At 44.2% G+C, this 60,948-nt stretch overlaps 1 protein-coding gene and 3 non-coding genes across 4 annotated transcripts; 1 reads left to right on the forward strand and 3 right to left on the reverse strand.

Moving 5' to 3' along the window:
• Positions 1 to 11,504: 11,504 nt before the first annotated feature.
• TRNAR-CCU lies at positions 11,505 to 11,577 on the reverse strand. Its single transcript has one exon. It is a non-coding gene; the product is annotated as a tRNA-Arg (tRNA).
• A 5,015-nt stretch (positions 11,578 to 16,592) lies between these two features.
• On the reverse strand, positions 16,593 to 16,665 carry TRNAR-CCU. Its single transcript has one exon. It is a non-coding gene; the product is annotated as a tRNA-Arg (tRNA).
• Positions 16,666 to 18,315: 1,650 nt separating this feature from the next.
• TRNAR-CCU lies at positions 18,316 to 18,388 on the reverse strand. Its single transcript has one exon. It is a non-coding gene; the product is annotated as a tRNA-Arg (tRNA).
• Positions 18,389 to 21,134: 2,746 nt separating this feature from the next.
• Positions 21,135 to 56,693, forward strand: PRXL2B (peroxiredoxin like 2B). Its single transcript, XM_044278345.1, has 8 exons — positions 21,135 to 21,271; positions 29,500 to 29,704; positions 31,452 to 31,503; positions 32,334 to 32,397; positions 40,267 to 40,342; positions 40,608 to 40,726; positions 44,471 to 44,531; positions 56,441 to 56,693. Exons 1-7 carry the CDS (start codon positions 21,209 to 21,211, stop codon positions 44,495 to 44,497), a joined length of 606 nt encoding a protein of 201 aa, XP_044134280.1. The 5' UTR covers positions 21,135 to 21,208; the 3' UTR covers positions 44,498 to 44,531; positions 56,441 to 56,693.
• The last annotated feature ends 4,255 nt before the right edge of the window (positions 56,694 to 60,948 follow it).

The following is a 60,948-nucleotide window of genomic DNA, read 5'->3' on the forward strand; positions in this document are numbered from 1 at the left end:
CCTCTGCACTCTCATATAGTGGATTTCAATTCACTCACACCCCCCGCCCCGGCTGCAAACATGGTGGAGGAGTTGGTCTTCTCCTATCAGACACCTGCTACTACAGCCCAACTCCACTGCCACCCTCCATTACGCTCAACTCATTTGAAGTACACTCTGTTCGCATCTACTCTCCCTCCAACCTTCAAGTAGCCATTATTTACCACCCCCCAGGCCCAACCAACATATTTCTTGACCACTTTAACACCTCGCTACTACACTTTCTTTCCCCACTATCATCATGGGTGACTTTAAACACCCTATTGACACCTGACACTCGGCCACCTCTAAACTCCTGTCACCCTCTTCCTCCTTCGGCCTATCACAGTGGTTTTCAGCTCCCACCCACAGAGATGGCCACACTCTGGATCTTATCTTTACCCGCCTCTGCTCCCTATCTAACCTTTCTAATTCTTCTCTCCCCCTATCCGACCACAACCTACTCACCTTCTCTTCATTGGTCTCTTCTGCAGCTCCCCCGGTCCACACACTAGCACCCCCCGGCAGGAATCTTAAACCTCTCGACTTTCGCTTGCTTTCTGACTCTCTTCTCCCACTCTCTGCCATCTGTTCCCTCCAAGACCCAGATGCTGCCACCACCCTATATAACACCACAATAAGTACAGCTCTGGACACTGTTGCCCCCCTCACACACAACAAAAGCGAAAAAATTAACAGACAAACCTGGCACACCAACCTGACCAAAAAACTCAGACAAGCTTCCAGGGCTGCTGAGCGGCGATGGAAGAAATCCCATTCTAAAGATCATTTCTCCGCATACAAGCAATCCCTCCTCATATTCAAATCCTCACTCGCTGATGCAAAACAGGTCTACTTCTCATCTCTCATATCTTCCCTAGCTCACAGCTCTAAACAACTTTTTAACTCTTTTAACTCCCTTCTCTGTCCCACAGCGCCCCCACCCTCTCCTCTCATCTCAGCTGAGGACTTTGCCAAATACTTTAAACAAAAGATAGTCACCATCAGAGAAAGCTTTAGTACACAGTCCCCACGGACCCTCTACACAACTGCTCGGTCCTCTTCTCCCAAAACCCGCTTCTCCACCTTTACAGAAGAAAAACTCTCCACTCTGCACTGACCACCTGTGCACTTGACCCAATCCCATCACACTTAATTCCTAACCTCACCACAGTGTTTATCCCACCCCTAACTCATCTCTTCGACCTATTACTAACCTCTGGTGTCTTCCCCTCTGCTTTTAAGCATGCTACCATTACACCCATCCTCAAAAAGCCTTCACTTGACCCATCTGCTTTGTCCAGTTTTCGCCCCCATATCACTTATTCCGTATGCCTCAAAGCTACTTGAACATGTCCATTCAGAACTGTCCTCTCGCCTCTCCTCCTGCTCCCTCTTTGACCGCCTACAATCTGGCTTCTGACCCCACAACTCGACTGAGACTGCCCTTACCAAAGTCACCAATGACCTACTAACAGCCAAAACCAAGAAACAATACTCTGTTCTCCTTCTCCTTGACCTGTCCTCTGCCTTCGATACTGTTTACCACTCCCTTCTGTTGCAAACTCTCTCATCTCTTGGCATCACTGACCTGGCCCTCTCCTGGATCACATCATACCTCACAGAACAGACATTTAGTGTCTCCCACTCCCGCACCACCTCCTTGTCTCTTTCCCTCTCTGTTGGTGTCCCGCAAGGCTCTGTCCTAGGACCCCTGCTCTTCTCTATCTACACTTTTGGCCTGGGACAGCTCAGAGTCCCATGGCTTTCAGTATCACTCTTATGCTGACAACACACAAATCTACCTCTCTGGTCCAGACATCACCACCTTACTATCAAGAATCCCACAATGTCTATCTTCTATATCATCCTTCTTTGCCTTTCGCTTTCTAAAACTTAACATGGATAAAACAGAATGCATCATCTTTCCCCCCCCCATCTTGCTCAACCCCACTCAACAGACCTATCTATCACGATCATTGGCCGCACACTATCCCCGGTCAACCAAGTCCGCTGCCTTGGAGTGACCTTAGATTCTGCCCTTTCCTTCCGACTGCACATCCAAGCCCTTTTCACCACCTGCCGCCTCCAACTCAAAAACATCTCCCGCCTCCGCGCTTTTCTTAACTTTGAATCTGCGAAAATGCTTGTACATGCCCTCATCATCTCCCACCTAGACTACTGCAACACTCTCCTCTGTGGCCTTCCATCTAGCACTTTCCTCTCGCACCCCTCCAATCTATCCTCAACTCTGCTGCCCGACTAATTCACCTCTCACCCTATTACTCCTCTGCCTCTCCCTTCACTGGCTCCCCATTGCCCAGCAAATTCACTTCAAATACTAATAAATACATATAAGGCCGTCCATAACCTGTCCACTCCCTACATCTCTGAGCTACTTTCCTGATACATCCCCACACGCACTCCCTGATCCTCACAAGACCTCCTTCTCTCCTCTTCCCACAATCGCCTCCAAGATTTCTCCCACGCATCCCCCATACTCTGGAACTCGCTACCCCAACATATCAGACTCTCACCTACAGTGGAATCCTTCAAAAGAAACCTGAAAACCCACCTTTTCAGACAAGCCTACAACCAGTGACCCTGCTGCCTCTATACCGCCATGACCAACTTCACCCGCACCTACTGTGTCCTTTTCCCATACCATGTAGATTGTAAGCCCTCACGGGCAGGGCCCTCTCTCCTTCTGTACCAGTTTGTAACTCATTTGTTTATGATTAGTGCAATTGTATGTATTATGTATGTATACCTCCTCCTTCCTCTCATATGTACAGTACAGCACTATGTAATGAATGGGGCTTTAATAATATTAATAATAATAATAATAATAAATGGTACGAGCTGAGACCCCCACAAGATTTCTTCCCAGGTAGCAAGGGATGTGTATACCAAGTTTAGTTGGAATGGATGGTTGCATTTTTGAGTTTTCGCGGAACATAAACACATACGTCTATATATATATATATATATATATATATATATATATATATAGATATATACACACATATACACACACACAGTAAATTATATATATATTGTAAAAGAGTCCAGCGGGAGCACCAACCGAGGAACGGGTGCAATGTCCACAAGGGCAGCGGCAATACCCCAATAATACAGCTTGTAGAAATAGGACTGCACTCCAATTGAAAGTGAAAATAGTGAACTTTTATTCACCCATAATATGGCAACTTTTGCGACGTTTCGGCTCACAAGAGCCTTCTTCCATATATATACACACACACAGTTGTGTTCAAAATAATAGCAGTCAGACATTACTAACCTGATCAATCACTGTTTTCGGTAGAAATGATATTTCTACATGTCAAATAATTTACTAGCAGGTGTAGTAGAGTAATAGAAACCCAACAGTCATGACATGCATGCTGCTGATTCTCTGTAATTTAATCACTTATTGAAAGGGGCATGTTCAAAATAATAGCAGTGTGGAGTTTAATTAGTGAGCTCATTCATGCTTTGAAAAACAGGTGGCAATTATTGCCCTTATTTAAGAAAGGAAGGTAGCAAATGTTGTACATTCTGGTTACAGTGCATTTCTCTCTGAAATTCAGAGGAAAATGGGTTGTTCCAAACATTGTTCAGAAGAACAGTGTATCTTGATTAAAAAGTTGATTGGAGAGGGGAAAACATAAAGTACAGAAAATGATAGGCTGCTCAGCTAAAATGATTGCAAATGCTTTAAAATAGCAACCAAAACCTGAAAGACATGGAAGAAAGCAAAAAACTACCATTTGAATGGATAGAAGAATAGCCAAAATGGCAAGGACTCAGCCAACAATCAGCTCCAGGAAGATCAAAGAAGGTCTAAAGTTACCTGTGAGTACTGTTACAATTAGAAGACGCCTATGTGAAGCCCATCTATCTGCAAGAAGCCCCCGCAAAGTCCCACTGTTGAAAAAAAAGACATGTGCTGAAGAGGTTACAATTTGCCAAAGAGCACATTGACTGGCCTAAAGAGACATTTTGTGGACTGACGAAAGTAAGATTGCTCTTTTTGGGTCTAGTGGCCGGAGACAGTTTGTCAGACGACCCCCAAACACTGAATTCAAGCCACAGTACATTGTGAAGACATCATGATATGGGGATGTTTCTCATACTATGGTGTTAGGCCTATTTATCGCATACCAGGGATCATGGATCAGTTTGAATACATCAGAATACTTGAAGAGGTCATGCTGCCTTATGCTGAAGAGGAAATGCCCTTGAAATAGGTGTTCCAGCAAGACAACGACCCCAAACACACCAGTAAACGTGCAACATCTTGGTTCCAAACCAACATGATTGACGGTATGGAGTGGCCAGCCCAATCCCCAGATCTTAATCCAATAGAAAACTTGTGAGGCGACATCAAAAATGCAGTTTCTGAGGCAAAAACTAGAAATAGCGAAGAACTGTGGAATGTAATCCAATCATCCTGGGCTGGAATACCTGTTCAAAAGTTGATTGACTCCATGCAACACAGATGTACAGCAGTTTTCAGAAACAGCGGTTATACAACTAAATATTAGTTAAGTGATTCAAAGGAAAGCAAAATCTTAAAACATTTTTCAGTTTATACAGTGAATGTTTGAGTTTGTAAAGAAGAATACAAAAACTCCTATTTTTTTGAACAGTCTAATATTCACTTTTCTTAAATTTGGAGGAACACAAATTTGATACATTTTTTTCTTGTTTTGATTTGGAATAGAACGTGTAGTGTTCCCAATGCATTTGTGTGTATGGAAATAAAAAGCTATTAAAAGGATTTTGAGCTGTATTCACTTTTTTAAACACACTGCTATTATTTTAAACACTGCTATATATATATGTACAGTACAGACCAAAAGTTTGGACACACCTTCTCATTCAAATAGTTTTCTTTATTTTCATGACTATGAAAATTGTAGATTCACACTGAAGGCATCAAAACTATGAATTAACACATGTGGCATTATATACATAACAAAAAAGTGTGAAACAACTGAAATATGTCATATTCTAGGTTCTTCAAAGTAGCCACCTTTTGCTTTGATTACTGCTTTGCACACTCTTGGCATTCTCTTGATGAGCTTCAAGAGGTAGTCACCTGAAATGTTTTTCACTTCACAGGTGTGCCCTGTCAGGTTTAATAAGTGGAATTTGTTGCCTTATAAATGGGGTTGGGACCATCAGTTGCATTGTGGAGAAGTCAGGTGGATACACATGAAGGTCAGTCAGTCCGAAAAATTGGGAAAACTTTGAAAGTGTCCCCAAGTGCAGTCACAAAAACCATCAAGCGCTACAAAGAAACTGGCTCACATGCGGACCGCCCTAGGAAAGTAAGACCAAGAGTCACCTCTACTGCGGAGGATAAGTTCATCCGAGTCACCAGCCTCAGAAATCGCAGGTTAACAGCAGCTCAGATTAGAGACCAGGTCAATGTCACACAGAGTTCTAGCAGCAGACACATCTCTGGAACAACTGTTAAGAGGAGACTGTGAATCAGGCCTTCATGGTAAAATATCTGCTAGGAAACCACTGCTAAGGACAGGCAACAAGCAGAAGAGACTTGTTTGGACTAAAGAACACAAGGAATGGACATTAGACCAGTGGAAATCTGTGCTTTGGTTCCAACCACTATGTCTTTGTGCGACGCAGAAAACGGATGGACTCTACATGCCTGGTTCCCATCGTGAAGCATGGAGGAGGAGGTGTGAGGGTGTGGGGGTGCTTTGGTGGTGACACTGTTGGGGATTTATTCAAAATTGAAGGCATACTGAACCAGCATGGCTACCACAGCATCTTGCAGCGGCATGCTATTCCATCCGGTTTGCGTTTAGTTAGACCATCATTTATTTTTTAACGGGACAATGACCCCAAACACACCTCCAGGCTGTGTAAGGGCTATTTGACCATGAAGGAGAGTGATGGGGTGCTGCGCCAGATGACCTGGCCTCCACAGTCACCGGACCTGAACCCAATCGAGATGGTTTGGGGTGAGCTGGACCGCAGAGTGAAGGCAAAAGGGCCAACAAGTGCTAAGCATCTCTGGGAACTCCTTCAAGACTGTTGGAAGACCATTTCAGGTGACTACCTCTTGAAGCTCATCAAGAGAATGCCAAGAGTGTGCAAAGCAGTAATCAAAGCAAAAGGTGGATACTTTGAAGAACCTAGAATATGACATATTTTCAGTTGTTTCACACTTTGTTATGTATATAATTCCACATGTGTTAATTCATAGTTTTGATGCCTTCAGTGTGAATCTACACTTTTTATAGTCATGAAAATAAAGAAAACTCTTTGAATGAGAAGGTGTGTCCAAACTTTTGGTCTGTACTGTATATATATTTTTTTTGCTTAAGTGTAGGGACAGGGATAGGGAACATTTTTCTAATTATTTGTAGCAGAAAACTAGGCCTGAAATGTCCCTGCAAATACAGCCAGGTCGATAAATATTGGGACAGCGACACAATTCTAACATTTTTGGCTCTATACATCACCACAATGGATTTAAAATGAAACGAACAAGATGTGCTTTAACTGCAGACTGTCAACTTTAATTTGAGGGTATTTACATCCAAATCAGGTGAATGGTGTAGGAATTACAACAGTTTGCATATGTGCCTCCCACTTGTTAAGGGGCCAAAAGTAATGGTACATAATAATCATAAATCTAACTTTCACTGTTTAATACTTGGTTGCAAATCCTTTGCAGTCAATTACAGCCTGAAGTCTGGAACGCATAGACCTCACCAGACGCTGGGTTTCATCCCTGGTGATGCTCTGCCAGGCCTCTACTGCAACTGTCCTCAGTTCCTGCTTGTTCTTGGGGCATTTTCCCTTCAGTTTTGTCTTCAGCAAATGAAATGAATGCTCAATCGGATTCAGGTCAGGTGATTGACTTGGCCATTGCATAATATTACACTTCTTTTCCTTAAAAAAAACTCTTTGGTTGCTTTTGCAGTATGCTTTCGGTCATTGTCCATCTGCACTGTGAAGCGCCATCCAATGAGTTCTGAAGCATTTGGCTGAATAGGAGCAGATAATATTGCCCGAAACACTTCAGAATTCATCCTGCTGCTTTTGTCAGCAATCACATCATCAATAAATACAAGAGAACCAGTTCCATTGGCAGTCATACATGCCCACGCCATGACACTACCACCACCATGAGGTGGTATGCTTAGGATCATTAGCAGTTCCTTTCCTTATCCATACTCTTCTCTTCCCATCACTCTGGTACAAGTGGATCTTGGTCTCATCTATCCCATAGGATGTTGTTCCAGAACTGTGAAGGCTTTTTTTAGATGTCATTTGGCAAACTCTAATCTGGCCTTCCTGTTTTTGAGGCTCACCAATGGTTTACATCTTGTGGTGAACCCTCTGTATTCACTGTGGTGAAGTCTTCTCTTGATTGCTGACTTTGACAAACATACACCTACCTCCTGGAGAGTGTTCTTGATCTGGCCAACTGTTGTGAATGATGTTTTCTTCACCAGGGAAATAATTATTCAGTCATCCACCACAGTTGTTTTCCGTGGTCTTCTGGGTCTTCCGATGTTGCTGAGCTCACCGGTGCGTTGCTTTTTTTTAAAAATGTTCCAAACTGTTTTGTCCACACCTAATGTTTTTGCTATCTCTCTGATGGGTTTGTTTTGTTTTTTGAGCCTAATGATGGCTTGCTTCACTGATAGTGACAGCTCTTTGGATCTCATCTTGAGAGTTGACAGCAACAGATTCCAAATGCAAATAGCACACTTAAAATGAACTCCGGACCTTTTATCTGCTCATTGTAATTGGGATAATGAGGAAATAACACACACCTGGCCATGGAACAGCTGAGAAGCCAATTGTCCCATTACTTTTGGTCCCTTATCAAGTAGGAGGCACATATGCAAACTGTTGTAATTTCTACTCCGTTCACCTGATTTGGATGTAAATACCCTCAAATTAAAGCGGACAGTCTGCAGTTTGCTTCATTTCAAATCCAATGTGGTGGTGTATAGAGCCAAAAATGTTAGAATTGTGCCGATGTCCCAATTTTTATGGTACTGACTAACTCATTTACAGATGCACGAGTAACTGAAGCCATGACCAAAGATGTGAAACCAAAATTATATACGTTGCGGGCAAAAAGCTTGCAGGAAAGACGGGATAAAATATTTGTGCCACACAGAGGCTGGACCTGGACCACATAGGTACTTGGCAGCATTTGCCACAATAATATATTTAGGTGCAATAGTCTCGCACCACGATTGCTAAGTACTATCAGGCGTAAAACATGCGCATTTAAGAACAGTAGTGCGCCAAAAATATTAAACCCTTAATGCATGCACATAATGGGGGAAAAAAGGGCAGAAAATGACGGATAACGCATGCCTTATCCGGTGCATAAAGTATAAAGTATTAGAGAAATGTTTTGCGCTTAGCTTGATGAGGGGGTGTGGCTTAACAGGAAAGAGGCCATTCAATGCAAAAACTACACCAAAATTCTGGAGTGAAATTCTGTCCCAAAGTTAGCCTAGTCATAGTTGGTACAAAGTTTGACAAAAGTCTACCCATATGCAATGACCCAGGGGTGGGGATAGGAGTGAGATTGAAATGATGGGAGTGGTCCATGGTGGCTGTCCTTACTCCAGTACTCCCTGGGGTCATGTAGTGGTCAGAGGGAGCACCTTTTTCTTCCCTCACAGCCCACTCTGGACCTTGTGGGGGATCCTGCTGGGTGCCCTTGATGGTGCATCGTATTTTATGTGTTGGGCAGACTTTTCAATGTAATCGCATTTATTGTTAGGTTTGCGCCTTGTCTTAGACTTTGCACGTTTTTTTTGGGGGTGGTTCAGTCTAAGTGTTTCATCAGTGCGATTTATGTATTTGCACATTTTTAACGTATAAATTTGATTTGTAAACGTGTGTGAAAACTCCACCAGCTCCTGGTTAGCATATGTTGCTGCACTTAGTCAGATTTTTTGCGACTCTGTTGAAGTTAAAAAGTCACAAAATTTATGGATGCGACTTTTCCGTTTATTTTGCGACTTTTTAAAACATATTTGTGACTCTTCAGGCAAAAATGCAACTTTCTAAACCATTACATTTGAAACTTTCAAAAGCCACAGTAGACCAACATTGCACCTACAAATTATGACACCTTAAAGGATAACTGTCCTATATATATTTTTTGGGAGTATTGGATTGTGGTGATTAATATCACCTTGGTGGCCCTATTTCAACTTTTCACTGTGTACTCAATTGCCCCTTAATTCCACAGTTTTGTTCCCTGAACTGCCTACTTTTACCTGTGCTTAAAATAGGGTTGCTAGGCATGGTCCGTCTATGTGTTGAAGGACGGAGGACGTAGAAGCACGCAGCGTGCAGGCTCACATTACTGACAGCCAGGGACTGTAAGTAAATGATTAAAGCCAGGTCCTCCCCAGCAGCTGATAACAGTGCCTGGGCTGTGTGCACTTCTCCCTGTCCCTGCGCTTGGCAGACGCTCCCTCGCTCAGCAGAGCTGGAGAATGCAGAGTTGAACCAGCACACAACAGGGAAGGGAGATCTGCCATCTGCTCAGTGTATAAATGAAAGCAACATGTGGTAAGAGGACCTCTTTGTGCTGCAGGAGAATAACCCTTTAGGGGGGAGGGCTCTGGTTACTGACACTTTTGGGGGGCTATTGTTACTGGCTAGTGAGGGCAGACGGGTTTAGCCTCAGGGTGAGGGCAGTGGCGGCCATCTTAACCGAATAGTGAGATTGAAGTTTTATGCAGACTGGTTGCATATTAAATATGGGGTAAGTCAGTCTAATAGTAACTAATTCTGGAATATCATGTTATTAGTAACTACATATATCAGGGATCTCAAGTCTCCCGGACGTTCAGGGAGTCTCCCGCTATTAGATAGCGGCTCCCTGACGCCCGCATGTGAAACAATATATCCCGGAAAGGTTTACTCGCAGTAAACCTTTCCAGCAACCTGTAGCAGTGTCCCCTTCTCGGCGCGTGCGCACAGTGCAAGAAGAAGCCGATGCCAGCAGTCCGCGACGGCGCATCAGGCTGAGCCTGTGCGCACGCGCGGGATCTCAAAGCGGGAGGAGGGGGAGGGAGGGAAAGGCGGCACTGAGGAGTAGAAGGTGGCGCTGGGCACGAACGGCGATGCGTACGGCTGGCACCATGCATCCACAGACCTCCCCTGCTTGGGCACCTTAATGATTGACAGGTTAGTAAAACCTGTTTTTCCGCAGAATAAAGCCACAAATAGCTTTTATAAGGCCACCTTAGAAATCAGAATGCTACCCTGGACATGAGCATATGTTTAGCTCACAGGGCTTATAGGTGGTGACACAATCCCTGTAATCATATACATAAATATGATAATTTGGGGCAGGGTAATGAGCCCAGTCCTCCACACCATAGAGCAAAGTGTGCAGATACTGCATATGTTACATTTTATTGTTTGGATTTTATTATGAGTGCCATTTAGTGGATTTTATCGATTGAAATTGTTTGGATTGGGCGTTCGCTTGTCTCTGTATGCGCGATTGCAAACGCCCGTACAATCGCGCATACAGAGCGCTCCATCGCGAACGCTCAGGTCTGAACCCAGCGTGAGAGCACCTCATTTTGATCTTGGCTGATCCAGTGCGTCACATCACATCTATATTGTTCATCAGATACTGCATATGTTTGGAAAATGTAATAAAAAGTTTGTGAAAGAAAAAAAATATATAAGAAAACCTCCCGGAAATGAGTTTTTGCAGGTTGGGATGTCTGATATATGAAAATTGAAATTAGGGTCTAAATGTGACAGTTATCCTTTAAAGCAATAAAAAAAACTATGGCAACAGACTGATTTATCAACACAAATAGATTTACATGATAAATTGGAGAAAATGAAATTTTCTAACAACAGAAAAACAGGCACAAAAATATGCGTGAAATTACACTAGCATGATAAATGTGCCCCGTAACCTTTAGCTCACCTGCGCACGAGTGGTATCTGGTACTGGTAACGATGATAAGGCTCCTTTCACATCACCGCTTCTCCTTTCCATTCTCCGGCTCTGTTGAGGAGCAGAGGAACTGAAAGGACGGATTCTGCAGATAACTGAGACCTAACTGAGCGTAACGGAGCCTAAAGACCCCATAGACTATAATGGGGTCCGTTCGGTGTCCGCTCAGAACATGATTTTTGAGCGGAGACGAAAGTCCTGCATGCACGACTTTCATCTCCGCTCAAAAATCATATTCTGAGCGGACACCGAACGGACCCCATTATAGTCTATGGGGTCTTTAGGCTCCGTTACGCTCAGTTAGGTCTCAGTTATCTGCAGAATCCGTCCTTTCAGTTCCTCTGCTCCTCAACTGAGCCGGAGAATGGAAAGGAGAAACAGTGATGTGAAAGGAGCCTAATACTGGTAAAGAATGGACACATTGCAGTTAGCAACATAAGGGAGACCATATTGCAATGTAATGAAAAAAAAAACACACAACCACCCCAGATGGGACTCGAACCCACAATCCCTGGCTTAGGAGGCCAGTGCCTTATCCATTAGGCCACTGGGGCACCATGTGCTATAGGTCAACAATAGCTGAAAAACAATGAAGGGGAACCTAGGTGCAGAGAAATGGTACACATTTAGGCTGTACTTTCGGTCCACATCCGATCCTCATTTTTACTGGATCGGATGCAAACCCATTCATTTCAATGGGGCCGCAAAAAATGCAGAAGGCACAAAATTTGTTGTCCGCATCCGCTTGTCCGTTCCACAGCCCAATTAGAACATGCCTTATTCTCGTCCTTTTTGCAGACAAGAATAGGACTTTTCTCAATACTAGCATGATAAATGTGCCCCGTAACCTTTAGGTCACCTGCACACAAATTTCTAACAGCGGTTTTTGGTTCGGATTTGATGTGGTTTTGCCGCAGATCTCACCCTTCATTGGAAAAGGGTGAAATCTGCAGCTAAAACATAATGGTCATGCTGCGGATTTGGAAATCCACGCGGCAGGTCAATTTCAGAACAGAAAAAAATCTGCAAAGTGTACATGAGAGTTGTGTAATCTCACACCCTTTGCTGGTACTGTACTACGCTGCGTTTTGCCGCATGGGAATCTGCGCTGAAAAAACGCACATATTTTGCAATGTGTGCAGGAGGCCTTAAAGCCAAAAAGAGGAGTCTTGCCACATAAAACACAACATATCTATGAGCCCATAGACTGTCCCTTTACAACACAATGCATTGCTGAAATAGTTTGGTTAGAAGAGCATTAGACTGAAAACCAAAAGCTTCCTGGTTCCGAATCTAACGCCAGTTTTGGCAGTTTACATTTTCTTCACAATTTAAACTGTAAAAAATTTGGTAAATGCAAGGCAAAAAAGTTAACAATCAAAGATTTAAAGATTAAACTCTCAAGGAGGACCTGACATGTTTAGTAACGTCCTGCATACTTTCTATAGATCCATACACACTTAGGGTCCATTCACACGTCGGCAAGTGTTCTGTGGTCCGCAAATTGCGGATCCGCAAAACACGGACACCGGCCATGTGTGTTCCGCATTTTGCGGACTGCACATGGCCGGCACCATGATAGAAATGCCTTTTCTTGTCTGTGGCTAAGGACAAGAATAGGACAGGTCCTATTTTTTTGCGGGCCTGCGGAATAGAAGTGCGGATGGTGTGCTGTCCGCATCTTTTGCGGCCCCATTAAAAGTGAATGGGTCCGCACCCGTTCTGCAAAATTGCGGACGTGTGAATGGACCCTTAAGGCTACTTTCACATCTGCGTTTTTGCTGGATCCGTCATGGATCAGCAAAAACGCTTCCGTCAAGATAATACAACCGCCTGCATCCGTTATGAATGGATCCGGTTGTATTATACAGGTGAAACTCAAAAAATTTGAATATCGTGCAAAGTTCATTTATTTCAGTAATGCAACTTAAAACTAACATATGAGACTCATTACATGCAGAGCGAGATATTTCAAGCCTTTATTTGTTATAATTTGGATGATTATGGCTTACAGCTTATGAAACCCCAAGGTCACAATCTCAGGTACCCTTTGCTCAGGGGGTATGGATTAATTAGCTGACTAGAGGGTGGCACTTTGAGCCTAGAATATTGAACCTTTTCACAATATTCTAATTTTAGGTTGCATTACTGAAATAAATGGACTTCTGCATGATATTCTAATTTTTCGAGTTTCACCTGCATCTAAAATAGCCATGACTGATTCGTTTCTAAAACCATTGTAAGTCAATGGGGGACGGATCCGTTTTCTTTTGCGTCAAAGAAAATGGATCCGTCTCCATTGACTACATTGTGAGTCAGGACGGATCCATCTTGCTCTGCATCCGAGGACGGTCTCAAAAACATTGCTTGCTACCCTTTTGTGTGCGTCATGGCAACGCAATGAAATGGAACGGAATGTATTCTGGCAAGGAATGGGGACAAAACTGAAGCGTTTTCCCCCTGCTATTGAGATCCTACGACGGATCTCAATAGCGGAAAGGGAAAGCGCAAGTGTGAAACTAGCCTAAGGCATCATGCACACGGCCGTTGTTTTGGTCCACATCCGAGCCGCAGTTTTGGTGGCTCGGATGCGGACCCATTCACTTCAATGGGGCCAGTGGCGTAGGGATTGCCATAGCAACCATAGCAGTGGCTATGGGGCCCTACGCCACTGGGGGCCCGTCCCGGACTGCATTCATATTTTTTTTTTTTTACACAGCCAGGCAGCCAGGTGGGCGGGGCTTGGGCGGTCCGCGGCTGTAGTGGGCGGGGCTTGGGCAGTCCGCGACTCGGGCCTGGCTGGGGGGGAAGCCAAGGAAGGAGTAGTCAGGTCAGGACTGGAGCAGGCGGGCCCGGGGAGCACTGCTGCACGAGCAGAACGCAGAAGATGAGGTAGGCGGTGGAGAGGGGGGCGTATAACATGTGCATGTAAGTTAAAAACCAATATACAAATCCATAAGGGACAGACCACAGAGATCAGCATGTATTGTCACTACACTATGGTGTCCTTAGAGTTCCCTTTATAGTCAGAATACTTACTACTATGAGAGCCTGGCTGGTATCCATGTCTTATTTTATGCCCAAATTAACAGTCAACGATACCTATAATATTGTTCATGAAGCAGATCTGCATTAGTGGGACTGTGGATTCCCATACGCTGGTAACATGGAAGTCATCCTAACAATCAGATTTGCACAATGAGAGAATGTCATATACTGCACTAATGTACATAAAATCAGCAAGCGGATTTCCCTCTGTATATATTCCACTGACAGAATACTCCATCCTTGTACCCTGCTCTGATGGTTCCTACAAAGAGTGAAATGTTACAATGCGATGCATATCTGCTCATTTCCATGTCTGTTCTTGGCCAAGCTAACAATGCATATGTATGGGAGGATAGGGAGAGATAACTGTTGGCTGAATGATCCTTCAGCCAACATTAGAACTCAACAGAGTTACATCACACATATACAGTATAGTACAGTGATGCCCAACCTACGGCCCGTCGGCCAAATGCGGCCCGCGAAGCCGTGTCATGCGGCCCACGCAGTGACCGAACTTTATCAGCGCAGGGCGCGCTGCGAACGGCACAGGCAGCAAAGCGATGCTGTCTGTGCCTGCAATCTCCCCGCCCAGCGCCGCCTCCTAGCTAATTTATTCACTGCACTTGCCTCTGTGAAATTCAAGAGAAGCGCCGTAATCTCGAACAGGAGCACTGGCAGAGGCCTCGAAGTGCGCATGCACCGTCTTCCTGGCCTTTGCCAGTGCACCTGTGCGAGATTACGGCGCTTCTCTTCAATTTCACAGAGGCAAGTGCAGTGAATAAATTAGCTAGGAAGCGGCTCGAGGTGGGGGGGACATCTGTGGAGGACACTGAGGAGGGATCTGTGGAGGACACTGAAGGGGGTGGATCTGTGGAGGACACTGAAGGGGGGGATCTGTGGAGGACACTGAAGGGGGGGATCTGTGGAGGACACTGAAGGGGGGGATCTGTGGAGGACACTGAGGAGGGATCTGTGGAGGACACTGAAGGGGGTGGATCTGTGGAGGACACTGAAGGGGGTGGATCTGTGGAGGACACTGAAGGGGGTGGATCTGTGGAGGACACTGAAGGGGGTGGATCTGTGGAGGACACTGAAGGGGGTGGATCTGTGGAGGACACTGAAGGGGGTGGATCTGTGGAGGACACTGAAGGGGTGGATCTGTGGAGGACACTGAAGGGGGTGGATCTGTGGAGGACACTGAAGGGGGTGGATCTGTGGAGGACACTGAAGGGGGTGGATCTGTGGAGGACACTGAAGGGGTGGATCTGTGGAGGACACTGAAGGGGTGGATCTGTGGAGGACACTGAAGGGGGTGGATCTGTGGAGGACACTGAAGGGGGTGGATCTGTGGAGGACACTGAAGGGGTGGATCTGTGGAGGACACTGAAGGGGGGATCTGTGGAGGACACTGAAGGGGGTGGATCTGTGGAGGACACTGAAGGGGGTGGATCTGTGGAGGACACTGAAGGGGGTGGATCTGTGGAGGACACTGAAGGGGTGGATCTGTGGAGGACACTGAAGGGGGTGGATCTGTGGAGGACACTGAAGGGGGGATCTGTGGAGGACACTGAAGGGGGGGATCTGTGGAGGACACTGAAGGGGGGGGATCTGTGGAGGACACTGAAGGGGGGGATCTGTGGAGGACACTGAAGGGGGGGATCTGTGGAGGACACTGAAGGGGGGGATCTGTGGAGGACACTGAAGGGGGGGATCTGTGGAGGACACTGAAGGGGGGGGATCTGTGGAGGACACTGAAGGGGGATCTGTGGACGGACACTAAAGGGGGATCTGTGGACGACACTAAAGGGGGGATCTGTGGACGACACTAAAGGGGGGGATCTGTGGACGACACTAAAGGGGGGATCTGTGGACGACACTAAAGGGGGGATCTGTGGACGACACTAAAGGGGGGATCTGTGGATGACACTAAAGGGGGGATCTGTGGACGACACTAAAGGGGGGATCTGTGGAGAACACTAAAGGGGGATCTGTGGACGACACTGAAGGGGGGGGGAATCTGTGGACGACACTGAAGGGGGGGGATCTGTGGACGACACTTGGGGGGGATGTTGGGGTGGGAGGTCCTGGAGGGGTGTTTGGGTGGGAGCTCTGGAAGGGGTGGGAGGTCCAATAGGTATGTGGGGGTGGGAGATCCGGGAGGGGGGGCCCATAATTTTTTTTGCTATGGGGCCCAGTCATTTCTAGCTACGCCCCATGAATGGGGCCGCAAAAGATGCGGACCGCACTCCGTGTGCTGTCTGCGTCCTTTGCTTCGTGCCGCAGTCCGCAAAACAAATATAACCTGTCCGCGCTTTGCGGACAAGAATAGGCAGTTATATTAAAGGCTATCTGACGCCATCCGTGTGTTTTGCGGACCGCACAACACACAACGGTCTTGTGCATGTAGCCTAGGACAGTTGAGCAGAGCCAAAGGTGCAGAACGCTGAGCAGAACTTCTGGACTCACATCATTGTAACGTTTTAGGCATTCATCAACAAGAGGAAAAAAAAGTGACATGTCTCACCCCAGATGGGACTCGAACCCACAATCCCTGGCTTAGGAGGCCAGTGCCTTATCCATTAGGCCACTGGGGCTGTTTGAGCAATTCATGCTTAGATTAACCCTTCTTGCTCAGTAATATACTATTACATCACCAATGGGGGGATTCATCAGTTTGCACCTGAAAAGAGAAATTTAAAAGTCACGCATACACCCCAAATTGGTTTAAAAAAAATTAAGAGACAAGCAAAAAATACGCAACAAATTGCACCAAACAAGTGTCAAAAAAGTGCCTAAAAACCTGTTTGATAAATCAGTGCTGATTTTGAGAGGAGGACTATCAAAACCCGCCATGTAAATGTGCCCTAAAGTGTACGCTACAAAGGTCAATATAAATAGCAGTAAAAGGAAAAAACTTCTTAGAAGTATGGTGTGATGTACAAAATGCCTGATCACAATGCAAACTTAAAAAAAAAAAATTCTGAGACAAACAAGATTCGAACCTACAACTCCTAGGGGAAGTTATAAACTAAGCGCCTTAGCCCGCTGAGCCATCCTGACATTGCCTGCTGCAGTTAATTAACTCCTTCCACACCAGACAGCAGGAAGATCATAACTGCTTGTAGTCAAATGCTGCCAATGATCCTCACTGGTAAAGTATAGACGCATCGCACTGAGCAGCGAATCAGAGACCTTACAAATGATAAAATATTCTTACAAGCCTAGAGGAGGCTCAGACCTTATACACTTAAAAAAAATGTTCTGAATATTCTATTTTTCTGGCATTTCTTGCGAACAATGCGAGTTATGACTAGAATTTTCTTCATTGTGTTTTTCCACTATAGAGAAGGTGTTGGCAAAAATACCTAAAAAAAACCAAAAAAAACACCAAAAGCTACAACATACTGCATTTTTAGAAGTAAAAAAAGACAAATAAAAAAAAAGGTCACCTAATAACCAAAAACTCCAGTAGCAAAAAAAACGCTTTTGTGTCCTGTGTTTCATGTCCCAGATCTTTGACTGACAGTTGGAGCTGATGTTTTCACTACAAACAAAGGCACGTGCCAAAAATACCACTAAAAACACAAAAGTGCAATAAAATGCCAGCAAAAATGTACGTGTGAAAGCAGCGTTACAGATATCACCTCTGTAGAGATAACTCAGGATCCACCAATCACAACAGGCGTAAACTATACTCTGGTAACGATGATAATACTGGTAAAGAATGGACACATTGGGCCAGATTTATCATGACTCTGACAGCTCACTCCACTTTAACATATGGCTAAAGTCAGTTTTAGCCAAGTCAGATTTATGATCGCCCCTTTAAGACTGTAATAAATGTGGTTTGACGGTAGCAGTTTATCCGTCAGTAAGCAGCTTTACAAAAGTCGCACATCTTTACGAAAAAGTTGCAAGTTTTTATGAAAAAGTCGCATGTTCTATTAAAAAGTCTCATAAGATAAGCATGGTCCTCACTGGAGTGAAATTGCGACTTTTTTAATAGTTCCAATAGTAAATCTGTCTAGAGATTCATTTACATAAGAAAACACGCCCACTTTCAGAAAACTGGCGAGCATAGTGCAGAGCAGAAAAAAGTCGCAAATTTGTGCGCAGTTTTAGCGTTTGGGACTTTTTCACTCCATTATTCTGACCTGAGCTAATGATAAATCTGGCACATTGTAGTTAGCAACAGGGATACCATACCACAATGTAATGAAAAAAAAATACGGAAAAAACACAACCACCCCAGATGGGACTCGAACCCACAATCCCTGGCTTAGGAGGCCAGTGCCTTATCCATTAGGCCACTGGGGCACTATGTGCTCCTAGTCAACAATAGTTAAAACAATGAAGAGGAAGCCAAATCTTCAAAATGGAACATGTTTAGGCACCATGCACACGACCAGAGTTTCAGTCCCATCCGATCCAAATTTTTTCTGGAATCGGATGCAAACCCTTTCATTTCAATGGGGCCGAAAAAGATGCAGACGGCACACCTGGTGCTGTCCGCCTCCGTATGTCCGTTCCGCAGCCCCACAAAATAATGAGAACATGTCCTATTCTTGTCCATTTTGCAGATGGTGGGTGGGGGGGGGGATCCGTGTTTTGTGGACTTCCAAACACTTACGGGCTCGTGCATGAGGCCTTAGAAAATGAGTCTATTTGCCGAATAAATATGTTTACATTGTCTCACAACTCCACAGAAGTCCCATCCATTAAAGGGGTATTCCGGTTGTTAGAATTTATACCCTATCCTACCACTGGGACTTCCACCAATCACGAGAACCCCGTAACCCCTGCAGCTCCCTTAAAAAAGAACAGAGCTGCCGGTCGGCATGCGTGAAGCCGCTCCATTCATCTCTATGGGAATTCTGGAGCTAGTCAAGCACTGTACTCCGCCATCTCCAGAAATTCCCATAGAACTGAATGGAGCGGCCACACACATGTGCGTTCATTTCAGGGGGGCTGCAGGAAATATGGCGCCTCAGTTCTCATGATTGGTAGGGGTCCAAGCGGTAGGACCCCCAATGATCTAATAGTTATCTCTTAGGCCTCATGCACACGACCGTTGTTGTGTTCGGTGTCCGTTGCTCCATTTTCCGTGATTTTCTGCGGACCCGTTGACTTTGAATGGGTCCGTGGAAAACTCGGCTAATGCACCGTTTGTCATCCGCGTCCATGATCCGTGTTTCCAGTCCATGAAAAAAAAAATGACCTGTCCTATTTTTTTCACGGACAACGGTTCGCGGACCTATTCAAGTCAATGGGTCCGTGAAAAAACACAGAGGCACCCAAGATTGTCATCCGTGTGTCTGGAGATCCTCCAAAAATAAAGGAAGACACATGGAAACAAAAACGGACACTGATCACGGAACCCCTTTTTGCGGACCGCAAAAAAATACTGTTGTGTGCATGAGGCCTTATACTGGGGATATGGGATAACTTCTAACAGGAATACCCCTTTAACTATGTGACTTCCACCAGGTCCTAGACTCCAAAGCCCTTACCACATCACCTCCTCCATTAACAACTCCATACAGGCGGCTGCTACACCTAGACCAAACAAACTAGGCCTCCACTACAACTGCTTACTAGTGCCACGTTTTCACCTGGTGAGGTGGATCCCTAAGTCACCTATCTGGTGGAGCTGTCGATCTTGCTGTAACAGGTCCAGGCGGTGGTGGCGTAGCAAGGTTGGTAAAGCAGAGCTGTAGCCTCCAGTGTTGCAGCTCACAGATGTGGCACTGTGGCAGGCCACGTCCTCTGCACTTTGACAGGGCTGAGCCTCTAGGAGTAATGACAACGCCCCCGTTGCTCCTACAGGCTCATTTGCATATATTAAAACATCACTTTTCTCAGCAGTCAGGCACATATGGCCATGGGACCAACACGGATGTCTTCAGCTGCCGAGTGCACATGTAACAGGTCAGCCGGTGTCATAGGTACAAATCTTCTGGTCAGCAGCTCTCACCCCTCCGTGGCTCGCTCTGCGCAGACGTCTCTTCCATAACCCCAGGGGACTCTCACATCTCAGCCTGTATGTGTGCATTGAGGAGAAAGCTGTGCCACTTGCATCTTATCTCCCGGGAGAACAAAAGGATTGGGCTCACTTTACCGATCCTTCTCTCCCCCGACCTCATCTGTTTGGGGAGCTCCCCAGCGATCGCACTCGACTATTTCTGGAAGTCTCACAGCGGTGAACAGAGAGCGTCCCACACATGAACCGCTATGGGACTGCTGGCAATAGCCAAGTCAGCGCTCAGCTATTTTTGGAACTCCCATAGCAGTGAACGCATGTGCAGTGCATCTCCATTCACTTCTGGGGGCCCGTTCTAGAGATAGGAGCCGGTCGGAGAGGTCGGACGTCGATACCAGGTCCTAGCAATGTACCTTCACTGTCTGAGATGGGAATACCTTGTATCTGGTACATCTACAGAAGAAATCCCTGAGGTGTGAACTTACCCTAAGGGCTCATTCAGATGACCGTATCCGTTTTTTTTGCGGTCTGCAAGTTACAGATCAGCAAAACATGGATACCGGCTGTGTGCGTTATGCATTTTGCGGAACGGCCAGCCCCATGAGAGAATTGCCTATCCTTGGCCGCAATCGCAGACAAGATTAGGACATGTTCTATATTTTTTGTGGGGCCACGGAACAAAAGTATGGACAATGCACTGTTAAATTTGCGGAACGTTGGCGGACTCAAATATACGGTGGTGTGAATGCCCCCTAACTCTAGTTACATCCAGGAGTTATTCCAGTATAAATAAGCCCCATTATATACAAACCCACTAAATATACACACACAGTGTACACAAACGCACAACACAGGCAGACCCGCATGCACATACATACGGCCAGTATACGTGCTGCAGACACACACGCTAGTTACACCCGCACTCCATATACCGAGGGCAATTCCAATCACGTGACCTCAGCTGTTACGAAAGCTAATATTATAGCTGCTTATACAACTAAGCCCCGCCCACACAACCATATAAGGTTCTACAGACCTTCCCTTCAGCCCCACCCTGACTAGCTCCTGCGCTGTGATTGGCTGGGGGGAGGTTAACAGTAGGTACAGCTCTGAGGAGGTAAGTACCGGGTGCTCGGAGGATTGTGACCGGGGAGACGATGGGCAGCGTGGACCTGGCGAAGCTGGGAGGCATCCTGGTGAAGAATTCCCTGACCGGGGAGGTGAGTGGGAGTGCTGGGCACAGCGCCCCCTGTTACTGCAGGGGATGGTCCGTCATTCTGTACGCTGCTCTATTATCACCCTTTGCCCATAATTACACGATACTGAGCGCCCCTGATATACTGCATGGCAGCAGGATGACGCCTATCATTGCCACATACAACCCAGCAGTGCCATAAATGATGAAATCCCCCTGATCCATTGCTACAGCTGGGGGCACGTCCAAGCCGTCTCCTGCGACAAATTGTTTTAATGATAAGCCACGCCTTTAACTCCGCCCAAAGTCTATTTTTACACCTGTTAGTGCCCCCACGCAGTAGAATGCCCCTGCCCCCTTTGTTCTCCCACACAGCAGAATGCCCCTCTTAGTTCTCCCAGGCAGCAGAATGCCCCTATCTAAATGCCCCCCCCTAAGTGCCCATTCTGCTGCCTGGGGGGGGGTGCACTTAGGGAGGACATTCTGCTGCCCCGGGGGAGTTTAGTGAGAGGGAGACCGATTAGTAATGCGTTGCAGTAGTCAAGACGAGAATGAATCAAGGCTACAACAAGAGTTTTTGCCGTTTCCAGCGTAAAAAAGGGCGGATTCTTGAGGTGCAGACAAGAGCGTGTAAGTGATTGAATATGGGGAACAAAGGAAAGATCATAGTCAAATGTGGCCCCAAGACAGCGGGCATGTTACACAGGAGTTATGATGGTGCTGCAGACCGAAATTTTAATATCAAGTTTAGGTGAGTTAGTAAATGGGGGGGGGGGGGGGGAAAGAAGTTCAGTTTTTGATATAGAGGACATGATGTTAGAGACAGCTGCCAGACAATTACTGGTGTGTTGGAGTAAAGCAGGGGTGATGTCAGGGGACGAAGTGTATAGTTGGGTGTCGTCAGCATAGAGGTGGTATCGAAAGCCAAATCTACCGATGGGGGCTGTATGGAGAGAGAAGAGTAGAGGACCTACTACTGAGCCCTGAGGAACGCCAAAATCAAGAGGATGAGAAGAGCCAGCAAATGATGCACTAAAGGAGCGGCCAATGAGATAGGAAGAGAGCAGTGTCCCTAAGGCCAATTGAGTGGAGCATGGTGAGGAGGAGTTTATGGTCTACGGCAGAGGTCAGCAACCTTCGGCACTCCAGCTGTTGTGAAACTACGATTCCCAGCATGCTCCATTCATTTCTGTGAGTTCTGAGAAGAGCAGAGGAAGTATGCATGCTGGGAGTTGTAGTTTCACAACAGCTGGAGTGCCGGAGGTTGCCTACCCCTGGTCTATGGTATCAAACGCTGCAGAGAGATCCAGAAAAATCAGTAGAAAATAATCACCATTTCTTTTTTCTGTCAGGAGATCGTTAGACACTTTAGTAAGGGCGGTTTCTGTAGAGTGAAGAGGGCAAAGGGCAGATTGTAAGGGGTCATGAAGAGCGTTTGCAGAGAGATAGCTTAATTATTAAGCGAGAATAGACAAGACGTTCAAGGAGTTTACAGATGAAGGGGAGGCTAGAAAAAGGTCGGTAGTTAACAGCATAGGTCGGGTCAAGATTTTCTTTTTTTTTTTTTTTTATAGTAGTGGGCTTATAACAGAGTATTTGAAAGAGGAGGGAAAGATACCAGAAGAGAGAGGTTAGGAATTGTAGTTAGGTGAGTAATGCCAGCCGGGGAGAGGCTGGAGGAGGTGTGGTGGAATAGGATCACTGCTACAGGTCGTGGGTCGAGAAGAGAGAAGCCTGGAAACTTCTTCCTCTGTTATAGGCTCAAAAGAGGAGAGAGAACATGTGCAGGAATGGGAAGAAGGAGGATTGAAATTATTTGGGGACTTGGAGATTATTTCCTGCCAGATACTGACAATCTTGTCTCTGAAGTAGGTGGCCATGCCATCATCGCAGAGGTCAGTGACAGGTTCTGCAACTTTAGGGCTTAGAAGGGAATGAAAAGTGTCAGTCATTTTGGGTTATTTGAGAGTGACGAGATGAGAGGTGAAGTACTTTTGTTTGGCAATGTTGAAAGCCGAATTGTATGTTTTGAGCATAAATTTATAATGGAGGAAGTCTGCTGACATTCGCAATTTTCTCCATAAGCGTTCTGCACATCCTGGAGCAGCGCTGGAGAAAACGTGTTTCAGGTGTGTGCCAGGGTTGCCGTGTTTTGTGTTGGGAGGGTCGGCTTGATATTGGAGCAACTTCATCTAGGGTGGTTTTGAGGGTCTGGTTGTAATGATTGGCAGCCAAGTCTGGACAGGAGAGGGAAGAGATTGAGAAGAGATTGTCCTCCAGCTGTGCAGTCCAGAGCTCTATTGTTATCGCATTTGAGAACATCTCCAGTATCGCTACATTTCACACCAGACCAAGGCATTTCCTTGCTTCTGGCCACTCCCCTGCACACCATCCCAATATGCACAAAAACCTGCAAACCCTATGTAACGGATCTCCTGGCACCCCGACCGGGTACTTTCGTCGATAGATGCTCCTAGTGCTTCCTGAGGACTCCAAGCACTCCACTTGACACCGTAAGAGCTGCAGACCCCCCAAACCGCCGAAGCTTGGTTGAGGTCTCACCGTCTCCTACCCACCCTGGACCTACGACAAGGCTCCAGGCTCCAGTGGGTGAACCTCTCCTAAATCCAGAGAGCAGGAACAGCTCTTACAAGAGCTAATAGTATAGCCCGGGGAGTATAGCAAATCTTCAGCATATAGCAATCCACAGTGTCGATCAGTTACCCAAACACCAGCCTCAACATGATGAAGGGTGAAACAGGGACTCTTTATTGAACACACAAGCATTGACTTGTACACATTTTCCAACAAGGTTACCACCCACAGGGTTTTGTAAAAACAACCAATAAACACGTACAATACACTCAGACACTCCCACACAAAATCCTCCCCTTTGCCTGTGATACAATTACCTCACACAATGGGTTGATGTAATTATCACAGGCAGGAGAATACACAATGTCTTCTGTCCTGGAGACAACCGAGGAGTGAGTCAATTATCTCTCAGGATAAAGGTGAATCTCCAATACACACGTGGGGACAATAGGACAGACATCACTACTCAAATATACAATGTCCCACCCTTTACAGTACACATAGACATTTAACATATCCCAAAATGGCACGAATTAGACCAGGGGTTCAAACGTTAGTAAAAGTCCTTTGTGAACAAAGGAAGCATGGCTGATGAGAGGGCCCATAATCCTGGGGCAAGAGGCTGGTAGTCAGGCTTCTCCACCACCCAGTGGCGAGGTTGGTTTCGCCACACCCTACTGCATCCGTAAACAGCCTCAACTCCTGATCTGACTGTTTCCTCCAGCCACAGTGCTACCCCATTGAGTCAAGAATGTATCCCATATTCCTAAAGGTGAATTTAGACGCAACAATAATCTTCGAGATTATTGGGAACGACTTTTTCTGCGAACGATCGTTCCCGATCCTCTGACCATCTAAATCTGCCACGATCGCTAGATGAATGAGTGAAATGTTTGTTCATTGGGTGATCCTGTTCATGCAGGCACCAGCGATCATGGCTTCTGAGCAGCAGATCATGCTGCTTAAACAGCGATCTGGTGCTCAGAAACCATGAATCTGTATGCGGACAAGGGTTTGCAATAGTGATCCCCCATCCTCATACAGTGAAGGCAATCGCTGCATGTAAATGCGCTGCCTCCTTCACTGAACGAGCGGCTGACTGTCGGGAAGGAACGCTTTTCCCAACAATTGGCCGCTCAGTCGGCCCATCTAAATCCACCTTAAATCAATCTTTCAAGTCCTTTGTTATTCTTATCTTGTGGTAATCTTTCTTCACCCCCACCGTACTCCATTCGAACTGTGTACAGAATGCCTTCTCCATAGGGATAACGTGCTGGGAAATGACCCCGATGCCATTAGGAAATAATATAGGTTGAGGCTCAGGGCTCCCAGTCTGCCGTACGGTTCCCAAATAAATGCAGCACGCTGGAGAAACAGACACTTAGGCCCCCTGCACACAAACGTGTGCTCCCCGTTGCCGTATTGCGGACCGCATTTGCGGGTCTGCAATACACTGGTGCCGTTCCGTGGGCATTCCGCATCACGGATGCGGACCCATTCACTTGAATGGGTCCGCAAATACGGAGATACGGAACGGAACCCTACGGAGGCACTAGAGTGCTTTCGTGCGGTTTCGTCCCGTACTTCCATTCAGCAAAAAGATAGAACATGTCCCATCTTTTTGCGGAATGGCCGTATCGCGGACCCAATAAAGTGAATGGGTCTGCAATCCGCTGCGGCTGCCCCACGGACTTTGTTCGTGCATTGCGGCCTGCATTTTGCGGGCCGCAGCATGACCAGAGGGTGCACGTTGATTTATTAAATCAATGGGGACGGATCCGTTTTCACTGACACAATATGGTGCAATTGAAAACGGATCCGCCTCCCATTGACTTTCAGTGTAAGTCAAAACGGATCCGTTTCGCCAGCAACCTGGCTTCTTCCGGGGATAAGGCGAAATGGCATTGGCAGAAGGAGACTGAGGGATCGGTGCGCTTAGCTTGGGTATTTTTCTTAGTTTCTTGAATTACACATTGCCTGCTCATGCTCCTATTGGATTTCTGTCCAGGGTCTTTTTGTCTTTTTTGGCCTTTATGTGGCGTTCTAGAATACTTTTTGTATGCCCATGTGTCGATCCCCCAGTCTTAGGCTCCTTTCACACCTGCGTTCAGGTGTCCGCTCGTGAGCTCCGTTTGAAGGGGCTCACGAGCGGCCCTGAACGCAGCCGTCTGGCCCTAATGCATTCTCAGTGGAGGCGGATCCGCTCAGAATGCATCCGCCTGCCAGCGCTCAGCCTCCGCTCCGCTCAGTGAGCGGACACCTGAACGCTGCAAGCAGCGTTCGGGTGTCCGCCTGGCCGTGCGGAGGCGAGCGGATCCGTTCCGATATACAATGTAAGTCAATGGGGACGGATCCGCTTGAAGATGACACCATATGGCTCAATCTTCAAGCGGATCCGTCCCCCATTGACTTTCAATGTAAAGTCGGAACGGATCCGCTCAGGCTACTTTCAGACTTAGAAAAATTTTCTAAGTTCTAATGCAGACGGATCCGTTCTGAACGGAGCCACCGTCTGCATTAATATGAGCGGATCCGTTCAGAACGGATCCGATAGAACGCAGGTGTGAAAGTAGCCTAATGCTGTTTTTATATGTGCTATTAATTGTGACAATATTTATTCAATTAAGTTTTTTTTCTTACTATGAGATGGAGCTTTAGTTCTATTGTTTGGGTATCAATTTTCGTATAGTGAAGGCTCTCTACTTTTTTTTTTTTTTTTATGACCCGGTGTTTATAATTGGTGGGTGCCTTATTTTTATTAGACCTTATATTTCTTTAAAGCTCTACAGAACCTATCGCTCCTTCCTGTGATGAATCAGCAGATCAATCGGAGATCAACTAACCCAAGCTGTGCAGCTTTCCTCCTAGCTCCTGCTTATTCCTGTCTAGTTCTCTGGTGGGCCATGCTGTTTCGTTGTTTTTGCTTGTCTTGTTTCCGGACTTTGCTTGCGCTATGTTTCCTCGTCTGATTATGCGAATGTATTGCTCTGCTATTCTGGCCTTCTATTACCAAGCTGGCCACCACCCCCTGCCAACAATTTGTGTGGGACCCTGATGGTCTTCCAAATCCCTGTGTGTGTGATCCCTACACAGGAGATGCGTCTGGCAACGGAAATGATGCTGCAGTGCACATGCTGTTCTGCAACACCCTATATAACCCCGAGGGTACTCTGCATGGTTTAAGGTCTGGGCATGGGAGAAATGGCCAGTGGAGGTGCCTACAACAGAGACCAACATGCAAATGCTACAGGTTTAGATTGGGTAACTAGGAGGGCTGGACACTCCTATTATTGTGTGAAATTCACTACAAGAAGTGCTAACTGTATTATACTAGGGGTGGGCCGGGAATGATTCCTCAAACTATCAGCCCCTCCCTCAGATAGAAAGTTTAATGCTTTCTTACCCTGCCTTGCAGCATCCCAAAATCACTGAGGGATAGCCACCTTCCACCTTAGCCTCATTGCACACGGGAACCCTTCTGCCTTCTCACAGTGCTGCTCCCCTTGGTCCAGTGCAGCATCCTTCCTGGCTGTTTCTGAACTTCCCAGGCTCATCTTCAGGTCAGAAAGGATACGCACCTTAGACCCCCTCACACTACCCCTAGCCAATCAGCTGTTTATTACTTCTCCTGACCTAAATAAAATATTTACCCCAGGACCTCCTTGCCTTTCCCAACCTCTCCAGCTCCATTTTTTGTTCTTGCCCCACTTAACCCACAGTTGTCTAACCTCCTGTAGTTATCTCAGAGAAATCGCAATGGCCTCCTGATTGCTCCTCGCACTTCCCACCACTTGTTGCTCTTTCTACAAGATTTTTAGTGTGTGTCTGTAGAAATTTGTGTCCATTCATCCAGAAGACCATTTGTGAGGTCAGACACCGATGTTGGATGAGAGGACCTGGAAACGTAATCTCCATTCTAGTTTATCCCGAAGGTATTTGATGGGCACTGTGCAGGCCAGTCAAGTTCTTCCACACAAAATTCGCCTAACCATGGACCTTACTTGTGCGCTGTGGCACGGTCATGCTGGAACAGAAAATGGCCTTCCCCAAACTGTTCCCACGAAGTTGAAAGCATACAATTGTCCAAAATGTCTTGGTATGCTGAAGCATTAACCCTTTCGCGCATCATGTTGTAAATGCACTAACTACCAAGCTGCATGGCTTTAAACTACCAGTACTGTCAACTCCCGTGGGACCAATCTCAGTGGTCCCATACTGGCGATAGCAGTTACTAGTCAATCAATGCTGAATGACCAATAGCAACGATGTAAGGCTACTTTTACACTGGCGTTTCTGGGTCCGCTTGTGACATCCGTTTCAGGGCTCTCACAAGCGGCCCAAAACGGATCAGTTTGGCCCCAATGCATTCTGAATGGATAAGGATCCGCTCAGAATGAATCAGTTTGCCTCCGTTCCGTCTCCATTCCGCTTTGGAGGAGGACACCAAAACGCTGCTTGCAGCGTTTTGATGTCTGTCTGACGAAACTGAGCCAAACGGATCCGTCCTGACTTACAATGTAAGTCAATGGGGACGGATCCGTTTTTTACTGACACAATATGGTGCAATTAAAAACGGATCTGCCTCCCATTGACTTTCAGTGTAAGTCAAAACGGAACCATTTGCATTATCATGAAAAAATAAAAAATAATTTTAAATTCTTTTTTTTTCATGGTAATGCAGACGGATCCGTTCTGAACGGATACCAGCGTTTGCATTTATAGGTGCGGATCCGTTTGTGCAGATACCAGATGGATCCGCACCTAATGCAGGTGTGAAAGTAGCCTTACGAGAAAAGGCCAGGAGACTTCTGTGTCCGCGCTGTAACTGCCTCATTTCTTTGTGAGAGGTGATTAGAGCACCAGCACAGAAGTTGTACGGCTGTTGTAGGCCAAAAATTACAATTAGTACCGCCGATCACCCCTGATTTCTCCTGGTCTCCCTATTAACATTCTTCTGTTTTGTCTGCTGTGCTGCGTGTTCACTGAAAACTATCACCCTTGCACCCAGTCTGTGAGCTCCCTCCATCACCCTAACCTCTCCGCATCACCCCACATCTTACCATCATCTAGGTGGACCTCCTTTTATGTTGTCCTGCAGCTCAGCCTGTCTGTGGGCTGACTAAGCAGGCCTCTGCCATTCATCAGCCTTTGGCCTCATTCACATGACCGTATCCGTTTTGCGGTTTTCAAAATACGGATAGTGGCTATGTGCATGCTGCAATTTTCTCACTCCCTTCACTAGAACTGCCTGTTCTTGTCTACAAAATAGACAAGAATAGGACATGTTCTATAATTTACAGAAAGGCAACACAAATTACATCCGACGTCCAAATTTTTGGAAGACATGTACAAATTAACGGGTCTGCATGCGGTCCGCAAAAAGAGGATCCAATGGGGACCAAAACTAGGGTCTTGTGCATGGGGCCTTACTGTGTGAGTAGCCTGATTAGGCCTGTGATTTATCAGGGATCACTTGTATCTAGGTGAATTCTACCTTCGTCCCCCCACTCACATAATTGGATGTACATTTTAAGCTTCCGATAGGATAAGAGGACCCTACATAGGGGAATATAGGAATGCTGAATGTGTGTCTAGATGCAGCAGACCTTTGGGCCTAATTATTATGCCACTTTTTGATCTGACATCTTGTGCCTTCAGACAGTTGAATTGCAGTCCCTGTGGAGAGACTCCTCGAGCGTCCTGTTCTTCCTGAGGAGGTTCGGCTGTCAGATTTGTCGATGGACAGCAAAAGAAGTTTCCAAGCTGCAAGAATCATTTGGTGCCAACCAGATACGTCTGATAGGGATTGGACCAGAGAGTGCGGGGCTGCAGGAATTTGTGGATGGGAAATATTTTGCCGGGGGTGAGTTTACATAATAGATGAGTTGAGCATTTTCTGGTTGTCATAGACATGAAGATCTGGCCATAGTCCTGCAGACGAACCGATATTTGACTTGGTAACTGCATCAAACAATATGGAAATTTTTTGGCTGACTGTTAAAGGAACACTTCAGGAAACGCTGGTACACAAGCCCACACTTACTAAGGTCTTCTGGCCTACGGTGTGCCTTTTTGGGATAAATTAATTTAAACAAGTTTATTATTGGTTTGTGCAAAAGAGTAGATTCTTGTGCCTTGAAAAAGTGTCAAGTAAATAGGGGGTGGTTTTGTCGAGTTGTAAAATGTGCCATATTCCAGTTTTCTGGTTTAAAATAATGTTGACTACAGTAAGAATTAGATGCGTTGTGCAAAACTCCCAGCCTTGTGACTGCCTGGTCTAAGCTTCTGCTGTATATTAGACCGCATTAGTAAACTGGGCTGTGTCTAGTGAAATGTGTGGGTGGAGCATGACACACATAATAACTCCCATTGTTATACCCCATCTCTCAGGTCAGTGTATCAGTTGTGACGGGAGTGCTCATTGAAAGGCAACCTGTCACCAGGAAATTCACTTTTCAACCAGGCACAATGAGCCCCATTTATCATAGTTTCTCCAGTTTTCTGGGGTGAAAAAGTCACAACTAAATTAAAATATAAAAATATTTATCCCATATGGCAAAAAGTAAAAACGGCGATTAGCCGTTTTTTGGTCGCTTCACTTCCCACCAAATTTTTTTATAAATAGTGATCAAAAAGTCATATACACCCCAGAATGGTATCCATGAAAAGTAAAGATTACCCCACAAAAAATGACCCCTTGCACAGCTCTGTACTAATAAATACAACAAGTTATGGGGCTCAGAACATGGCAATGCAAGTGAATTTTTTATATATTTTTTTCAGTATTAAAATGCAAGAAAAACTATACATATGTGGTATCATCAGATTTACCGCATAGGAAACGGTGTAAAAAAACTCCCATAAAACTGTGGTGGAATGGTGTGTTTTTTTTTTTTTTATAATTCCACTTCATTTGGAATTTTTATCCTGCTTCCTACCGCATTGTATGCAACCGTAAAGGGTGCGTCTTGTCCCTCAAAACGACTATGTGAATGAAAAAATAAAAAAATTATGGCTTTGTGAGGGCTGGGAGTAACAAATGGAAAATCACCTGGTCTAGCCTCTGGTGGGGCCATCCTAATAGAAAAATAACCATCATTGCCTGGTATTACTGCAAATTTCACAGAATAACTTTATGACTTTCGCATAACCCCATTTGCCATGCGCTTATCCTGTTTTCTGGGGTTTTCTAGGAATAGAATATTAATTGTACTGTCCTGGATAATTCATCAGTATCTGATCAGTGGGAGTCTGACTCCTGGCATCCCGCCAATCAACTTTTTGAAGAGGAGTGCTGCAACCTCTTCCTAAGCCAGCGACATCACGTTAATCAGTCACATGATCAAGGTGCAGCTCAGTCCCATACAAGTGAATGGGACTGGTCTGCAATACCAAGCACAGCCACTATACAATGTATGGCGCTGTGAGGAGGCTTCAGCTTCCACTGGAGCACTGCAACCTCTTCAAAACAGCTGATGGGTGGGGGCTGGGTGTCAGAACCCTACCGATGACCTATACTGAGGACAACCCCTTTAAATAAAAGCCCGATGCCCCATGGGTGTAAACTCCACATCATCCGACTGCCTCTGAAGATCTCTTCTTTGTTTCAGAATTATATCTGGATGAATCGAAGCAGAGCTACAAGGAGCTGGGGTTCAAAAGGTTGGTGTCTGTAACGTGCATGACGTTTAGATTAGGACAAGTTCATCCCTGTCTGTTTTTTAATGCCACCTGCATTATACTCCTGAGCTGCTTTCATAATTGTAAAGCTTCAGAGCTTAAATCTCCCAATATCCTCTGCTTGTTCAGTGTCTGTACTGAGCTTGTTCTGTTGATTTTTGCATTCTGGGTTATGTTGTATTTACACGAGGCACTGTACAGGCATCTCATGTAGGGAAAAACAACCCCCTCTACTTTCCTGAGTGGATTGTGTCCATCCTGGGAGATGTTGATGTTGCTGCTTTGCAATTTCTGCATAAACTTGGACCTGATTAAAGATCGCGAAAGTCATGAACATTGAGGGGGAGAACGCCACTGCTTTAGGGCACGTTGTTCGGAGGAGTCCCAGCACTGCTTCCTGTGACAATGTCATAGTAACTACCTGCAGCCACCACTAAGGGGAGCTGAGTGCATACACCTTTATACAGCTCCCACTGAGTTCAATACTAGCTTTATACATCTATATACAGTTGGCTCCCCCTAGAGGTGGCTGCAGGCAACTAAAATGATATATTTTATAAAGTCAGAAAAACGGAGCTCCATCCCAAATAGTTATATTTTGAGATTACCGTAATTGGCACAGAATTTTGTATATAGAAAAGGAATAGTGGATATTACCTTAAAGGAGCAGTTGCTCAGTGGGAACTATTCTTGTAAACTCTGTAGCCCCGTGAGCTTATAATCAGATCACTCCTACTTAGAACACTAGGAAATGCCTTTCTATGCAGTTTACTGAGGGTTGACATTGATTTATTTTATTTTTCGTATCATAGATACAGTGCTCTTTCTATAGTTCCTGCGGCTCTTGGAAAGAAGGTCCGAGATATTGTTACCAAGGTAAGAAAATATCTTCACCTCAAGAGCATATGACTGGTAAATATACAGGTGCATCTCAATAAATTAGAATATCATCGAAAAGCTAATTTATTTCAGTAACTTCAATTCAGAAAGTGAAACTCGTATATTCTATAGATTCATTACACACTATTTTGAGTTATTTCTTTTAATATTTTAATATTGATGATAAGGGCTTGCAGTAAATGACAACCCAGAAATGAGTATCTCAGGAAATTAGAATATTATATGGCCAATTAAAAAATGACTTAATACAGAAATGTTGGCCTACTGAACAGTATGTACAATATATGCACTCAATACTTGGTCGAGGACAGTTTCGTATGGATTACTGCATCAGCTTGTCATGGTGGCGATCAGCCTGTGACATTGCTGAGGTGTTATGGAAGCCCAGGTTGCTTTAATAGCGGACTTCAGCTCATCTGCATTGTTGGGTTTGGTGTCTCATGTTCCTCTTGACAATACCCCATAGATTCTCTATGGGGTTTTGATCAAGGGAGTTTGCTGGCCAATCAAGCACAGTGATACCATGGTTATTAAACCAGGTGTTGGTACTGTGGGCAGGTGCCAAGTCCTGCTGGAAAAGAAATCTGCATCTGCATAAAGCTTATCAGCAGAGGCAAGCATGAAATGCTCTAAAATTTCCTGGTGGACGGCTGCGCTGATTTTGGACTTGATATAACACAGTGGACAGACACCAGCTGATGACATGGCTCCTCAAATCATTACTGACTGGAAACTTCACACTGGACCTTAAGCCACTTGGATTGTCGGCTTCTCCACTCTTCCTCTAGACTCAAAATTTACTTTCATCTGAAAACAGGACTTTGGACCACTGAGCAACAGTCCTGTCCCTTTTCTCCTTAGCCCAGGTAAGACGCTTCTGACATTGTCTCTGGGTCATGAGTGGTTTGACACATGGAATGTGGCAGTTGTAGCCCATGTCCTTGATACGTCTGTGTGTGGTGGTTCTTGAAGCACTGACTCCAGCTGCAGTCCACGCCTTGTGATTCTCCCCCAAATTCTTGAATGGACTTTTCTTGACAGTCCTTTCAAGGCTTCCCTGTTGCTTTTGCACCTTTTTTTCTACCACATTTTTTAATATGCTTGGATACAGCACTCTGTGAACATCCAGCTTCTTTAGCAATCACCTTTTGTGGCTTAACCTCCTTGTGGAGGGTATCAATGACTGACTTGACAGTTGTCCAGAAAACAGACATCTTCCCTATGATTGTGTAGCCTAGTGAACCGGACGGAGGGAACATTTAGGCTTGGCAAACCTTTGCAGGTGTGGTATGTTGATTAGTTGATTTAGAGTGTGACCATGAGTCTACAATATTGAACTTTTTCACAATCTAATTTTTTTTTTGAGATGCTGACTTCTGGATTTTCATTAGCTGTAATCAACATTAAAATAAATAAGGGATTCATTTATTGTCCTGAAATATGCCCGGTCTAAAGTGGACGGGGACTTTTTTAGGTGTAGAAAATGGTCTAAATGTAAGTCAGCTAGGAAGCTGGCTTACATTTAGACTGGCCCTGGATGCGCCGCAGTAATAGAGGCCTGCGCCTCTTAATAAGTTCGGCGGATCCACCGCTAGATATAGAGGTTATTAAAACCGGCGTCTCGGTCTTAACCACCTCCGGACCGCCTAACGCGCCGATGCGTCCGGAAGGTGGTTGCTTTTCTCCTCCTGGACGCATCGGCGCGTCATCTCGCGAGACGCGAGATTTCCTGTGAACGCGCGCACCCAGGCGCGCGCGCTCACAGGAACGGAAGGTAAGCGAGTGGATCTCCAGCCTGCCAGCGGCGATCGCTCGCTGGCAGGCTGGAGATCCGAATTTTTTAACCCCTAACAGGTATATTAGACGCTGTTTTCATAACAGCGTCTAATATACCTCCTACCTGGTCCTCTGGTGGTCCCTTTTGTTAGGATCGACCACCAGAGGACTCAGGTAGGTCAGTACAGTCCCACCAAACACCACACCACACTACACTACACCCCCCCCCCCCCTCCCCCGTCACTTATTAACCCCTTATAAACCCCTGATCACCCCATATAAACTCCCTGATCACCCCCCTGTCATTGATCACCGCCCTGTCATTGATCACCCCCCTGTCAGGCTCCGTTCAGACGTCCGCATGATTTTTACGGATCCGATCCATGTATCCATGGATCCGTAAAAATCATGCGGACGTCTGAATGGAGCCTTACAGGGGGGTGATCAATGACAGGCGGGTGATCACCCATATACACTCCCTGATCACCCCCTGTCATTGATCACCCCCCTGTCAGGCTCCATTCAGACGTCCGCATGATTTTTACGGATCCGATCCATGTATCCATGGATCCGTAAAAATCATGCGGACGTCTGAATGGAGCCTTACAGGGGGGGTGATCAGTGACAGGGGGGTGATCACCCTGATTACCCTGATCACCCCCTGTCATTGATAACCCCCCTGTAAGGCTCCATTCAGACGTCCGCATGCGTTCTGTGGATCCGATCCATGTATCCATGGATCCGTAAAAAATCATGCGGACGTCTGAATGGAGCCTTACAGGGGGGGTGATCAGTGACAGGGGGGTGATCACCCTGATTACCCTGATCACCCCCTGTCATTGATAACCCCCCTGTAAGGCTCCATTCAGACGTCCGCATGCGTTCTGTGGATCCGATCCATGTATCCATGGATCCGTAAAAAATCATGCGGATGTCTGAATGGAGCCTTACAGGGGGGGTGATCAGTGACAGGGGGGTGATCACCCTGATTACCCTGATCACCCCCTGTCATTGATAACCCCCCTGTAAGGCTCCATTCAGACGTCCGCATGCGTTCTGTGGATCCGATCCATGGATCCGTAAAAAATCATGCGGATGTCTGAATGGAGCCTTACAGGGGGGTGATCAGTGACAGGGGGGTGATCACCCTGATTACCCTGATCACCCCCTGTCATTGATAACCCCCCTGTAAGGCTCCATTCAGACGTCCGCATGCGTTCTGTGGATCCGATCCATGGATCCGTAAAAAATCATGCGGATGTCTGAATGGAGCCTTACAGGGGGGGTGATCAATGACAGGGGGGTGATCAGGGAGTCTATATGGGTGATCACCCCCCTGTCATTGATCACCCCCCTGTCATTGATCACCCCCCTGTCATTGATCACTCCCCCCCCTGGTAAGGCTCCATTCAGCCATTTTTTTGGGCACAAGTTAGCGGACATTTTTTGTTTGTTTTTGTTTTTTCTTACTAAGTCTCATATTCCACTAACTTGTGCCAAAAAATAAAATCTCACATGGACGCACCATACCCCTCACGGAATCCAAATGCGTAAACATTTTTAGACATTTATATTCCAGACTTCTTCTCACGCTTTAGGGCCCCTAAAAAGCCAGGGCAGTATAAATACCCCACATGTGACCCCATTTCGGAAAGAAGACACCCCAAGGTATTCCGTGAGGGGCATATTGAGTCCATGAAAGATTGAAATTTTTGTCCTAAGTTAGCGGAAAGTGAGACTTTGTGAGAAAAAAAACAAAAAAAAATCAATATCCGCTAACTTATGCAAAAAAAAAAAAAATTCTAGGAACTCGCCATGCCCCTCATTGAATACCTTGGGGTGTCTTCTTTCCAAAGTGGGGTCACATGTGGGGTATTTATACTGCCCTGGCTTTTTAGGGGCCCGAAAGTGTGAGAAGAAGTCTGGGATCCAAATGTCTAAAAATGCCCTCCTAAAAGGAATTTGGGCCCCTTTGCGCATCTAGGCTGCAAAAAAGTGTCACACATCTGGTATCGCCGTACTCAGGAGAAGTTGGGGAATGTGTTTTGGGGTGTCATTTTACATATACCCATGCTGGGTGAGAAAAATATCTTGGTCAAATGCCAACTTTGTATAAAAAAATGGGAAAAGTTGTCTTTTGCCAAGATATTTCTCTCACCCAGCATGGGTATATGTAAAATGACACCCCAAAACACATTGCCCAACTTCTCCTGAGTACGGCGATACCAGATGTGTCACACTTTTTTGCAGCCTAGGTGGGCAAAGGGGCACCTTTCGGATTTCGCAGGCCATTTTTTACACATTTTGATTTCAAGGTACTTCTTACACATTTGGGCCCCTAAATTGCCAGGGCAGTATAACTACGCCACAAGTGACCCCATTTTGGAAAGAAGACACCCCAAGGTATTCCGTGGGGGGCATGGCGAGTTCCTAGAATTTTTTATTTTTTGTCACAATTTAGCGGAAAATGATGATTTTTCTTTTTTTTTCTTTTTTCCTTACAAAGTCTCATATTCCACTAACTTGCGACAAAAAATAAAAAATTCTAGGAACTCGCCATGCCCCTCACGGAATACCTTGGGGTGTCTTCTTTCCAAAATGGGGTCACTTGTGGGGTAGTTATACTGCCCTGGCAATTTAGGGGCCCAAATGTGTGAGAAGAACTTTGCAATCAAAATGTGTAAAAAATGCCCTGCAAAATCCGAAAGGTGCACTTTGGAATATGTGCCCCTTTGCCCACCTTGGCAGCAAAAAAGTGTGACACATCTGGTATCGCCGTACTCAGGAGAAGTTGGGCAATGTGTTTTGGGGTGTCATTTTACATATACCCATGCTGGGTGAGAAAAATATCTTGGTCAAATGCCAACTTTGTATAAAAAAATGGGAAAAGTTGTCTTTTGCCAAGATATTTCTCTCACCCAGCATGGTTATATGTAAAATGACACCCCAAAACACATTCCCCAACTTCTCCTGAGTACGGCGATACCACATGTGTGACACTTTTTTGCTGCCAAGGTGGGCAAAGGGGCACATATTCCAAAGTGCACCTTTCGGATTTCACCGGTCATTTCTTACACATTTTGATTGCAAAGTTCTTCTCACACATTTGGGCCCCTAAATTGCCAGGGCAGTATAACTACCCCACAAGTGACCCCATTTTGGAAAGAAGACACCCCAAGGTATTCTGTGAGGGGCATGGTGAGTTCCTAGAATTTTTTATTTTTTGTCGCAAGTTAGTGGAATATGAGACTTTGTAAGAAAAAAATAAAAAAATAAAAATCATCATCATTTTCCCCTAACTTGTGACAAAAAATAAAAAGTTCTATGAACTCACTATGCCCATCAGCGAATACCTTAGGGTGTCTACTTTCCGAAATGGGGTCATTTGTGGGGTTTTTCTACTGTTTGGGCATTGTAGAACCTCAGGAAACATGACAGGTGCTCAGAAAATCAGAGCCGTTTCAAAAAGCGGAAATTCACATTTTTGTACCATAGTTTGTAAATGCTATAACTTTTACCCAAACCATTTTTTTTTTGCCCAAACATTTTTTTTTTATCAAAGACATGTAGAACTATAAATTTAGCGAAAAATTTATATATGGATGTCGTTTTTTTTTGCAAAATTTCACAGCTGAAAGTGAAAAATGTCATTTTTTTGCAAAAAAATCGTTACATTTTGATTAATAACAAAAAAAGTAAAAATGTCAGCAGCAATAAAATACCACCAAATGAAAGCTCCATTAGTGAGAAGAAAAGGAGGTAAAATTCATTTGGGTGGTAAGTTGCATGACCGAGCGATAAACGGTGAAAGGAGTGTAGTGCCGAAGTGTAAAAAGTGGCCTGGTCATGAAGGGGGTTTCACCTAGCGGGGCTGAAGTGGTTAAAGGGAACCTGTCAACAGCGGTGTGTCACTCATGAGCTAAAAGTGGTTGCTGAGAACCAGCATCATAATCATTACAGCCCAGGCCTTGAGAGAGTCAGATCTACCTGAGAAGAGTCCTGGTTATACAGGTCCTTCTAAAAAAAATTAGCATATTGTGATAAAGTTCATTATTTTCTGTAATGTACTGATAAACATTAAACTTTCATATATTTTAGATTCATTACACACAACTGAAGTAGTTCAAGCTTTTTATTGTTTTAATATTGATGATTTTGGCATACAGCTCATGAAAACCCCAAATTCCTATCTAAAAAAATTAGCATATCATGAAAAGGTTCTCTAAACGAGCTATTAACCTAATCATCTGAATCAACTAACTCTAAACACCTGCAAAAGATTCCTGAGGCTTTTAAAAACTCCCAGCCTGGTTCATTACTCAAAACCGCAATCATGGGTAAGACTGCCGACCTGACTGCTGTCCAGAAGGCCATCATTGACACCCTCAAGCAAGAGGGTAAGACACAGAAAGAAATTTCTGAACGAATAGGCTGTTCCCAGAGTGCTGTATCAAGGCACCTCAGTGGGAAGTCTGTGGGAAGGAAAAAGTGTGGCAGAAAACGCTGCACAACGAGAAGAGGTGACCGGACCCTGAGGAAGATTGTGGAGAAGGACCGATTCCAGACCTTGGGGGATCTGCGGAAGCAGTGGACTGAGTCTGGAGTAGAAACATCCAGAGCCACCGTGTACAGGCGTGTGCAGGAAATGGGCTACAGGTGCCGCATTCCCCAGGTCAAGCCACTTTTGAACCAGAAACAGCGGCAGAAGCGCCTGACCTGGGCTACAGAGAAGCAGCACTGGACTGTTGCTCAGTGGTCCAAAGTACTTTTTTCGGATGAAAGCAAATTTTGCATGTCATTCGGAAATCAAGGCACCAGAGTCTGGAGGAAGACTGGGGAGAGGAAAATGCCTGAAGTCCAGTGTCAAGTACCCACAGTCAGTGATGGTCTGGGGTGCCATGTCAGCTGCTGGTGTTGGTCCACTGTGTTCTATCAAGGGCAGGGTCAATGCAGCTAGCTATCAGGAGATTTTGGAGCACTTCTTGCTTCCATCTGCTGAAAAGCTTTATGGAGATTTCATTTTTCAGCACGACCTGGCACCTGCTCACAGTGCCAAAACCACTGGTAAATGGTTTACTGACCATGGTATTACTGGGCTCAATTGGCCTGCCAACTCTCCTGACCTGAACCCCATAGAGAATCTGTGGGATATTGGGAAGAGAAAGTTGAGAGACGCAAGACCCAACACTCTGGATGAGCTTAAGGCCGCTATCGAAGCATCCTGGGCCTCCATAACACCTCAGCAGTGCCACAGGCTGATTGCCTCCATGCCACGCCGCATTGAAGCAGTCATTTCTGCAAAAGGATTCCCGACCAAGTATTGAATGCATAACTGAACATAATTATTTGAAGGTTGACTTTTTTTGTATTAAAAAACACTTTTCTTTTATTGGTCGGATGAAATATGCTAATTTTTTGAGATAGGAATTTTGGGTTTTCATGAGCTGTATGCCAAAATCATCAATATTAAAACAATAAAAGGCTTGAACTACTTCAGTTGTGTGTAATGAATCTAAAATATATGAAAGTCTAATGTTTATCAGTACATTACAGAAAATAATGAACTTTATCACAATATGCTAATTTTTTTAGAAGGACCTGTACATAATCTCCTGCTCTCCCCGCCCATCTGCTGATGATTGGCAGTTCTCTCCTAGACAGAAAGGGAGAAAACTAGGTAGAAGACTGTCAGTCATCAGCAGGTGGGCAGGAGAGCAGGAATTCATGAATAACCAGGACTCTTTTCCAGGCCCGATCTGCAATGATTGTGATGTTGGTTCTCGGCAACCACTTACTTTTAACTTATAAATGACATTCCGCTGAAATCATCTCACCTGTCTCTACTTCATTCTGCAGTTAGTATGGGCAGCATAACGTTGATGACAGGTTCCCTTTAATAAATGACCCTCTAAATGTTTGAAATAGATCACTCTGTCTGTAATGAATCTGTAGAATGAGTTTAATTTTTTAATTGAATTACTGAAATAATTGAGTTTTTGTTGATACTCTAATTTATTGCGATGCAGATATATATTATATATAACATATTCTCCAACTTGCATATTATAGGCAAATGCTGATGGGGTGCAAGGAAACTTCAGTGGAGATCTCCTGCAGAGTGGGGGGATGCTGATAGTCAGTAAAGGTAAATGGATTTTGTATTGAGCATTTATTTTCCCTACAGAAATATAGAAATTGAGACTTTACCCAAAGCAGCCACATGGTGGCAGGAAGGGAGCTCCTTTAAGTAAACCTGTAGTAAGTATAAAAGGTAAAAGGGGTCCGCAAACAGTCTCTTCAGCGCTTATGAAACGTAAACTCTTAGCATGCTGTGATCACTGGTTATATTCTAATACAATTCAAATCCTCTTATTTGTAGCTAAAATAATATTTTTGTTTTTTTCCATTAGGAGGAGAAAAGGTTTTGCTTCACTTTGTACAAGATTCTCCTGGTGACCACGTACCTCTGGAAACCATAGTGACAACCCTAGGCATTTCTGCAAATGTGACAGAAGGACAGCGCCCTCAGGTGGGAGTTGGCTGTAAATTGCATACCTGTTATACCTCATTCACACGTCAGAGATTTTGAGCCAAAACCAAGTGCATCTATAAACACAGAACAGGTGCAGATCTTTCCCTTATACCTTATGTCTGTGGAGGCTCCAATCCTGGTTTTGGCTCACAATTGCTGATGGAAATCACTGACCAAACACTGACGTGTGAATGAGGCTTTAGTATGATCTTTATATGTAGAATTTCTAGGAGGGCCTCTGTTAGTAGTGAGCCTTTTTCAAGCTATAAAAACTGCTTCAGCTCTTGCTGTCTTGTAACCCATACCTGTCCAGCCACGTAAAAATATATAAAATTATTAACAACATAATACTTATTTTACATCCCCCCCCCCCCACTCTCATTCCAACACTCCACAGCTCCCCCGTTGGACTCACTATCTTGGTGATTCCCCAATCAATGAACTCAACGTGGATACCTGAAATGTCAGAGCAGGAGCACTATTGGATTGGTTAGGGTGAGTGTATTTTAAAGGGGTTGTCCAGTCTTTTTTGATTGATGGTCTATAGTCACGAGACTCACGAAGTTGACGCCAAACTACACTACATCAGCACTGCAGTGGACCGTGCCTGTCACAGCCGCTCGTTCCACTCTGCTAAAGCCTTGCGTGGTGCAGACACAGCCTAGCGCATGGCTCTTCTGCCTGTGCACATCTATACCAGACTTTAGCAGAGCAGCGCTGGTACAGATAGCAGCGTTGTTCTATGGAGCTCCTGCTCTGCTAGACCAGCCTCATGAGTATAGACCATCAATTAAAATGTTGGACAACTCCTTCAGGTGCCTATATTGCATGCAAAACAGAAAAATAAGTAAAGTATATTAGAAAAAAATCACTTTAGGACATTTACAGTTTTAAGAACCTTTTTATGTAGAAGTTTAGGTACTCTTTAAGTGAATAGTAGCAGCGCTGTAGTGAAGAGCGATGTCCACTGTAGTGTTGTCACGATACCTAGTATCGGAAAACAGCAAATCCCGGTATCGTATCCATTGGGTATTGAAAGTTCGATACCCAGTGCAAACCTAGTCCACTGTAATATTGATGGAGCTCTGGTGCCAACTTCCAGTGGTAGAACTGTATAGAACAGCTGATTTTGTGGGGATGCGGGCTGTCAGACTGACCCTAATCAATTGTGGATAGGCCTTCACCTAAAAAAGCTCGACAACCAATTTAAGTAGCTGGACAACCCCTTAGGTTTCACTTAGTAGTGGCTGCAGGCAGACAGAATATTCTGGCTATGGAGAGGATTTGGAGCTATAGCATATAAAATAAAATATATTAAGATGTTCACTTTAAGGGGTTTTTTCAAGATGTTATGACTGATAACTTATCAGTATCTGATCGGTGGGGTCCAATACCCGCAACCAGTGCTTGCACTAGCGCATCAGCCTTCTCACAGCTTTTCCTAGGCCAGTGATGATGCGTTCATTGGTCATATGGCCTAGGCTCAGCCTCATAGAAATGAATGAGGCTGAGCGCGATGCCAAGCAAAGCCGCTATACAATGTACGGAGCTGGGCTTGATAAGCTGCGAGAAGGCTGCAGCACTCACAGGAGGGCCGCTGCCTTCTCAAACAACTGATTGGTATGGGTCTTGGGTGTCGGACCCTGACCGAACAGATACTGAGGACCTATCCTCCAGAGGATAGTTCATGAGTATTTAAATCTCAGAAAACCATTTTGAGGTTGTCTAAGACCCTGCACCTTCCTTCTCTACTGATGTAATCTTCTGACATTTATCTATGCTGAATGTTGGATGATACTTCTGGGTAGACTTCCCCTTTACTATGATGATGATGACTGATGAAACCATTAATCCAGCTAGAGGATGAATCGAGACCAGATCTGCCAGTATTAATCAGATGTTGTGCTGGTGTAAGATGCACCAAAGTTATTAGGGGGCGCACTAGTAATATTGCTGCATCTCAGGAGGTCCATGTGACAGGACTAGAAATCTGTGCTCGATACTCAGTTGCTGTAGGTCACGTCCTGCATTGGAGCGTTGCAATGTAGGGAGGTTCATTGGTAAGAACAAGGGGCGTAGTTAATGTCACATGATCTGCTGAAGTCAACACGCATCATACTTGCCTAAGGAATGGTGGGACAGCAGACCCATGACAGACCAAAAATTAGGATTCAAGCATGGGAGATAAAAGAAAACTGCATATGAGGTAAATAAAAAGCTATAAAAGGAGGAATGGGAGCTCAAGTAAATGATGAGAATACACTTTACAGTGAAATGTAGCTTATTGCACAACCCCTTAATAGATTCTTCACACTATTGTTGCCTTTAACCCCCTCACAACATCTGCCATACATGTATGGCAGATGTCTGCCCTTTAAAGATGGCGCCTTCTCTGGAGCAGAGCGAGCACCATAGCTGCCAAATGCCTGCTGTATTATACAGCTAATGTCCACTATCGGTAGTAATGCAGGCCGTGGACATTTAACCCCTCAGATGCCATGGTCAAATGTAACCACAGCATCTAAGAGGGCTAAAACCCGAAGCATTCACTTCCCGGTAAGGAACTTGTATATTACAGTTCAAGCCAGCAGGTGGCAGGACTGAACTGTAATATAGAATAATGTAGCAAATTCCATTATTCTATAAGCATTTCAATCTGATGATTGCAAGTTGGTATCCAGTTGGGGACTTATCACAAAGTACAAATCTAGTTTAGAACAAATCTAAATTCAAATCACCTCCCCCCCCCCCCCCCCTTTTCACAAAATAAAAATAACATGGGCATTACTGCATGTGAAATTGCCAATACTATTAAAATATAAAAAAATATAATTGAAATGGCTGATTCGCCGTTTTTTCATCACTTTACTTCCCAAAAAATGTAATAAAGTGATCAAAAAGTCATACACACCCCAAAATGGTATTTTCAAAACAGATCGTCTGAAATGGAGCTTGCACATTTGTCACACTTAATTGTTTCAGATTTACAAACAAATTTGAATACCAGACAATGATAACCTGAGTAAATACAAAGACCTTTTTAAATGATTTCATTTATTAATTATCCCAAACAACCTGGCCCTATGTGAAAAAAGAATTGCCCCATGAATTAAAGAGGTTGTCTCATCTTAGACAATGGGGGCATAGCTCTAGGATAGGCCCCCATTGTCTTAAAGGTGCTGGGAGCCGCACCTATATCAGGTACTGAGCCCTGCAAAGTGGTGGCTGGAGGACTCCACACCGGTCACCACCAAACGCTCTCCCTATAGAAGTGAATGGGAGGGCACAGCGCATTACTGGCCACTGCTCCCATTCACTTCTATGGGCCTGCGGTGGCCCCATTGAAATTGAGTGGAAGGCCGCTGTGCATGCTCAGTGTGCCCTCCGCCACTTTTGAGGCTTCGTTCTTGATATAGGTGCGGGTCCCAGTGCCCAGCACCTATCAGACAATGTGCATATATCCTAGCGATATGCCTCCATTGTCTGAGATGAGAATAACCCTTTAACTTTAACCACAGTTTTTGGTAAGCGAAGTTCAATTTCACTAGCCACAGCCAGACCTGATTACAGACCTTCGCGAAGTTGCGCGTTTTGAAAGGTGTGCGTCCCGTTACAGAAAAAGAACATCATAACGACAGTCAAACCTTTTAAGTGTGACAAATATGCAAAAACTAAAGAAATGTGTGTATACTTAGTATTTTCTGTACCTTGCTGACATGACCTTCCTCCTTCCTTCCATAGTGTAACGATGACGTGTGCACACGGTGAATGAAGAATCCAGGACCGCAGCCGCAGTTCACAGGTTTCACTTGACTTCTCCGTTTTTCACTTCCTTTGCACTGAATGCAGTCCTTGTTGCAATCTCGCAACTAACTGAAGGCTTTTATAGGATTATCATGACGCATAACACGAAAGGGGTCTTATTTAAATGACATTTATAATGCTGTGTAAATTCCTCAACATTTTCAAGATCCATGTTTGCTGTAGCTGGAGCCACATCACTATAAAGATACTTTAATTAGTCAGCACAGATCGTTTGGCTTATAGGGGTACTTTCACACTAGCGTTGTTCTTTTCCGATATTGAAATCCTGTAAAGGGTCTCAATACCGGAAAAAAAAAATGCATCAGTTTTGTCCTAATGCATTCTGAATGGAAAGTAATCCGTTCAGTATGCATCAGAATGTCTTCCGTTCCGTCCCTCGTATGGTATTTGACCGGACAAATTCCCGGAACACTACCGCACTTGCTGGATCCGGCATTAATTTCCATTGAAATGTATTAATGCCGGATCCGGTGATGCAGCAATTTGCGGAACACTTGGTACCGGATCCGGCATTAATACATTTCAATGGAAATTAATGCCGGATCCAGCAAGTGCGGTAGTGTTCCGGGAATTTGTCCGGTCAAATACCATACAGTCTGCGCATGCGCAGTTCTTTCTAGCTTCTGAAATAAAAAATATAAAAAATACCGGATCCGTTATTCTGGATGATACCGGAAAGACTGATCTGGTATTTCAATAAATAAGTCTAACGGATCCGGGGAAAAAAAAAAAGATATCAGTTTTTTGCATATGGATTTCTGGATCCGGCAGGCAGTTCCAGGAACGGAACGTCCTACCGGATTCTCACAACGCTAGTGTGAAAGTACCCGAAGCAACAGGGTGTTCAAAGGTGAAGCCCCTTATGCTTAGCAATCCTATCTGGGAAAATGCAGCGTAAAATATAGTTAAATACCGTACTTTTTATTTTTTTATTTTTATTTTTTTTATAGTCTTGTTGTTTAATAACACTGTGCAAAAATAATTTATACTGCACCTTGGTGTCCATTACTTCGTCTTTGTGAATGATGGCTTCAGTGTTATCTACAATATTGATAGTAGTGTTGAGCGACGCAAGCTTCCGATGCTTCGTTTAAAACTTTAGAATAATACTGTACGGAGATCCGTCTCCGTACAGTATTAGAATGTATGGGCTCCTGTGAGCCGAAGTAAGTTATTCTCAAAGTTGGACGTGACTTCGTTAAATAACTTCGGTAGTTGACTTTTAAAGTGGAAAACCACTTTAAAGCAGAATTTGGTTTCAAGTTTTAAAGTGGCTTTCCACTTTAAAAATCAACTACCGAAGTTATTCAACAAAGTCACGTGCAACTTCGCGAAAAACGTACTTCCACTCATTGGAGCCCATACATTCTAATACAGCACTAATCTCCGTACAGTATTCCAAAACATGAAGCATCTGAAACTCCCTAGTTTCACACTAGCGGCAGGATGGATACAGCAGGCTGTTCGGGGGGGGGGGGGGGGTGAACAGCCGGTCGGATCCATCCTGCCGCTAATTCACATGTGCCCCGGACTGCTGCTCTGTCCCGAATAACTATGGCGGGGGTGGAGCTCCGGCGGCAGCACAGCGAGAGGTAGCTGGACTAAAAGTACTGCATAGGAGCAGCCGCCCTCCATTCACTACTATGGGAGCCCCATCGAGGTGAATGGAGCAGTGGGTGTGCTTGTGCAGTATGTCTCCTATTCATTTCAATGGGACTTCCGAAAAATAGCCAAGCTGTGCTCCCATAGTAATGAATGTAGGGCAGCCGTGCATGCGTTGTGTGCCCTCTGGGACTTTGCTGGCTCCATTCAAAGTATAGGTGTGAGTCCCAGAGGTGGGACCTGCTCCTATCAGACATTGTGGGCATATCCTATCAACTCCTTTAATGTTGATGGTGATATGAAAAATAAAACAAATCACAAAATTTTCCTTAAAAAAACTTTAAAGGGCTTCTGTCACCCCACTAAAGTGATATTTTTTTTTTGGGCTAGTGAAATTAGTTATATTGCGATATATGACAATATAATTGTGTTACTTACTTTGATCCAGCAGTTTCTGCAAAAAACAAAGTTTTAATATATGTAAATTCGGTCTCTACCAGCAAGTAGGGCGGCTACTTGCTGGTAGCTGCTGCAGAAATCCGCCCCCTCGTCGTGTTGATTGACAGGGCCAGCCGGGATCTCCTCCTCCGGCCAGCCCTGTCGGCATTTAAAAAGTCGCGCGCCTGTGTTGATTCGGCGCAGGCGCTCTGAGATGAGGCTCGTCTCCTCAGCACTCCCTCAGTGCGCCTGCGCCGATGACGTCTTCTATTTCGGTGATGTCATCGGCGCAGGCGCACTGAGGGAGTTCTGAGGAGACGAGCCTCCTCATCTCAGAGCGCCTGCGCCGAATCAACACAGGCGCGCGATTTTTTAAATGCCGACAGGGCTGGCCGGAGGAGGAGTTCGCGGCTGGCCCTGTCAATCAACACGACGAGGGGGCGGATTTCTGCAGCAGCTACCAGCAAGTAGACGCCCTACTTGCTGGTAGAGACCGAATTTACATATATTAAAACTTTGTTTTTTGCAGAAACTGCTGGATCAAAGTAAGTAACACAATTATATTGTCATATATCGCAATATAACTAATTTCACTAGCCCAAAAAAAAAATATCACTTTAGTGGGGTGACAGAAGCCCTTTAATACAAAAACGTGATTCAGGCAGTATGTAATTTTCTCTTGAAACATTCCTTTTAACTTGACATTAATTAGACCTGAGATGCTAGATTTGCTAGATCAAATATGCTGGATTATTGGATGGCAATGCTAAAGCTCAATCCATGTTTTTACTTCAAGTTGTTGTTGTGAGATGACCCTAAAGGATAGGGGATAAGGTTCTGATCGATGGGGGTCTGACCCCTGGGGCCCCTACAGATCACGAGAATGGGGACCTATGTTTCACTTTATAAATAAAGCAGCAGGCCCGTATGAGCGCTGCCACCCCATTCAGCGTTATTGGACTGCCATGGAGAGCATATGCTGTGAATATACCCCTAATGTTCTGTATACACAGTGGCAGAGCATCACAGCCAGGGAGGAAAAAAAACTCACCTTCTCCCTGGCTGTGATGTATTTTTTGCAGATCTGTGTTTTGCGGTCATGTGCATGAGCCCTTAGTCATATAAGACGTAGAAATCTCTGGCAGTTCCGTTGCATCTCATGCTACAGCAGTTGCCACCAGTAGATGGCGTCTCTGTAAAAGAAAATACAATGCAATCCCTTCCCTCCCATAATTCCAGAGGAGCATGTATGGCCTATAAGTCTCCTCACCCCGACTCAGACAGAGGCCTCTCACTCAGTTAAGCCAGTACTCTCTGCTCTGCACTGATGAGGGGCGATCACCCTGAAACAGCTGTCTGCAGATGAGGTGCTGGCTTATTTAATATCCAAGTCCATGTCTCAAGGCTTAGCTAAAGAGCTGAACACTGACTTATAAGCTAGCTGCCTTACATCTGGTGGCATTAGAGGCGGAGCTTGTTAAGAGCTTATTTGCATCCCTTTCCTCCCAGAATTCCAGAGGAGCATGTATGGCCTGTAAGTCTCCTCACACTGAGTAAGGTGCTCTCTCCCTAAGGAGAGTAAGTCCCCCCCCCCCACCTGATGCTGAAGTGGAGACATGTTCTCAGCAGTGATTACCCTATAGCTGGCTGGGGTCAGGAGTGAATGGTCACGTGAAAGATCTTTGCTATGAGAATAACTAGCTGTCAATCAAGTGCATTCTGGATGTTGAGGTCGATAGAGAGGGGAAGGGTGTGTGGTAACCAAACCATCTGCACTCGGGACTGTAAGATGTGTAACTGGGATGCCGCATGGACCCAATGTACAGTGTGTAACAACTTTAGTCTAAGTTTGGCAACACTGTCTTATCTAACAAGAGTTCTCAAAATTCTGATTCTGACACCCCTACCGATCTGTTTTTGGTGGGTCCTGGAGAAAACAACGGGAGCCTGAAGCAGAAATCTGCGCCCACTGTGTAATGACCATGGCGGCTTACTCCAGCTCACTTAAATGGGAGCTGAGCTGCAGTATGCTGGCACAGCTACTACTCGGGGCAGGATCATTTAATAAGTCTGTGTAATGTTATTTGAGGTCTAATTAAGGGGGCAGAGGAGGGGGGGGGGGAGAAGGCAGGGAAGGGGGAGAGGGAAGTAAAAAGTATGTAAATATATATTGTGAAGTGTGCATGTTTATGTGGTGCTATTCACCAGTTTGAGTTTGAGTATAAGGCTGGACCAGTTGATTATATATACTGTGTGTGTGTGTGTGTGTATGTATATATATATATATATATATATATATATATATATATATATATATATATATATATATATATCTATCACATATATATATATATATATATATCTATCACATATATATATATATATATATATCTATCACATATATATATATATATATATATATATCACATATATATATATATATATATATATCACATATATATATATATATATATATCTATCACATATATATATATATATATATATATATATATCACATATATATATATATATATATATATATATCACATATATATATATATATATATATATATCACAAATAGTGCAGCAGCACAGTCAGAGCCTGTGGACTGGGTGCAAATCCCCACAGAGGCAGGCCACTCCTCCACGATATACAAGAAATGAAAGAACGAGGCAGCACTTCCAGCTTTTGGTGTACGGGTGAAGACCCCAAACTTTAATCCAAGCGACGTTTCGGCCTACTCAATGAGGCCTTTATCAAGCTTGATAAAGGCCTCATTGAGTAGGCCGAAACGTCGCTTGGATTAAAGTTTGGGGTCTTCACCCGTACACCAAAAGCTGGAAGTGCTGCCTCGTTCTTTCATTTCTTGTGTGTGTGTGTATATATATATATATATATATATATATATATATATATATATATATATATATATATATATACACACACACTCTTACTGTGTATGGAACCGATGTTCTGTTTCTTTTTATTACTGTTATGTTATTGTAATACTATATTTTTATTTTATATAAATAAAAGATCTACTGGATGTAACTGAGGATCAGTACAGGATATGTAATGTGTGTACATAGTGACTACCAGCAGAATAGTGAGTGCAGCTCTGGAGCATAATACGGGATGTAACTCAGGATCCGTACAAGATAAGTAATGTATGTACACAGTGACTTCACCTGCAGAACAGTGAAAGTGGCTCTGGAGTATAATTCAGCATGTAACTCAGGGTAAAAATAAATTAAAGGAGTGGCCACTTTCTGGCAACTTGTGACAAAGGTGCATGTAAGATGACTATATGACAGTCTGTTGATATTCTGTGATGTTTGCTATATTTCATGAGCCATGTTTTTTTTTTTTTTTTTTTATTTATAAGTCTTCTGTACTGTCTGTAAAGAAGTGCTGTCCATAAGATGGCTGCTGACGGTCATGTGACCAGACACACCTCCTCCATTCAAACACCCTACACCTGCATAAAACGGCCAACAATGCAAGTGAAGATGGCAGCTGCTGTGCATTTGAATGGAGTCACATGGAGGTGATTTGCCTGGCCACATGACCTTCCATCTGCAGCCATTTTATGTACAGGACCTCTGTGTAGACAGCACATAAAACTTGGCAACAAAGGTCATATTAGTAATGCCAGAACCATATTCAACAGTAACCATATTCACATTGGGGGTCTGATCTGAGGCCTGCCTGGCGGTCATATTCACATTGGGGCTCTGAGCTGAGGTCGGATGAAATTTATATTTATTTTTTCCTCCTCTAAAACCTAGGTGCGTCTTATAGGGAGAAAAATACGGTATGTACCCAGTGACCCCAGAAAGAATAGGGAGTGTAACTGTGGAGTATGATTCAGCATGTAACCGAGGATAAGTACAAAATAAGCAAGGTATGTGCACAGTAACTCCAAGCAGACTAGTGAGTGCAACCCACTGGAGGGGTGAAGATGGGAGGCGTGGTAGTAGCTATAATGGTGGTGGTAGTAGTATGCACAGTTCACGCTTGCAGTCCTCACTTTGGTTTTTTCCAGGCTGTGCACATGAATGACGGGTGCACTCCTAGACTTTCTATGGCTACTGCTTGGTGTTAGGTGGGGTGCCCTTGATAATGAACGGTTGTCAGGGTGCAAGACAAGAGGGTAGATGTAGGGGTCAGCAGATAATGGAGGCAATGACCAGGCCTGGTTTAGTTATAAGAAAGAACTGTCCCTTTACTGCAGATGATGGGTGATGCAGTGCAGACGGCAGCAATGGGCACAATTCTGAGGTATAATACAGAGCTTACTTTTCCAAATGGCTGTGTATAGGCAGCAGCAATAATGGTAGCAGTAGTCCCTGAGTCTCCTACTATAGGTGCTAGCAATCGTCCTAGTTTTACCACAGGTATGCTTTCAGAATCAATACTGCAGCTCGCACTGCGTGGTGCGGATCTTCAAACGGACAGCCAATCTGTTATGTCTGGACACCAAAGCAATGTACGCTCTCTGAAAGTTGCAAGGTCCATGGCAATAAAACGAGCGTTGCCTTTGCTAACGCGCTCAGTCCCTGTGATCCTAAAGTCTGCGAATATCTTTCCTGTTAACTCTCCGAGGTCTAGCACTTGTCCTTATCGTGTAGGGAAGGCCAGATTCAGTGGCTGATGCAATCGGACTACCCTGCTCCTCCCTCAGTGGGAGAAGGTCCAGCCTCCCCGCTACGGAGTAGGACATGATTATGTATACTGTGCTACCTATACGCAGCATCAGGGATCTCACTCAAAGCATGGAAAGTACATTAACCTTTTCAGCTGTAAATGACCTCTTAGCCGTGATCTACTGGGACACTGCATATGTACACAGTGGGGGAGAGTTTTCAAACTGGTGTAAAGTAGAACTGGCTTATTTATAGCAACCAATCAGATTCCACCTTTCATTTTTCAAAGGAGCTGTGAGAAATGAAAGGTGGAATCTGATTGGTTGGTATGGGCAAGTAAACCAGTTCTACTTCACACCAGTTTGATAAATCTCCTCCAGTAACTCCACCAGCTGAATACTGAGCACTGCAGTATAATACAGATAGTAACTGTAAGGTATAGATTTGTCAGATTTGTCCTTCCTCATATTTCCCCTTGGCTCAAGACATCCTGAGATAAGTGATGTGAGACCAGCTTAAAAAAAAAAAGCAAAATGAAGAATTATTTATGGCCACTGGTGTTTAGAGTGGAACATATTTAATTCAAACCTCACTGGTTTTCACATGCATGTAATTGTATCATAAACCATCTGTTCACAGGTACAAAATGCTTAACCCTTTCACTACAAGCGCTGAAGTGATGCATAAACATGCAGCGGGTGGTTCTCTGCTGTTTCAAAACAGCAGAGACCAGCGGCTAATGACCGCAACCTGCAATAATGCTGATCGCAATCATAAAAAACAGAAGCTTGCGCTTCCGCACTTTATACCCGCATGCTCTGCAGCCAATGAGGATGCCGCTAATTTATTTCAATATGCTGGGTCTCTCTGAAGAGACCCAGAGTATTAGAGTTGCAATTCTCATGTTGGCCAGCAAGAGGCAGGCCAACATAAGAAATTAGCAATTCAGCTATTACCATGCTTCTATATGAAACATGGTAATGAATAAAAAAAAACTGTCTTGAAGCCTCAAACACTGGCTACAAAAAACGTAAAAAAAAGAAAACAAAATATAATTTAAAAAAAAAATGTAAATCTCCTTCCATAGAATAAAAATATGCATAAATAACAAAAAATATAAACCTCATGGGCATCACTGCATCCAAAAAACGTCCGTACTATTAAAATATAAAAATATTTTTCCAGTCCGGTGAATGGTGTAACGGAAAAAAGGATCAAAATGACAGATTCGCCTTTTTTTCATTGCTTCTCTTACCCACATTTTTTTCATATAATGTGATAGTCACACACACTCCAAAATGGTATCAGTAAAAACTACAGATCGTCCTGCAAAAAATAAGGAGCCCCCACACCACTCAGACATAACTATAAAAAAGTTATGGGGTCAGAATATGGTGATGTAAAAATAAAATAAAAAATAAATAATTTATTTTTATTTATTTTTAAACTATTTATAGATTAAAAAAAACAACATATGCCTATGTGGTATTGTTGTAATCGTACTGACCCAGAGAATAAAGGGCACAGGTCAGCTTTGCTGCAAAGGGAACACATTAGGGACCAAACATGTAAAACGGTGGAGGAATTGCTTTTTTTCCAATTCCACCCAATTTGGAATTTTTTCCCTCTTCCACTACATTGTATGCCATATTAAATGGATACTCAAACATAAAAAATAAAAGCTATGGCTCCAGGAAGATGGGGAAGAGAAATGATTTAAAAAAAACTCCTTTATCCAAGGGGTTAAAAGGGTTGTCCAGCTTTGGTACTGCTTAAGGGTCCATTCACATGTCCTTGTGTTTACGGATCTGTGGATCTGCAAAACATGGACATTGGCGATGTGCGTTCTGCATTTTGCGGACCTCACATGGCCGGCACTTAATGGAAAATGCCTATTCTTGTCCGCAATTGCGGACAAGAATAGGACATGTTCTATTTTTTTCGGGATCGGAATTGCGGACCCGGAAGTGCGGATCCACAATTCCGGATCCGGGCATCAAATCGTGCTGCCCCTTAGAAATGAATGGGTCTGCAATTCCGTTCCGCAAAGTGCAGAACGAAATTGCGGATGTGTGAATGAACCCTAACTGTGGGCAGCAGTGTGTTGTACCTGTTGAAAAAAATCATACTCACTTGCTCCCTGGCACTCCGTTTTGGCTTCCTGGCTCCAATCACTGGTATTCTGGTTCCCACACCTTTAATATTACATTCCCAGCAGTGACATGTTGCTTGGTGACACATACAGTAAATGCTGAGACCAGTCAATGACTGCAGTGGCCCACATGGCCCCAACCATTCTGAAGTTTACAGGACTGGTATCTAAGACCAGTGAAAGAAGCCAGGGAGCTGAAGTATGATCTTTTCAACAGGTACAACACACTGCCTTCTGTAGTTAAAAAAAACTTTCAGAGTTCAGTCAGTTTTTTTTGTCTGTGTTGGTTTTGTTTATTGGAATTCACCTTTTTGTATTGGGCTACTTTCACACTCTCGTTTGGTGCGGATCCGTCATGGATCTGCACAGACGGATCCGTTCAGATAATACAAACGTCTGCATCCATTCAGAACGGGTCAGTTTGTACTATCTTTAACATAGCCAAGACGGGTCCGTCTTGAACACCATTAAAAGTCAATGGAGGACGTATCCGTTTTCTATTGTCATAGAAAACAGATCCGTCCCCATTGACTTGCATTGTGTGTCAGAACGGATCCGTTTGGCTCAGTTTCGTCAGACACCAAAACGTTGCAAGCAGCGTTTTAGTGTCCACCTCCAAAGTGGAATGGAGACGGAACGGAGGCAAACTGATGCATTCTGAGCGGATCCTTTTCCATTCAGAATGCATTAGGGCAAAACTGATCCATTTTGGACCGCTTGTGAGAGCCCTGAACGGATCTCACAAACGGAAAGCCGAAAAGCTAGTGTGAAAGTAGCCTTAGCTTTATATTAATGCCGCATGAAAATTCGTGTGTTCTTGATTATTTGTCCAGTCTTGTGAACAGAATGTTATAAATCTGATATCTTTGGCTCCGGAATTGATGCTCTTTCAGAATTTTGGATACATCTACTGTTTTATTTTATACAATCAAAAAACATGGAAAAAAAAAATGGCGTAGCTGATTAAAGATTTACTGCTATCAATATCCATCCAAACCATAAAGTATTTGTACGATGTAGTTCCCGGAAAGAGGGAAAAGTAATCAGATAGAGAAGGATATATTACAAATCCAAATTTAGTAGTTAAGAGTTTCATGTATGTTTATTGTATCTTCTGACATATCATTGAGGTTGGGTGTTGTAGGTCAAGACCTCCACTTATCACAGACTGGAAGGATAATTCTACTGAGCATTTTGACCCTTCCAAATAACATGTGTAGCATGGCATAGTACAAGTGTCTTTCCATAATGAAGGGTCCTCTGTAGAGTGCCACATTTTTATTCCAAACGTGCTCCATGGAATGTACAGTAAGTCTACTTAAAAGATAAAGCCACTGAAACCAATATTTTAAAAATGAGGTATCGGGCCTATTTTGTTTGAGCTGATGGGCTTGTTGGTTACCGGATTTTGGGAGTCATTTATTAAGATAACCTCTGCGCCACAATCTGCACCAGAAAAACGCCTAATATAGGCGTATTTCTTGATGGTAAATGACCACCTTTGTCTTTAAGTTTGATTATCAAGGACGTGATGTCTTCACTGCTATTTGGTGCTTTTAGATCACCATACAAGTATATTTACAGGGATCCATATGTGTTGGATAAATGATGTCTGTACATTGATTTTTTATTTTATTTTTGTTGGTTGGTTGCCTTCTGGCTCTTGTCACTGTCCCAAAGCTTTGATATCATTCTTCTGTGTTTGTGTGCTTACGCTAGTGGTAACTGCTGCCTTGTGATGCCTGAGACTTAGAGCAAATTTACTGTAGGTAAAATGATTTCATGTAGGTGCCCTTTCCGTCCATTTGATCAACCAAGTGGTCTTGAGCTAGCTACTACCTTAGGACCAGGGGTCCATTTAGCGGGTGTTAATACACCCACTTATAGACACTAATTTTTTATTTATTTTTTTTTCGAGGTTTTTCTCAGTTCTAGTAAGTCCATAAACTTCAGTTGTTAGAAGTAATTCAGTTATGCCCAATTTGTGTGCCGAAGGGGGCTGATAGCACAGCAGTAGTATGTAATGGATGAAAGGACCCTGTTACACACTAGTGAAATCCGTAACCGCCCCAATTTAAAAATTGTATCCTTGAGTCATAGCTTGTTTGGTGCTGGCTATAGTGAACTGAGGTGTACTGACCCTCCACATGGAGGTATTAGATTATGGTGCTGGTTGGATTGCCAGGTTGAGGTGACCAGAGCAGTCACTGAGTAATGGTGGGTACACTGCTAAGATCTATAGGAGCAAATTCAAATGAGTTAAGGTCCCTTTACATGGTACAACAGAACGGCAGATTGTCATGAAGGAAGTGTTCCTTCCCGACAATCTGCTTCTCACTGGTGGAGGAAACTGCAGCATTTACATGCACCGATCTCCTCCAGAGTATGGGAAGGAGCGATCGCTGATGCCATCTCTGTTCCTCATACTAAATTGTTTGCCGGCAGCAGATCGTGTTTACACAGCACAATATGCCACCGGAAAACTGATTTTTGTGTGCACAAATAATCGGATTACCCAATGAACAGGCGTTTCACTCATACATTGGGAAATAGGCAGTCCATTTACACTGCCAGATAACCACTATTGAGCGTGCTTGTTCTAAATGATCTGCCTTTGTAAAGGGCCCTTAAGCCAAAGGCAGAGGAAAAGCTAAAGTCAAGATCAGAGTGAGTATTATAGGTTAAAAGCACAATACAGTATCTTAATATCTTAATGCAAAGACAATGGTGGAACAGCCAGATTCTTTAAATGTTCTTCCTGTTGGTGAAGTCATTGTAGCAGGACTAGTTGCTTTGGAATCCCACAAATTTAGTATTTGGGGTAAAGGAGTTTTTTAAAGGATTCCACTTGATGCAAGGGATCTAGTCCCAAAACTGAACATTATTCACCATTTTACTACGTTAGATGGCTACAGTCTACTAAATTCACTGTTGGGTCGTGTACAAAAATATATACCAATCACATTTCTTCCAGCTTGATCTGCTTTCTTTGCACATTACCCTTTGTTCTTATTTCATCTTAATCTGTGATTTTCCTTCTTCTCCAGACATGACAACAGAGATGATTGAACCTCAGAATGTTTCTGTTGGAAACCTCACGCACGTACTGATGCTCATCCCAATTCGGGTCCAAACATTGCATTTCCCTTCAATCTGTTTCTAATAATTGATGGCAACAGACTCACAATGTCTTCAAATTGGTTTGCAGACCTGTAGACCATTACCTAGAGATTATTCAGATGTTCAGAACGTTTTTCCTGCTGATTTGATAATGAATAAAGTAATGTAATGTCTCTGAAATCTTTTTATGTGAATATTCATTCATTTGTTAGGGAGAATGGATGTTGTGATTATTTATTCCTTTTGGAGCGAAATTTGCAGGTTTGATATTACAGGGAACATCTATAGAAAGTCCTAATCCTTGCCATCAATGGAGAAGTACCTGTATTTGTTTGCAGTATTCCTTTCAAGGAAAACAGTTATGAAATCTCTTAATCTTCATGACACGCAATAAAGGGATATTTTCATTATAGACCTTTATGGTATATCTACAGGTCCTGCTGTTAAGTCCAATTCCAAAAGATGGGGCAGAGCCTATGGGAAGGAACCATAAACACATGCCCACCAATCCAGTGAATACTAGGAGTATGTTTCTGGATTTTTATGAAGATCCAGCTGCCATATCCCCACTGGGGATACATCTATAATAGATCTAACATTGGGACAGCTATGAATGTGTTTTGTCATAGAGTATTTGATTATTGAAAGGGAAACTACAAAATTTCCTATGGTAATCAGGAATGCACAGGCCCAATGATCCTCTGGCGAGCTGAGGTTCTGACTCAAAGAGCCTCCAGCTGAAGGCATCCCCATTTAAAGCTGATAAACCAGTCAGTTTCTGCTAGTGACAGTTCGTATGAGTTGATCTTCAAATAGCTTACCCTGCTGTTTGCTAAACAGAAAGCCAATTATGACCTGTGTATCTTGTAGATATATGAAAGTCTTGCTCCTATTTACTGGTAATGAGGCATATTGAACCTCCAGTACATTGGGTCAACACCAATGAGAGGACAGGGTGACCACGATTATCTAAATTTGGTCCAACATCAGCAAGATGACAGTGACCATATTTCCTTAGTGCTGGATCAAGGATAACTCTACTTGGAAAATGCTTTGAAGATTCAGGAAGAAGGTGGAAAGGTGGACCTTATAGCTTCTTACCAGAGTTTCCCTTCTAAACATCTACTGTACATAGAAACGGCCTAAAACTATATTTTTCTTAATTTCATGCTAACATGTCGTGGTTCTGAGTCCTGGTCTGTCTTGCTTCTCAGATCTGCTGCAAAGCCTTGAGAAATTTCAAACCGGGTCCAAAGTAATCTTCTCAAAGCTAAAAATCCAAAAGAAATGATAGTTCATACAACACCTGCAAGCAGCTCATTGTTAAGGAAATTATCCAGCTCTTCTGAAAGTGGATATAAAATTTAAAAGATGTTTTTCATTTTCTCTGTAAATGTGATATAATGTGGTGACATTTGAAAAGAACAAGCATAAGCTAAAAAACCTATAGAAGTGAACTGTGTGTGTTAAGATAAGATAACATTTGTACTACTCCTGGGAAATTTTGCCTCTTTTGCTAAAAATTCTAAATCCATTAGTTAACACATTTTTGTAAAAGTGAAACTTGAAAAATAACTAACCAATCAATAGATGGATTCAAAAGCCATTATTGAAATGTCTGTAAACCAATCATGTTTTACTTTGAGGGGTTACACCCTGTGAACTGTGTAATAAATAAAGGGTGCAGGACACTTTCACTTTAGGGTCCTGACAAGGTTTTGAACTATACTCAGACTTCTGTCATTTTCCTCCGTCGACGTCATTCACCTGAACACGAGGCAACGATTATCACGTGGCTGACCCTTGGCCTGCCGCAACATCATCAATCCCATGACCTTTGATTTTTGCACTCCGCATCATGGTACAACTTAAATGTAAGGCAAAAATTTGTGAATATAAGTTTTCTCAGAAATGCAGCTTTCTCATACACATTTTTAAAAGCAGAAGAATTCCAATGAAGGATGAATGAGTAGCACATGGTGTGGTTGCTAAAGCCTCATTCACATGTCCGTGTCTGTGCTCAAATCTGTGAGCAGGTGGTCAGTGATGCATCCGTGAAGCTGTCCGTTTTTTGCTGTCCATGTTGCATCCGTGTTTCACTGACACTGAATAGCTGAAAATTTATTTTCAAAGAATCTCTTAATGATCTGTGATGGTTTTCATGGACCTATAGACTATAATGGGCTTGATGGATCCTTGAACACTGACAAAATAGAGCATGCATCCGTGCTGAAAAAACAGACCCACGGACCGTGCTAAAACACTGATGTCTGAATACACACATTAAAATGAATAGGGACGTGTGCTGTCACGGAGAACACGTACAACACTAACGTGTGAATGAGGCTTAAGTCTATTAAGGAGAATGTATGTTATGTTCTTCCTTTTGGCTTCATTCCACATTTGCCCATGTTTGATGTCTAATACTCAACATATGATAGTTTAAGTATAAACTTACAGATCTACAGGGCATTTAATCATAAAATTATGAAAAAAAATCATATATGACCCACACTATTGGTGGTTCCCTGTGTCCACAAGATAGTATTTCCTGTCTCGGTGCTTTGGCAGCTCAGTCTTGTTATAGGGCAGGGGTGGCCAACCCGTGGCTCGCGAGCAGCATGCGGCTCTTCACACCTTCACTTGCGGCTCAGAGGAGCGTGCTCTCCTCTACATATGCGGCTCACAGGGGAGCGGGCCAGGGATGTCGCAGGTTTCGAAATATTAGCAGCACAGGGGAGAAGGAAGAAGAAAGCAGTCCCCTCCTCCCCCCTGTGCTGCTGCTGCCGCCACCAATGAGAATGCAGAGGGGAAGAGGAGGGGCTGTGGCCACTTCCACCAATGAAGGTAACTCACTCATTTATTCAAATACAGCACCCGCCTCCTGTATCTGTATTAAAGGTTAATTGTCATTGGTGGCGCAGTGCACCCTCCCCCCCTCCTTAATACGCGCAGGCCCACGCTCTGACCTGACGCTGTGCACATCAGGTCACTATGGAGAGGGTGCCACAGTCTTCATAGCAGCTGCAGCAGAGGTAGGATAAGCCGGCTCCTGCACAGTTTTATTTTATTAAAGTACTGATCATGGGGGTCTTATCTGACATGGGGGTAGTATGAGCTCAGATAAGACCCCCAAATCCTCATCAGAACCACAAAATTAGCCTCCCCAGTGCTCACATAAGACACCAAAAATCAGACACTCCATGCTCACATCTCCCCTATGTCAAATCACCCCCCCCACACATGATCTCAGAATGGGGGTGGGGGAAGCCATCTGAGCATAAGGTGGTCATCTGAGCATGGGGCGTCATCTGAGCATAGGGCGGTCATCTGAGCATGGGGCGGTCTTCTGAGCATAAGGCGGTCATCTGAGCATGGGGCGGTTATCTGAGCATGAGGTGTCATCTGAGCATGGGGCATTATCTGAGCATGGGGCGATCATCTTAGCATAAGGCGGTCATCTGAGCATGAGGTGTCATCTGAGCATGGGGTGATCATCTGAGTATAGGGCAGTCAACTGAGCATGAGGTGTCATCTGAGCATAAGGGTGTCATCTGAGAAATCTTGAAACACATTGTGAAAAACAAAGATTGCCAGAAGTCTCACTAAAGCTGACTACACTACAGATAGGAAAGGTGGTTTAAATGCACTTTTAAATGTTTGATAACTCAATTGCCATAATACTGTTGTGTGTACGCATATTTGTGTAAACGGATAGCTTGTGGCTCCTGGCAGTCATACGATTTTGTTTTCTGGCTCTTTGTGTCTGTAAGGTTGGCCACCCCTGTTATAGGGATTTTGGCTCTCATAGGAAACTATACAAATTTAGCTTGTGTTTTTTGTAAAAGTAAAAGCCCACTATTGAACTTTATTTTCTATCTAGGTAGGTCAGATTAATGTGTTATATCTTTATAAGGATCTGAGCTACATTTATGTCATACAAAGCTCCAAATTCAACACATAGACATATAACTGAATAATAACATTTTTGTTGCCTGCAGCCACCATTAGAAGACATCTCAGAGCTTACTGCCTCTATATATTGATGTTAATAGTAATACAATTTGCTGTCAGCTCCTAAACCTGCCCCTAGAGGTCGCTCTAGGCAGACAGATTTTTTGAGCTATCGCTATATCTTTGTAGGAGTTAGGACCTCTCTATTATAGACTTAATCAGCTAAAAATTGTTGGACCTAAAAATGACATAGTAATGAAAGATGGACATTCACTGTCTAGGTGTTTTGGGCCACTCCATGTTGTTGAATATTGGTCTAGTAGAATTATTTTACTGGGATACCTTGGTAACAGATATTATTTTGATTGTGAGACATGAGAAACATTCTTTAAAAGTTACAAATATCTGGCCAAAACTGAGCTACGTTCCTAGGCCAAGACTAGTTGGGTGCATGCCATTAACCAAAGTACCTCTACTGGTA

Source organism: Bufo gargarizans, chromosome 2 (assembly GCF_014858855.1).
Source record: "Bufo gargarizans isolate SCDJY-AF-19 chromosome 2, ASM1485885v1, whole genome shotgun sequence".
In the NCBI taxonomy this organism is placed as follows: domain Eukaryota; kingdom Metazoa; phylum Chordata; class Amphibia; order Anura; family Bufonidae; genus Bufo; species Bufo gargarizans.

Bases quoted from the DNA above. Each gene is read 5' to 3' on its own strand.
- PRXL2B (XM_044278345.1), top strand. From the start codon at position 21,209: ATGGGCAGCGTGGACCTGGCGAAGCTGGGAGGCATCCTGGTGAAGAAT. The intron at 21,272-29,499 runs GTGAGTGGGAGT...TTGTGCCTTCAG, and splicing joins AGAATTCCCTGACCGGGGAG to ACAGTTGAATTGCAGTCCCT. The intron at 40,727-44,470 runs GTGGGAGTTGGC...TTCCTTCCATAG, and splicing joins CAGAAGGACAGCGCCCTCAG to TGTAACGATGACGTGTGCAC.